General features: G+C 38.1%; 1 protein-coding gene across 1 annotated transcript; it reads left to right on the plus strand.

Moving 5' to 3' along the window:
- Positions 1-2,231: 2,231 nt before the first annotated feature.
- ASB4 (ankyrin repeat and SOCS box containing 4) lies at positions 2,232-58,841 on the plus strand. The gene is made up of 5 exons (XM_019729745.2): positions 2,232-2,493; positions 12,803-13,102; positions 46,132-46,622; positions 55,129-55,242; positions 56,722-58,841. Exons 1-5 carry the CDS (start codon positions 2,307-2,309, stop codon positions 56,908-56,910), a joined length of 1,281 nt encoding a protein of 426 aa, XP_019585304.1. The 5' UTR covers positions 2,232-2,306; the 3' UTR covers positions 56,911-58,841.
- The last annotated feature ends 13,248 nt before the right edge of the window (positions 58,842-72,089 follow it).

Here is a 72,089-nt window from a genome sequence, read left to right on the forward strand (position 1 = left end):
CCTAGTCATAATGACTGAAAAGTGTTCCATTATGTGCATATGTCATAATTTATTTATAAAATTTACTACTGTTGATCATTTAGATTGCTCCTAATTATTTTACTATTACTGATAATGTAATCATCCACACATACATTGTCATTCATTTATCCATTCTTTTTTTATTTTAGGACAAATTTTTTATGCTATGCTAAGCTTGAAATTTTATCTTGTCAAAGATTTAAAAATTAAGAATATTAACAACTATGTTAAACATTGAAAAAAACAAGTAAACCTAATCGACATGTTAGAAGTCAAGATAATGGTTGTCATTGAGGATCAGGTGTGTATTTTTATTGGAAGGAGACACAAAGGGGGTTTCAAGTATATTTGAACTACAATAGACCCCCTTATTCACAGTTTCTCTTTTTGGGGTTTCAGTTACCCGTGGTCAACTGCAGTCTAAAAATATTAAATGGAAAATTCCAGAAATAAACAATACATAAGTGTTAAATTGCATGCCATTCTAAGTAGCGTGATGAAATCTCCTGCCGTCCCACTCCATCCTGCTCAGTACAAGACTCATCCCTTTCTCCTGAGTGTGTGCACTGTGTATGATCCCTGCCCATTAATCACTTAGTAGCCCTCTCAGTTATCAGATATTTTGAGAGAGAGACCACATTCACATAACTTTCATTACAGTACATTGTTATCATTTTTCTATTTTAGTATTAGCTATTGTTAACCTCTTACTGCACCTACTTTATAAATTAAAGTTTATCTTGGGTATGCACATATAGGAAACAATACAGTTTGTATAGGGTTCACCCTATCCACAGTTTCAGGCAACCACTGAGGGTCTTGTGATGTATCACCCACAGATATGGGAGGAATACTGTATTTTATGTTTGACCTGGGGGTTGGTTATACAGGTGTGCTCTTTGTAAAACATTTTGACAAGCTGTGTATTTATGACTTCTCACTTTCTACTTTCTTATATTTATGTTACACATCAGTGAAGTAAGTTTAAAAATTATGTTATAATCTGCACCCATCTTTAGATCCTTAGGTAAATCCTAGGAATCACATACTATTATCGTTTTAAGTTTTTTAAAATTCATGTTACTAATTATTCTGCAGAAAGTTTGTACCAGTTTTGACTCCCACCAACCATATAAAAAGGTGATGTTTTTACATTCAAACTAATACTTACTGTCATCATTTTTCTAATTTTTAGTGATTTATAAATTTCAAAAATTGAGGATTTTTCTCTGTAACGTTTTATTTGGAAAATTTTCAAACTTATAGAAAAGCTGAAAGAATAATATAATGGACATCCATAGATCTTTCATTAGCTTTGTCAATTTTTAGCACATGCACATACACTTATAAATGTGTACATATATGTGTATATATATATATATACATATTTATTTTTATATTTATGAATTACTTGAAAAGAAGTTTTAGACATCTTGAAAATTTACCCTTAATGCGTCACTTATGAACAAGAATATTCTTCTATATAACCATTATACATTTACCACACTTTTACAAATTAACAATAATTCCATAGTATTAATATCTAGTCCATATTCATATTTTCACAATTGTCCCAATATAGACTTTTCTACCTGATTAAAAAACTACATGATTAAATAAAATTCATTCACTCATTGAATTTAGCTGTTTTGTTTCTGTAGTCTCTTTTTACCTAAACTAGTCCCCTGCCACCATCATCCCACCCAGCTTTCTTTCACGACATGGACATTTTTCATGTCTAGGTCAATTGTAAACCTTCTGTTTGTTTTCAAATTGTGTGTGACCATGCTTGATTTTGCAGGCTAATATTGCAAAATTACTATAGATTTTCAGAAGCACGTGTATCAGCAACTGTGACAAATTTTTATTTTTGGCTATTGGTTAAGAAGAGCAAGACACTGGAGCTCCAGTTGGGCACCAGATGTTTTTACTGAGGGGGGGAAAAAAGCATTAAGAGTTTTTAAATTTTACATTATTACTTTGATCATATGAGAAATAATAGTGATAGTTCAGTCTGAAATGTATTGTGAGGGTTTTCCTTCATATTGACATGGTATATTATTCAATGAGTCAGTTAGTATAGAACCAGTTTAAAAGACTTGAAAATGCAGTGACAGCCAAGAAGGATATTTTGAAGTTTGAAATGATCCTTATATAAATAGAACGGATCAGCATAACTTTGGGATAAAATTAGCCGACAGTTTGTGGGCTCTCCAGTATGTGCCTGTTTGCTTGGTGCCGCTCTCCTGATAAATCACAACAAAGCCTCCAGAAGAAGAGGAAGGATGGACGGCACTGCCACCCCTATCACTAAATCTGCAGCTGCCAAGTTAGTTAAGAGAAATTTCCTTGAGGCTCTAAAGTCAAATGACTTCGGAAAATTGAAGGCCATTTTAATCCAAAGGCAAATAGATGTGGACACAGTTTTTGAAGTTGAAGATGAGAATATGGTTTTGGCGTCTTATAAACAAGGTAAAAATTATAGGTCTAACTGGTAAAAATCGATGGAGAATGGATTTTTTTTTTAATGCACAGTGTCAGTCACCCACTTGAAACCAGTAATGCTTATTGCTTTCTTAAGTATGTATTTTAAAAATATGTCTAAGTTCATCTTTTCTTTCTTTTTAAACTAGACCACATCATGGGTTGATATATATGTGTGTATATATATTTTTTCTTTTCTTCTCTCTCTCTGTCTTTTTTCCTTTTTCTATCCTTGTGCCTGGAATTTGAAATCCTGGACAACAATATTTAGCAATGTACTTTCCTTCTATTTCTAACTTTTCTTCTGTCTATAGTGACATAGAATAGAGAAAACATCTCTAGATTATGGCTTATCAGACGGCTCAGATCTAATCCAGATGGTGTGGCTGGCTTGGGGACAGGCTGCTAACTCACTGTTAGCACAGCCATTTAAAGATATATCATCTTGATGTCCATCTGTATGAACAAGAGGATTTTTGCCCCCATTTGGAGGGTTAATGAATGGGTAAGGCTGTGTCTTGATGCACCTTGATGGTCCTCGTCATTTTAATGAGTTTCCAGTTAAGGCAGAAAAGCTGAAACCAGAAAAACCAAAAAGTTAACTTTTTCCCCTTCAATAATAGATCAAAGTGATAGATATACGTAACACACATTATCTGCCTTATTAAAAAATACTAAGGATAACAAAAATGAGAACCGATCTTTTTTTTTTTTTTTTATCAAGGGATTTTCTGGAACACAGGCTTAATAAATCAGAAATACATTAGAAGAGTGCAGATTCTGATTTCCCAAATCAGCTAGTTAACGGGGGAACTTGAGTAGCGAGGCCATCTGGTGAGCAGACTGCAAACAAACACCATGTTCAACATCACTTCTGTTTAAACAAAATAGATGATAAGGTCTTGTGTATGGCATTTAGAGAGAAACAGCAATTTTTCTTTCATGTTTAAAATACTTTCCATTCATATGTAAATCATCGGTAACATCAATTTTCAGAAACTAATGCTAAGGGTATATGTTTCTACATTAATTTACTATACTCTGATTTTGAGTTCTGAAGGAAGGCTAGATAGACTAGTTGAGACCAGTTACTGTATTTATAATTTTTACTTGAGGGCTTTACAATAAATTAACATTGTTATTTTGACTAGAAAATAAAGAAGTCTGTTTTTTAAAAAGTAGTTGATGGGAGACTGTTAAAAAGAGTGTATATACCATACAATTAGGTTACTTTCATTGTATGAATTTGTTCAGTGGAAGACTCTGAATGCTAAATGCATTTTCAAGGTTTTTGGTTTTTGGTTTTTAAATTTCTATTTGTGCTCAATGTAAAATAACTTAGGTCCAAGTCAGTGGGTAATTTATTTGACCCTGATTTGTGAAGACTGCCTTTTCTCATCTCCTGAGCATGCGAAGTTTGTGAGAAAGTTTTAGGGGCAGGCTCCAGGGAAGAAGGGTGTTGTTTCTCTTGCTTCCAATGGTGTCATCACCCCTGATGGAAAGAAAATGCATTTTAAATTCTTCCTGTCAGTATGAGCTGACTCCTCTGGTCCTTCTAGAGCTAAATTTTCATCCATGCTAATGGCTGTTAGGACTGTGGGACGTGGCTTTCAATTAAAGAGAGAGCAAATTACACCCTCTGGGAAAGGAAAGGAACAGTTCCATTCTTATGCATGCCAGGTGGATGTATGCACAGAAATAATAGGACTTGTGGTCATATCTTCAGGGCTTATGCAGAAAATAGTATGTGTCTGTGTGTAAGTGCACGCGTACAGATGTGTGTATAGAGAATAATACACCTACTCTCTGTTTAATGTGAATATGGCTACAAGAACCTGTCTCTTTAATCTTAAACCTGGATTAAATCCTCATCTTTCTTCAAAGTTTCCTCAAACTTTTTCATGTCATCCGGCCTAATCATCAACTCCTTCAATATTTCAGTCAGAAATGGAAATGATAAATAGAATCCTAATTGTTGGCCAAGCAAAATAGATCTAAGTGGTTGTATCAATGTCTTAAGTCACAAAGGAATCCCCAGGGAAGAGCTGAGCAGGCCCCAAAGAGCGAGTGAGTGAGTGAGTGAGTGAGTGAGTGAGTGAGTTAGTGAGAGTTAGTTCCTTTCTGAATAATTCTAAGAAATGAGACCCTTCTTGTGTGACCTTGAAGGGTCTATAGCTGGATTAAACTTTGTGGTACTTTATTAAATCACAGCAGACTGCTGGACTTTGAATTCTTACACACTAGTTTTTTATTTTTTCAAGCACTTTTGAACAGCCCTCTATACAGTATACAAAAAGTATACAAATCATTTAAGTGTGCAGCTTGATTAATTTTCACAAAATAAACAAACCTCTGTAACCATCATCCGGATGAGGAAACAGAACATTGCCTATTTACTTTTAAGATGGGGAATCCTCAGGTTTCAGTTATTTTTGACTTAATGAGCAGAGCAATGTGTTATTACTATAACATTAATATAACAGATGCCATACTACCTTTAAATTTGCTATATTCAACATTTGATTGCCACGTGGAAAATCAACAGCGGTACAATTAATCTCAAACAATTTTTATTTCTTTTAGGACATACCTTAGCACGTTTCACAGGATTTCTAAGAGCAACCACATTTTGCCCCTAAGGATAGTATGCCTAAACCAGAACGAAGGTTTATAATTTTTGGAAACTCTATTGATGAAGAAATCAACTTGGGATCTAAACATTCCCCTCTGAAATCCAAGATCTAACTGGTACACCAATAATCAAAAGGTGACTTCCTAAGCAAACATAAAATGTGGATTTTGTGAGGAAGGTAGAACAAAGCGTCTGGAAATTCACTCCTGCTTTCCCATCTCATTGAGCAGCTTCTCTCACCCATGTGATCAAGCACAGGTTTAGAAGCCAGTTTCCAGAGCTCAAGTTCAAACTGTTGGTCCTGCCTAGTCCCAGCACCTAATAATGATTCTTATAGTTCAAGAGATCCCACTTTATTTTTTCAAGTTAGTTTAAACTTCATAATCGAACCTTCAGATAAAATTATATTTTGTTAATTTAAAAAACCCTCACACTTTGTAATGCAAACATTAAAAATGTTCCAGTTGGCTTTTGAGATATTTCCTAGAGAATGGCAGAGATGTGGGTCTTAAAGGCAAAAATAAGTAAGCAAAATTGCATCTACTAGATGATCACTTTAAAATGGGAATGACGTGAAGAAAAGTTAAATATATGAACAACTTTTTAACTGCTGGATACAATAAATGGTTAATTATGTTTACTAGGAGCCAGACATGCAGTAGTTAGAGTGAAAGCAAGGTCTCTAAGAAAACTCAAAGCTATTCCGATTGGTTCTCAGAATACTGGAAACTGAACATCCATAAAACTGTTTGCAAAGGTTTTTCCAACAACACATCTCGATTCTCCTTCAGATATATGCGTCCTGCCTTATTAATGATAAAGGCAGGATATCATATTTACCTTTTGGGATGAAATTCCCTAGTCAGCAAGGTTAGTCGGAGTCCTTTTATTAATCAGTGTAATGTACTTTAAGTACTTCATTTATGGCTCAGAGCCACAGGTTCTTTGGTTGGTAGTCATATTTTTAATTAAAATAACCAGTGAATGATTTCACTGGAAAACTTTCTGGCAGGTACTCTATCTACTTTACTAAGTAGCAACTGCCATCCAAATAGCTTGAAAGCTCTTATTTCTACCCTCTTAACAAATAATCTCTTTTTCACCTAATTTTCCTCTTTGCCAGAAATTCGCTCTCCAGCTTTCCTATTACCATCCTAGGGTTCGTTTCCCTTCCTTGATGTTCAGTTTTTTTTCTTTTATATTTTACATGGCAGGCTTACTTATTTTTCCTCTCCTGGGAAAACTCTGAGATTTATCCTGAAAATACTAGTTATTAATAAATAGCCAAGAATTGTGCTGCAGTCTATAATCCTTCAGGACTGTGTAAATACATGGACACAGGCAGAGCAAATGTCTGCTAATCCAGCCATGAGCAATGTGTGTAACCTTTGGCTGTAATAACAGAGGCTTCTCGAGTGTAGGTTCTTTGGACTCAGATAACATTACAGCTGATAACTGTTGTAGAGCCCAGGCTTAGCTGGAGGTTTACCAGAGATGTGTACATCCCCCAAACACTGGAGCAGGATCAATCCAAAAGATGGCTCAAACACTTCGCTCATTACCAGATTCATGAGCCAGGGTGTTTTCCATTCAGGACTCAGACTTCACGTCTCTTTGATTTCCAGTTTAAATTAAACACACAGACAGCATTCATCTGTGTATTTTCATTGAAGTAAAACTTCTAAAATCCCTTTAGAACTTTTGCCTGCAAGTGATATTAGTTTGTAAGTGAACTGCATGTAGCCCTCAGCTCACCAACGGCTACTTAAAGATTTGGGGGAGACCAGAGTTTGAGTTGACATCTGTGTACTAGTTACAGAAACATGGGCACTTTATGCTTTTATGCTTCTTAATCCCTGCAAGATATTTATCCTCATTTGTAAAGTGAAGGCTTTGTCAACATCCTCTCTAAATCCTGTGCATGCTGACAATCTCGGGTGTTATGAAGAGGTGATTATACACAGATTATGTGTTATGATCTGGAGAAGGTAAAAAGTAACTGTAGATATGACAAATCCACATGGGCAGGGCCTGGATTTGAGAGTTCTCTGTGGGACTTCTGCATAGAAGAAAGAATCTTTGTTCTCTTCTCCTCTCCTCAGTTAACCTCCTTGCTCAAGCAGAGATCTTCTGCAAGGAGCCATCACTACACCCAGAAAGCAAACCTGGGGGAGAGGGTGAGTGGTTTGCATTAGGGGGAGGCAGTGGCTTCTTCACTCCCCCCTCACAGGCTTCATGCCCAGCTTCCACTCCACCCCTGTCTTTTGTGCAGTCTGAGCACATAGTCAGAAAGCAGCCTGTCCTCTGCAGAAGTGAGCAGAGGGGATTCCCTTGAAAGACAAATGCTAAAAATAAATCACATTCATTCTGAAGCTCTGGGAAAATTCTGCTGTGGAAAGAATGGAGAGTGTGAAACATGAATCTTCCTGATTAGTTCATCATATTTCTGTCATGCTGTGACCATTGGTGGATATACTTTGGAGAACAGATTTAGATCTCTTGACATAACAGCCTGGACACAAGTATGCTAACAGGAACTGCATAACTGTGGTTTTTGAAGGTGGCTTTGCCTCAGGTTTGGTCCTTGGTGAGGGCAGGCATGGTGGAAAGGACATTCTTGCTCATTTTCAAACTTGGTACACAGCAACCTGTGGCTGCAGCCTCATTTTAAGGTGTTCGTTGTATGTGGGTGGCCTCCTGGCTATGAGCTGCTTCTGTCTGAAGCAGGCTCTGTCCCTCCCCCCATACCACCATCTAAGTTCTGCAACCCAGCTCAAAGATAAATTTCAGCAGACCCTATCTGTATCTGTCAATCTGCCCCCTTCCTAGTTCTCCATTCAGCTCCCTAGGGGCACCAGCTAACGTGTCTTGCTGTCACCCACCTCCACACATTCCCGTTTAGGTGAGGTGAGATGTAGGTACAATTCTATTCAGGGACTGGCTGAATTCCAGGACCTCATGCTCTCTCAGCCCAATCTACCAGTTAATTATTATGATTATAGGAGACACAGATGAAATTGACTGAGAGGCCAAGGATGGCTGATTCATGTAATAAACAGGCAGGATAAATTCTCTAGGTGCTATTTGGAATTTAGGAGGAATTTTAAAAACCAACAAGCAAATGCATTTGCATATCAGAGATGTGGGATCTTATTTCCATCCTCGTGATTTGTGAAGCAGGCTTGGCGCTAAACCTATTCTGTTTCCACAAAGACAAAGACAGATGGGAACACTGCATTGCAGATATCCATTAACTTATGGCTCTAGCAGGCTGAAAAAGTGGCAGTTTTCTCATCTGGAAAATGAAAGACTTGGACTGGATAATCTTCCCTCTAGCGCTAACACTCTGTGTGCCTTTGATTTTACATCAAAATGGTGTTTTCTTAATCAGCTCTCTGCTGCTTCCTTTCTGAAATCATTTTTCTTCCCGTTGCAGAAGCGGGCATGAGTTTCCAATCAGTGGCTGCATAGAGCTGCCTAATCTTTGCTGCTAAATCGGCAGGCAAAACACACTTTGGTTTTCAGATCTGGAACCTGCTTCTTTCCAAGACAGTTAGAAGAGCCTGTCTTTGCAAATTGTTTGTCGAGGAAGTCTGAGTATTAAAATGAGTGACTAAGTATTAATGTTAAATGTGATTCACTCATTATCAAAAGTAGGTTGCGTATCATATAGCTTAACAACTCTGCTTAGAACACAGATTCAATATACATAGGTAAATAGATATAAATGTATATATACACATATATTGTATGTGCATATCTATTTACACACGCACACACACACACACACACACACACACACACACAGACACTACAGGCACAGGGTTGATACCCTCAAGCCCAGGTTGTCTGTGATACTATTTGTCTCCGCAGGAAAAGTCTATATTGCCAAATACCTTCCATTCTCAGTGTCTAGAATCTTAAATTAGTACCTTAGAATTTAATTCTTTTCATTGAATACAGACGTCTACATAAATTCAGATAATCTCAAAAGAGTTACACTTTAAACCCTCTGTGGTCTGTTAGAACTTAGTGTGGATTAACTTTGGATTTCTTTTTAAAGAACAGATTTGGATAATGGGAAAGTTGGGAGGAAGAGAAAGCAAAATGGCTCTAGAATTCTGATGGGATGAAAAAGGGATTAAAGTGTGTGTGTGTGTGTAGATTAGAGGGTGGGCTACAGAAAAATAAACTTCGGTTGATTTCATTCATTTCCTAGTGATTAACAAACATTGTACATGACCCTATAAATAGCCTCTTTAAATTAAACCATTTTTCCCTCTCTGAACAGGGGGACAGTAGTTTATTTTAATTTTACTTATTTTTATAAATAATAATACACGCACAAGGTACTAAATGTCAAAGCTCAAAAAGGGCGTTCAGGGACAACTAAATCTATGTCCTTGTCCTTGTCCCCCAGTTCTTGGAGGCGATCACTTTAACCAGTTTCTGTTTTAGGTGTTTATAAGTATACAGAGGGTGCCAAAAAAAGTGTATGCACATTTTAAGAAAGGAAAAAACTATCAAAATTGTAATACTCTATATATACCAATAACAAAAGATGAATGCAAGTCACGTGTGACTTCTGCAATTACAAGAGGTGCTCAAAGTGGTTGCCATCAGTGTCCAGACACTTCTGATTATGGCAACTACTGCTTGAGCAACGTTGACCAAAGTGTCCACACGTATGCATTTTTGGGCACCCCTGGTATTTGCATATGATTGCATATTATGCACACTGTTCAGTTCCCTGCTTCTTTTCTTCAATAATATACCTTGAGATTTTTTTCCATATCAGTATACATAGAACTGCCCCCTTTTTTATAAGGGCTTATAGTATTCGGTTGTATGGATGTACCATAATGTATTTATACAGTCTCCTATTGATAAAGATTGAGGTTGTTTCTAATGGTTAGCCATTAAGAATAATGTTCGCTCTTGTGTAGTGCATGTTCTTGTCCACAGGTCAGGTTGCCAGGATTCATAACTCCTGGGAACTTCATACCCTTCACAAAGAGTTCAGTACAAGTGGTGTTCCTGGGAATCATGCAACACAGTGGCCCTTAAAGGGCATTTCACACGTGAGTGATTATACCTGTAGGATAAATACCCAGGTGGCACATATGTAGTGTTTTTCACTTAAATGAGATAATTTATATAGTGATCAGATAATACCTGATCACTAGGCCCACTTTTAATGTAGTCATCACCCCCTGAGTGCCCTCCTATGATCATCATTGGTACCCAGAAGTACTCACAATATTCTAGCTTTATTCTGACCTCATCTAATCAGTGAAGAATACAACTTTTACTTCTCTTGTTCTGGGCAGTGCACTTTTATTAATGTAGCTTAAGATTCTATTAACTTTTTGGCAGTTCCATCCCACTGTTAGCTCATTTTGAGATTACTGTCAACTCAAATCCCCAGGTCTTTTCTCAAACAAATTGCCATTAAACCATACCCTGCTTACCTTGTACTTGTATAGTGGAATTTTTATAACCTCACAGCAAACCTCTGATTTATCCATGTTAAAATTTATTTTGTTGTTTCAGCCCTAGAGTCTTTTCTAAGCTGTTGAGCTATCTCTGCACCTTCATCTTTCATCAATATTTCTTCTTCCTGTACCTATTTTCCATTCCCCCCTCATAGTTAGCTTAATGCCATGGCTCTAGGTATTGACATTGAAAGAAGGTTTATAAAGTTATTTTTGTTATAGCTTGTCAAATATAGCAATTATTGGAGACTTGGATGAAAAGAACTAGCTCAGTGTTTAGAAGTCATAGGTCAGAGGGGAAAAGGAGAGGCAAAAGAGAGAGAGAGAGAGAGATTTCCAACAACTCATGGGAAATTTTTATGTAAGATCTGAGTTCTAGGAACAACTACGCTTCTGACCAATTAATTTGTGTATAGCTGATAGCTGGTAGGCACAGTTAATTGTGTAATATATCAAATTTTCTTGTTTATTTCCTGCTATAAAATTTAAAGGCAAATTTGCAATGAGGTTCTAGTGTACTAGACGCGGTGTGGACAAGGTCTGACAATTGAGTTCTCATCCTAGAAAAAGAGCTACATACCTCATTGCTGAATATCACCATGGTCCCCTTTGAATTATTCCCCTTAGGAAGCTATGCACTGATGCCAGTGCCTAGGGCCACCCTTCAAAGCAATTTTGGAACTCTTTTTCTGGAATGGCCATCAGAGCTGTCGATCTATTACACTTGATGTCCTGAATGTCATCAAAATGTCTTCCTTTCAGTATTCCTTTGAGTACAGAAAGAAGTCATTGGGGCCAGATCAGGTGAGTAGGGAGGGTGTTCCAATACACTTATTTGTTTACTGTCTAAAAACTCCCTCACAGACGTGCCGTGTGACCTGGTACATTGTTGTGATGCAAGAGCTTCTTTGGGACCATTTTTGCACACACCTTTCTCATGCCAAGATTTTCAGTTAAGATTTTCCTAACTGTTTCTCTATTGGTATTTACTTGGCCTGCTATGCTTCTCAGTCAGCTGACCATTTTGACGCTCAATTCGATAAATGTGTTTGATGAATTTGATGAATGCTTTCATCAGTTCTGCTCATTACTGGCCACCCTGACCTCTCTTCGTCAGTGATGCATTCTCTGCCCTCAGAAAAACATTTAATCCATTTGTACACTGCCATTTTCTTCATGGCATTATCCCCATAAACTTGGCCTAACATGTCCCTGATTTCACTTCCACTCTTGCCAAGTTTAACAAGAAATTTAATGTTTGTTTGTTGCTCTTATTCAAGCTCAGACATTCTCATGACGGCACACAAAAACACGCAACAATAATGAACGCCACTGAGCAAGACACCACCACACGTTGACACAAACACAGCTGTGAGACACAGATATACCAAGGTTATGAAACCTTACCGAGCTGTTTGTACAGTGTTGCCAATGTAAGTGCATGGTGGCAAGTTCGTAAACTTAATTGTCAGACCTTTGTATTTTGGGTACCTATCTTACCCTTGTCCTCTTTTTATTTTCCTACCTTATTTTTAACTTGTTCTTATTTTCTGGAATATTAAAAAGTCTAGTGTAAAATTTGTGAGTCGCTTTAAATTCTTCTTTGAAAAAAATGTATTGTATAAACTGACAGGCAAATAAAGTCTTGGCGTGCCAATTTTTTTTTAAAGACATCAAATACATTCACACCTAGACTGACAACAATAGCAGCAAATATAGGGAAAAATAACTGTGATGGAATAAAAGTTGTAAGCTTGTAATTAACAGCTTTGGCATCATTGAAGACAATGATAGGGGGTTAAAAAAATTCTTTACTGTGAGATTCATGTAGCTCACTGCATGAAATAAAATGCAGCCACACAAATGAAGGTCTCAAACTCATATGCCTGGGAACGCCAGGGAGGTAAAGGAAGTAAAGGAACAAGATCACAGAGACTAGTAGAGACAGTGAGACCTTGAGAGCACCTGTCCCATTTACGTACGTACATCCAAATATGATACTTAACTAAACATTTGTAGACCCATCAGCTACTAGTTTACAACTACTGAATCATCACTACCCCCCCCCCAATTTTATAAATGTGATCAAAGTAAAATACTTTGTAAAATCCTCACAAAACATGGAGAAATCCTAGGCCAAGTAGTTAAACTTTCTTCCTTTCTTTTTCAGGTTATTGGTTGCCTAGTTATAAATTAAAGTCTTCTTGGGCAACAGGCCTGCATCTCTCTGTCTTGTTTGGTCATGTGGAATGTCTTCTGGTGCTACTAGACCACAATGCTACAATCAACTGTAGACCCAATGGGAAAACCCCTCTTCATGTGGCTTGTGAAATGGCCAACTTGGATTGTGTGAAGATCCTTTGTGACCATGGAGCAAAGCTCAATAGTTACTCCTTAAGTGGACACACAGCTTTACATTTTTGTACAACTCCAAGCTCCATTCTCTGTGCCAAGCAATTGGTTTGGAGAGGTAAGTCTTTCTGGGTGGCTGACATTTTCATACACTTGCACACTCGTGGTTTTGAAACTTGGTGATTCTTACTTGTCTCAGACAGTGTTGTAGATATTCCCATTCATTAAGCCTATTTCAGGAGACCCTAAAAATACATATGCCAATAGATAGATTGGTAAATAGATACGTTATGTTGGCCCAGGTCATTCAATGATGATCTCATTGGAATCATATTATTATTTCTTTAATTGTAGGAGGCTTGTGAATTTACACATTTGACAGATATTTATTTAGCTCCTATATGTGTCAGCTAATGTGCTAAATAAGTGCGAAAAAGAAAGTTTCTGCATTCAAGGAGCATATTCAAGTATTCTAGCAGGTGAGATAAATATTAACAAAATAAATTCATAAATATAAAATCATAAATTGGGAAAGGAGTAAAACAAGGTGTAATGAAAGAGAATGTCATGAGTGAACTATTATAAAATGCACAAGGCTTCACTAACGATATGATATGTAAGCTGAATCTTTATGAGAAGTAGCTAGCCATTAAAAAAAGAAGAGGAGTCTAGGTCTAGGGAATAGCATTTGCAAAGTTCCTAGGAGAACAGAAAAACTTGGAATATTCAACAAATGGAAGAAGGCCAGTGAGGCCAGAGCATCATGGTTGTGGGGTGGGGTGGGAGAAGGTAGAGGAGGGTGTCACCAGATGACACAGGATGTGTTAGACCACATATGGCATGTTGTAGGCCAAGGGATGGAGTTTAGAAATGGAGTCACTGAAAACTTTTAAGCAAGAAAATGACATGGTTTAATTTTCACTTAAAATCATCATTCTGGTGTTATGTCAAAATTGGGTTGGAGGAGGCCAAGAATGGAAGCTGGGAGACCATCAGGGAAGTGATTGCAATGGTGTAGTTGACAAGGGACAGTGATTAGCACTAAGGGACATTTTTGGATAGGAAGATTAGAAGATGGGTTTGCAACATGTTTTAGAAGCAGAATTTATGTGATTTGGAGATGGATTAGATATAGATTGGGGTGGGGTGAAGGGAAAGGAAGTTTCAAGAATAATAGTAGGTTTCTAGCTTTAGAAAATGGGTGGAGAGTGATGCCAGTTTTTAAAGATGGGGAAACTTGAGGAACAAGCTGTATGTGGAGAAGATCTTTATATCAGTCTTTTTTTAAGTCAAGTTTACAGAGTTATAACTTACACACAGTAAAATTCACTATTTTTGAGAAACATATAGTCGTGAGACCATCACCACAAGCATCTAAAAAAATTTCCTGATGCCCTTTTTAGTTAATGCCCTCACTTTTATCCTCACCCCTGGCAACCACTTATTTGTTTTCAGTCCCTATAGTTTTGCCTTTCTCAGAACATCATATAAATTAAATCATATAATAGATAGCCTTTTGAGTCTTGTTTCTCCCACTTAGTATAATGCATTTGAGATTCATTCATGTGGTTGCACTGACCAGTAAATTAGACCTTTTATTGCTGAGTAGAATTCCTTATATAGATGTAAAACAGTTTATCCACTCCGTAGTTTTGGCCATTTTGAAAAAAGCTTATATAAACATGTGCATACAGTTTCTTGTGTGGACATGTTTTCATTTCTCTTGGGTAAATACCTAGAGTGGGATGTGCTTTTTGTGTTCTAGCTAAGAAATCTTTGACTAATCCAGGTAACAAAGATTTTTTCCTGTTTTCTTCTTGAAGTTTTTACTTCAAGAAGTAAAAGGTTTTACCCTTAGGTCTTTGAGTCATTTATTTTGAGTTATGTTTTGCATATGATATCAGGTATGGATTGAGTTCATCTTGTTTTGCATATAGATGTCCAACTGTTCTGACATCATTTGTTGAAAAGATTATTCTTTCACTATTGAATTGTCTTTTATCTTTGTCAAAAATCAATTGGCCAAATACGTATGGGTCCATTTATATCTGTCTATCATCTATCTGTCTATCTATCTATCTATCTATCTATCTATCTATCTATCTATCTATCTGCTAATGCTCCACTGACTTGGTTGCTGTAGCTTTATATTAGCCTCCAAATCACTTCTAATCAAGCAGTGAATACTCCTAGATTAGTTTTAAACGTGAGAAGTTTCAGATCTCTCTGAGATGCCAAAGTGAATAAGTCCAGGATGCACTTGACATTAAAAAAAAATATGGATTTCAGAAAAGAGCTCTGGACTAAAGCTATAAGGTTAGGAATTGTTGGGCTATAGATTGTATTTGAAGCCAAGGAAATCAATGAAATCACTTGGATAAACAGTGTAGAGAGAGAAAAGATAACCTAGGACCAAGCTCTGATAAATCCTTACATTTAGATGTTAACAAAATGGAGAGGAGCCAAGACATGAGAGTACAATGGATTGATAAGTGAAGTTGGAGAAAACTCAAGAGCATTTTTTTTTTCTTCTTCTTTTTTTTTCATCACAAAGACTAAGAAAGGTGGTTAAAGGAGAGAATGGTCAGCTGTGTTGATTGCTACTGAGAGGTTTAAAAAAATGTCCATTAGATTAAGTGACAGAATTATCACTGACAAAAACAGCTTTGGTGAAATGGTGGGTGTTGAAGCCAGATTAGAATGATATAAGTTGTAAATGGGAGGTTAGAAACTAGAGATGGCATGTGTTGATAATTGTTAAAAAAAAGCTTGGCTTCAAAAGTGAGTATAAGAATAGCATGGTAGCTGAAGGGGTGGTGGGTCACAGGAGACTATTATCTACAATTGGAGATAAAAGGAAATGTTTGTATGCTGAAGGAGATGATTTGTAGAAAGAAAACAGTTGACGATGCATGAAACAGGATAACTGAAAGGTCCAAATCTTAGAGAATTTGAGACAGGATAAACTTCAGAGACCACGTGACACCTGTCATTTTTAACAGATGAGCCAAAGTAAAAGATGACTTTAAATGTCAGCACATTTATAGATTTGGTTGTGATAAGATGAGGGAGTTTATATCCAATGGCTTTTCCCCCTCAAGAATGTATGAAGAAAGTCATCAGCCAAAAATGTGAGCAGAAATGGTGGAAATTTTGGTAAGAGAGAGGAAGGTATGGAAAGGTCATGGGGAAGAATGAGAGAACAAGCTTACAGGTGCTGTGGTCTTCTCAACCTATGAGAATTAAGGGGAAAATGAAAAATCAGCCCAGCTTATTCTCCTTCTTGTCCACTGTGGGAGAAAGAGCCTGGTACAGAGACACCTGTAGAGTGGTAGGCGTCATCAGCTGGAGCTTATCTACTTTACCACATGTGGCCATCACCGTCTTTCACATTTCCTTCTATATTTACTTTTAGATTTAGTTTTTACATTTGTTTATATTTTAAGTAATGAATTTAAACTTTAAGATTTTTATTTTTTGATAGTTAAGAAATTATATCTTTGCTTCATTATTGACTTTCTATATTGATGCCTTCCCATGTGACTTCATCAACCACAGATTGAGAGCTGCCAACCCTTTCACTCCTCAGAGGTGTTACCACACATCTTTCCCAGAGGACACAGTTATTTCCCATCTCCTCCATCCCTGTCCACAGAGAGAGAGACTACCTAGAGATTGGAAGGAATGAAGAGGTAGGGGAACACTGAGCAACGTTCCTTGTGGGCTGACAACAAAGAATTAGGCTGATTACAATCAAGGAGGAAGAGTGGAAGTCCATTAACAATACACTTACTCTTTAGAATCATAGCATCAAAGGTCAAAGCCATAAAGAAAAGAAAGATAAATAAGATTAAGCAAAACTATTCAATGTCTGTGTGGCAAACAGATCATACAATTAAAACCCCATCATAAAATGGGAAAAAATAGTTCAGACTTTGTGACAAAGGGCTCACATCCCTAATATATAAAAAAATCTTAAAACTTAAGTAAGGAGCTGAACAAGTAAGAGAAATAAATAAAAGAATGGAAGGACCAAGAGCAGGAACAGGCATTTCAGAAAGAAAAGAAGCATATAAATGGCAAATAAAGATAACAATGATCACCTGCCTTGGAAATCAGCAAAACATCAATTAAAATAACAATTAGATGATTTTGTTGTTTTTTATTACATTAACAAAGAGACAAAAGATGATAATACATATGTTCACAAACACACAGGGAAATGGCTTCACACACTCTTAATGGAATGTAAATGGGTACGACTGGGAGGGCAATATTAAAAGCTTAAAAGCTTTAACTCACAAAGTCCATCTCTAGGATTAGAGATTAATCCTGGACCTTTTGGCTCAGGGGTCTCATTTATATAGGGCCGCAAATGCAGACTTTGGATGTTATCTCCAAACAAGGTTATACAGTGAGTCAAAGAGGTAACTGATGAGAAAGAAAAAAGACATTATCACGTAACAGAATTGTACTTGGTCACATGATTTATACCACACTAGAAATTAAGAGACTTTTTTCCTAATTCTGTAAGCCTTCTAAATAGGCTAGTTATAGTGTGTTTTATTTTACATGTTTTTCACTAAAAGGATTGATTAAGGAATACATTTAAAATATACCACAACTTAAAAATGGCATTTATTATTTTATTATTTTATAATATATTTAGAGTCTCAAAAAGATTGTCTGATTTCTTTTTGCCCTCAGAGAGTTATTCACATTACTGAAAAACTGGAAAATATTTGCACATCTAATAGAAAAATTTTAACCTGTATTACCTCAATACCATACAGACATTAAAAATGATGTGCAAGAATGTTCACTGACATGCAAAGATTTTTAAAAAGAAGTTTATAAGAGAGTATGAACTGCATCAGTTTATTTTTATAAAAATTATATGTGATTGGAAAATAATTATATTAGAAAATAATACCCAAATTGTCAGAGTCAAACTTGGTATCATAGCTAATATTTCGCTAGAGCAAAGCAACTTGAAAAAGGAAATGTGTTATTCTAGATCCTTACTCTAAAGATAAGAATTTTTTTTTAAGGCGGCACCTGGCAAATATTTCAAAACAACACAAAATTGTGAATTAGGTAATTGGGGATAAATTTTACTCACTTTATGGATAGATAAACAGAGAAAAGGAGAAGGTAAGTGTTTGGAGGTGTGTCGCCTAATCTGGAAACTCTAGAAGACTGTGAGCATCTTGGGTCCTTTCTTTTGCATTTTTATGTCTTCAGCCTCTTGGACAGTGCTTGGCACATTGGAGGTACTCAATAAATGGTCTCTGACTGATCTGGGAATGGCTCCAGGAGCCCTGAGTACATGGATGGGAACTACTGCCATCTAACAATTGGAAACTGTCTTGTTCATGGTTAATGAAATGCTGCTGTTGGTCAGTTTTACCCTCTCAGTCTCTGGGGAGATAGCTCAAGGATGAATTTTCTCTCTCTTGGATTATGTGTTTGGCACTTTGAGGAGAAGTCACATACATCAACTTTGTGGCTGGACAGAGGGAACTGAGACAGCCTACAGACAAGGAAAATAAGTCAGGCTAACATTAAACTCAGGACCAGAGAAGTCCATTAGCAGAAAAACCAATGCCATGGCAACTGAAAACCAATGTAATTTCATTTGCTCTTTAATGGGCTCTTTGTGGAAAAGTGCTCTTTGTGGAAAAGGCTAATTGAGGCCAAAAAATTGCATGCAATTTTCTCTTAAAGGATTTTCCTCTATTTTTTTTTCAATGTTGCAGAGCCTGCTTTGTCCTCATGCTGGATTTTGTCTGCTAATTTTCTGTTGCCCTTTCTACTTAATGCCCCCCATCTTCTGGCCTTTGTTTCCTTTGGTATTAGTATAATAGTGTTCATCAGTTGAGAAGGCTTATTTACCTCAATGAAAATGTCCTCTCTGTGAATCCTGCATTTCCCTACGAATAAAAAGAGTCAGGTCAGGTTTAGCTGGCTGAAAAGCAGCATATTATTTCTACCTATTTCCTCTCAACAGAGGAAAAGAAAAGCTGCCTGCTTTACTCTGCATGAAGCAAATCCTGACAGTTGGAGGAAAATCTGTTACTGCAGGAAAACCATAAAAATTCAAATGTTTCCTAGCGAATGTAGCATGAGGCAATGTAAAGGAGACCATCCCTTTTAACAGATTGTCCTCTGGTTCTTAGTGTGACAGTGACACAAGTGACCCACATGTTAGGAAAGTCTCTATTCAATGAGGAAGACCTGGTAAGGCAAGACGTCACTGGACTTTGTGTTAGTCAAGAAAAAGCTATGTTTGCTTCACAGATCCTTATTTCGCCAGCCATCACCTTCCATCTTCTAGCTCTTACTTTATACATTTTAATAGAACAAATCTGACCATCCTAGTCATTTGCAAACAATTTGGGGATATTTGCCCCATCTGATGTACTGTTAGTACCACCTGTACTATATGAATTTAATATTTTCTTCCTATTGATATTACTTAATAAATTTAATTCTAAAGGAAACTTTATATCACTATAAAAATTGATTCATCACTATAAAAGATATGGCAAAATCCCTTGCCATACACAGAAGGTAATAGTAACAGTAAATAATAATAGGCAAATTAAAAAAAATAAATTTTATTGGGGGATATTGGGGAACACTGTGTTTCTCCAAGACCCATCAGCTCCAAGTAGTTGTCTTTCAATCTAGTTGTGGAGGGTGCAGCTCAGCTCCAAGTCCAGTTGCCATTTTCAACCTTTAGTTGCAGGGGGCGCAGCCCACCATCCCATGCAGGGATTGAACCGGCAACCTTGTTGAGAGCTCGCGCTCTAACCAACTAAGCCATCTGGCCACCCCAGTAATGGGCAAATTCTTGACTTCCATCTTCCTAGAGACCCGCTTCTCTCAGATGGCAAAAATTACTCTAAAAAGCCTTGTCTTCTGGTCGCTGCTTCTTCTAGTAGAAGTGTTGCCTCCAATCCTTCTGCTGTGAATGAGTGAAGTTAAAGTTCGTTTACAGGCCATCTCTTACACCCAATCAGGCACCAGGTACTCCAGGACGGTAAAAAAAATGTCCCACACAAAATCATAGCACACGTTGGGAGGCACTCCCCTAAGCAGTGGTTTGTAAAGTCAATGCTCTCCTTAGTGCTGAAATTTTAGAAACAACTCCTTTAGAATCAGAAGTGAAACAAGTTTGCAGCCTTCACCACATCTTTTCAGCTCTGTCCTGAAGGTACTAGCCAGCACAAAGAGAGAGAGAAAAAAAGAAGTGTGAAGATTGGAAAGCAGGAAGTAGCACTGACATTTTTATCCCCACATAATATGTTTATCTACATTTTAAAAAAAAACAAACAAAAAAAAACACTGAAAATCTAAGGTCATATGGTTAGCATTTGTAATTGAGTTCAGCAGAAGTACTGCATTTGAGATCAATATACAAAAATCAATTGCATTTCTATATACCAGAAACAAGCAGAGAAATTATAATGTGAGAAAAGATATATTTATAATATCTTAAGAAATTTAAGGGGTCTAGAAAACATATTCAACAAAAGGGTGGAAGAAATATAAAAATTGATTAAAAGACATTAAAAAGATACCTTATTCAAGGTTTATTATGAAAAATGCAGTTCTTGATTCCTCCCTCCTCAGAGGCAATCACTTTCATTTATTTTAGTTGATTAGTTTGATATTTATCTCCATATTGCTAAATAAATACCATTTCTTTATGCATAAAATTGAAAAGAATAAGTAGCAACATAAGCAATTTTCTGATCATCTATTGATTCATCATAATGGAAGGTAAGGATCTGGCTCATCTTCCTTCCTTCCCCCACCCTCGTACAGGTACCTTTCCTGTCCTCCATTCTCACAATGTGGTTACATTATAACCATGAGGCTTGTACGAAAGTCAGAGAACTTTTCCTTTTTTGTACAACCTTTTGTTTTCCCTAGAGATAATTGTCTTATTTTTTTGCTTTAGTTTTCTATATATCATCACTATTAACTCCCAACTTTTTGCCAATAGTTTTCATCTTTTCTGAAAATATTTCAATTCAATGGGTATTTTATCAGTTTTATTTTCTTGAAAAAGTCCTTCGGGAGCCACAAGACTTGCTCCAATCCATCATCCTTGGATGTTTGCTGATATTTAAGATTGAGTGACTAAAAGCTAATTTGGAAGCTAGATGGGTAGGTGGGGTTAGCTGACTATTAGCTTCACTGTGTGAGATCTAGCTGGACCTTTTATTTGAGGTATCCCTGACATAGTAGCTTTAGATCTTTTTTCTTACACTGGTGAGATTCTCCAAAGAAAACCCCACTGGACTTTTTCTGGAGAGTTAAGGTGTGATTACCAGTATTCTAGGTGTTGAGTTGCGGGAAAGGGCTGGGAACACAAAGGCAGTGTAAGTGCCCTCTAGAATGCTGTGCCCTCTCCTCTCGGCTGAGCTAACTCCTACTCCTACTTAAGGCCTTAGTTCAGACATCAGTTCCAAAGATCATTCTTCCTGAATTCCCTTAAACTAAGATAAGTCCCTAAGTGATTCCGTATTCTCATAGCAAGTTGTACTTTTTCTCTGTGGCACTTAATATTTTATTTTATTTTTCATTACTGTGGCCTCTTTCATTAAACTATAAATTTCATGAGGGCAGAGTTTGCTAAGCGTAACCCACTACATAGCACATATTGGTTGTCGATTGTTGAATATTTGTTTATTTATGTTGAATGTGTTTTTTAAAGGAAGTAACATTAATTATTGGACAGATTCTGTAAGAAATTAACATGGCCCTTCCCCCACCAGCCTTTGTCACTATTGTTGAATATTTGTTGAATGTTTAATTAAGAACAAGTGCTAGAGCTAGGGAGGAGATGTGGTTGAATCAGAGCAATTCCATCACCATTACTGGCAAAATCACTTTCAGTTTATGGTCTATTGCACTCATTGCTTCTTTTCTCATATAAAGAGAGATTATGTCAGAAAGGAGGGAGATGTCAGAAATGTCAAATACTACTGAGAAATCCAATAAGTTGAGAGTTAAAAGTTGCTATTGGATTTAGTGACATGAAAGGACTTGGAGATTGTAGCAATCAATTGAGTGATGGATACAGAAATCAGAGTAGAGGGGATGAATAACTAAAAAGAAGTTTGTTTATGAATATGAGCAATCCTTTTTTTTTCATTCTTGGGTGTGTCTTTTAATTGTGGAATATTGGGGAACAGTGTGCTTCTCCAGGGCCCATCAGCTCCAAGTTGTTGTCCTTCAATCTAGTTGTGGAGGGCTCAGCTCACTGGCCCATGTGGGAATCGAACAGGCAACCCTGTTGTTCAGAGCTCATGATCTAACCAACTGAGCCATCTGACTGCCCCATGAACAAGCCTTTTAAAGAGTATTTGTGAAGAGGGGGAACGAGGATTGATGTGGTAGGAATGAGAAATTTTTTGTTATAGATGACAGAAACCTGAGCATTTAAAAAACTGGTGGCAAAATCTACTAGTGGAGCAGACACTGACGACAGAAGAGAGAGGAAGGAAACTTACGGTGTAAGGATTGTGAGAAGTTTGGGAAATGAGATCTAGAACCAGGTAGAAGGATTGACTCTAGAGAGGAGAACACCTGTTCCAATGGAACTGGAGGCAGAAAAGGAGCAGATGGGAGTTGATATGTGCAGCAGTAATGCTTTAAGGAATTTTCCATCTGAAAGGTATCAACTATGTAAAATAAGAGGTGAGGAGATCTGAACTTGAAGAGAGAGGGAAAGGGGTTAAAGGACTGAGGAAAGAAAAAGGTCTGAGATAATTGTTATGGAGAGTGGGGGAATAAATTAAGCAGAGAGGCAAGGGATCACTGAGCAGTGTTAAGGAACAGTTGAGTTTTTGTGTTTGACTTTATGCTTGTACAGATGGCACCTCACCTGTAGTGTGATTGTTGCCGTACAGCTCTCAGCTGCTTGGATGCAGGCACTGAGACGGTAGAGAATTGGGTTCATTTATAGCACCAGGTAAGTGTTATGAAAAGTTGGAGTAATTTAAGGTTTTGGCAAAAGAGTAATTGAAGTGATGGAATATGGAACTGAGCTGGACAGGAAGGGAAGGAAAGGAAGGCACATCTAATGGACAAAGAGAACACAGGATGGGGTTCTAATGAAACCAGCATGCAAAGATGGGCTGTATAGTCAAAGGATTGAATGTGGGAATTCATAATTTCTGGAGACAGATCAATTAATGGTAATGACTCAGTCCAGACATGACTGTGGGTGGGAGTCACCAGGTCAGAGAGGAGGAGAAAGTAACTGGAGAAAATGGGATCCAGACATTGAGAGACCAGGGCATTGGGTGGTCATCTGTGTGTTTAAGTCACCCAGAATTTGTGCAGAGAGGGATAATGTGAGTCAGGTGCCAAAATCTTTAGAAACTGATGGGGGAAATAAATGGATTCAGGAAGGAGGGTAAGTGGTACAGATGAAAAAGCAGAGCCCCAAAGACGCAAGGATGTTCTTTTAATTTTTGTTTTTTTCAAGAGAATTAGGGAGTAATTGGAAGCAGCAAGGGGGAGTCAGATATATGAAAAAGAACACCCAGCTATATACTGCAGGCCAGAGTTAAGCATCCCGCATCCGTTCTTTGAGCTTGGAACAGGGCAAAGCTAGTTTGGTTGCCATGGTGATGAACACCCTGTCTCCGGACTCATTAATCCTGTGTTCCAAACTAAGCACTTAGAGATAGCTTCTGAATAAATGCAACAAAGCTCTGCATACTGAAAAGGGCACATTCATGTTAAGCAGGGAAAAAAGGTTTTCAATTTCATTCATTAAACTTGAGTAAATAATTTAATATCTTTGTGCGTCAATCCTCCTATCTAATGAATAAGGATAAATGCTTAATGGAAAATCTAGCCTAATAAAGTTAACAGCATTGGCTTTCCATATAAAGGAAATCGATGTTGCTGGAATATATGCATATGAAGGGGAAAATGGAAAGGAAAATAATGTATATTAAGCATCTATGATGTGACATGTCAGGTACTTTAAAATAAAATGTCTCATTTAATCCTTGCAACAATCATGTGAGGTGCATATTATTCTCTTCATTTTGTAGATGAGGAATCAGAAGCTCAGAGAAGTTAAATAAGGCCCCAGTTCACATGATTGGTGGGATTCAAGCAGACCCAATTCTATCTGGTTTGGTTTACAATGGTCCTACAGTGCTTTGCTGAATTCTATATACCGTGCTTCCCCGAAAATAAGACCTAGCTGGACAATCAGCTCTAATGCGTCTTTTGGAGCAAAAATTAATATAAGACCGGGTATTATATTATATTATATTATATTATATTATATTATATTATACCCGGTCTTATAGTAAAGTAAGACCGGGTCTTATATCAATTTTTGCTCCAAAAGATGCATTAGAGCTGATTGTCTGACTAGATCTTATTTTCGGGGAAACAGGGTACTGCCTATTCTTCTGGGACTTTTGGCTAATTAAAAATTTAGGAGAAAAATTTGTGCTAAGGTGACAGTGGCTATAGAAAAGAGCAGTTTAAATGCTGTATTAGAAGTCCATTAGTTTTTAAAAAATCACTATCATAAGATGTTTTAAAAGGTTTTTCTTGAAAAAAAAAATTATGAGAAGACTTCTGGGTATATTAGAAGTGTGTTTAATTAAAAGATGCGAAGAACTGTCAATGCTTCTCCCAAAATGGGTCCTCTCCCCCCCCCCCCCCCCCCCAGCAATCATTTATCCCTCCCTTGCCATTTCCTAGTACATAGAAGGTTTGGAGTTGCATAAGCAGACCCTCAACATAGAAGCTGATTTTTTCCTTCTTGGTATATCAATTTTATTTGGATTTTCTGGACTTGTTCCGACAAAGGTGTAGCTAAGTGACTAATAAAGATATATTAAAAATCCACTCATTCGTTTTCCTTAAAATTAAACTCTTTAATTTAAAGCAACACTTTGATCAATTTCTAATTTCTACCTCTAACAATGTGATATAGCAAGGTTTAAATTAAATAGAAGCCACTAGGTACAAGTTAACTATCCCTGCCACTAAACTTAGCTGTTAGCAGTTTTTGTTGTGTGTTGTTTTTTTTTAAATCCAAATACTAGTTCTTTTGGTCTTACCTATATGAATATCCCAAGTCTATTTTCTTTAATTTGTGTTGCTTAATGCTGGCCAGGCAATACCCAAGTGCTCTTTCAGAGGGAAAGTGTTCATTACAACCTCCTCTCCCTCTGTTAGTGTTCCTTCTTCAACTTGTTCCCTCTACTTTAAATTCTCTGATCAAAGGCCACATGTGACTGGCACTGGAGTCGTCAGTCTGGGTGTGTTATCTTTGTTTTATAACTAGAAGCCTCTGAAACTACAAATTGAAGGATGAAATTTCCTTGGGCCTGCACTACTTCATTTTTAATTTCTATCAGCACCTCTTTAATTTGTTTCTTACTTAGAGGAGCCTGGGTCTTATTATCCTCTGAACATTTTAAGCACCATTTAGCAAACAGTATCAGATTTATAAACAGAAATGCAAGTGTTTTCTTTGTAATCTCCACAAGTCATAACTATGGACAATAATCTAAACAATTTTAGGGCCCAGATTTGGAGGTAAAATGGGTAAATCAAACAAGAGCCTGAGGTCTCCATCTCATTTTTCCATTAAGCTAACCAAGAAAACACACAAATCTGTGAACTGCTAAAAGCACCAGAACTGGAGGCTAAGAATCAAGCACAACCCAGCTTCCTGAAGTTTCTACTAATTAGAAAACTAATGGGAACAGAAGCAGAATGTCCCCCTCTCTTTTCTGAGATAAAACATCTCCCAAGCAGCCAGAAGCGGTATTAGCCCACCCCACTGAGAGCCACAGAGGGCTACGTACTTCTGGGCAGGGCCCAGAGCATCCTTTGCTTTTGTTTCCAGCAGCCTTAGAAGTCTCTGCACCCCTCACACACCCTCTAACTAAGAAGGCAGCGCCAACCAAAGAACGGAGTGGTAAAGGTAGGAAGGAAATTCACTTCTTAAAGCAAAATTGAATTAACCGTGGTGGGGGCAGAAGGCAAAAATTGAATAAGAGCCCCTGAAAAGGTCGGCTTGGACTTAATAATTAAAAATAGGAACAACCGGATATGGCATTTCTATTGCATGCCTGGCACTTTACCCATATTCTCTTTTAATCCTTTCAACTATCCTATGAGGTTAATACTAATACCCCCATTTGCAGATTAAAACCCTGAGTGTAGACAAATTGCTTAATGGTAAGACCAAGTTTTGAACGCAGATTGACCTCCATGCAGAGCCCGGCTTTTCCCACTAGGTGGTGTGCTGTCTCTCCTTTGCTGCTTAGAATTCTGCCAGTAAGTGTAACTTGGTCTTGGGACTGCCCTGTTGGCCCTGTTCTGCGAGTCTCATCTCCATTGTAGCCTGGATGTATCGGTCAATCAACCTGCCACTTGCTCAGTTCCTTCTACAACTGCCTGTTCACAGCCTCTGATGAAGGGAGAGCTTAGGTTGTTATGTTCTGTAACACTGGATCCTTCCCCCCAACAGCTGATTAGATCAGGGGTGGTATTCGACCCAAGGGGCTCAAATATGGCTTGATATGAAAGAAAAATTCAAGTATAGTGCTTAAGAGCATAGGTGCTGGAGTAAGACTGCCTGGGTTCAGATCCTGACCGCCTCCTCCTCATTCACTCTCTACTTGAGTGAGGGCAAGATTTAACCTGGTATCTGGAACAATGGATAAAGAGGAGGTGATATATATATGGTATAGATATATAGATATAGGTATATGCCAGGGGTGCCAAAAATGTACATATTTTAAGAGATGTTATCTATGTATTACTTTTCAAAATTGAATTGAATTATGGTAGCAATGTGTAGTATGACATTTGCTCAAAAGATGGCGTTAATCAAATGAATGCTAGTTTCACTGTTTGTATTATAATTTTAATACAGTTTTTTTCCTTTTTAAAAATGTGTATACATGTTTTTGGCTCTCTCTCTCTCTCTCTCTCTCTCTATATATATATATATATGGAATGGAATAATTTTGTCCATGGAATGGAATGGGTTCTCACCATCTGCGGTGGCGTGGATGGACCTGTAGGGTGTTGTGCTGAGTAGAGTATATCAGACAGAGAAAGACAGATGCAATGTGATTTCGCTTATATGTAGAATCTGAGAACAAGATTAACAAACCGATGGAAACAAACTTACAGATCCAGAAAACATTTTGATGGTTGCCAGATGGGAGGGGGTTGGGGGTGTGTGTGAAAGAAGCGGAAGGGATTAAGAAGTACAAATTGGTTGTTACAAAGTAGTTATGGGGATGTGTGTTATAGCATAAAGAATATGGTCAATAATATTGTAATCACTATGTATGGGTCAGATAGGTACTAGATTTGTTGGGGTGATAGATGGAATGGTGTTGAAGACAGGGTGAAAAGATGAAGGCATTAAGAAGCACAAACTGGTAGTTACAAAATAGTCATGGGGATGTAAAGTAAAGCATAGGGAATATAGTCAATAATATGGTAATAACTATGTATAGTACCAGGTGGGTACTAGACTAGTTAGAGAGATCACTTCTTAAATTATATAAATGTCTAACCATTACTCTGTACACCTGAAATTAATATATAATAATATTGAATGTCAACTGTAATTGATACATTTAAAAAGCGGGGGAAAAAGGAAGGGGAATATGAGATCCAAATTTCCACGTATAAAATAAATAAATCATGGGGAGGTAATATACAGCATAGGGAATATAATCAATGATATAGTGATAGTGTGGTACGGTGTCTGATGGTTGCTGGACTTACCATGGTAATCACTTCTTTAGGTATTTAAATGTTCAACACCTATGGTGTATACCTGAAACTAATGTAATATTGTATATTAGCTATATTTTAAATAAAAAGCTTTAAACAAAGAAAATAAACAAACAAATGAAGAACGGCATTCAGCTCTGTGTACATCAATCATTTCTCCAGCTCCACATCTGAGGGCAAATTCTATCTCACTGTAGTAGGCATGATGACGACCCTCTGAAGATGTCCATATCCTCATTGAAATCTGTGACTATGTTACCTTATATGGCAAAAGGAATTTTGCAGACGTAATTAAATTAAGGACCTTGAGATGGGGCAATGATCTTAGATTATGTGAGTTGGCCCATCTCCTTACAATTGGAGGATCTTTTTGGTTGTGGTCAGAGGAAACAAGTCTATGGAAAGAAGGTCAAAAAATTTTTATATGAAAAAGACTGTACCCACTACTGCTGACTTTGAAGATGGAGGACGGAAGCCTTTAACCAAGGAATGTGGGTGGCCTCGGGAGGCTGGAAAATGAAAAGAAACAGATTTTTAAAGAGACTCAGAAGAAATACACAGTCTTCCTGACTCTTGAACTTAGCCCACTGTATTAGTCAGTGTTTTCCAAAATCACTGAACCAACATGGAGAGAGAGCACTGTTTTAAGGAATTAACTCAGGAGATTGTGAAGGTACAAGTCCAAAATCTGCAAGGTAGGCCTGCAGTCTACCCAGGAAAGAGCTGCAGTTCAAGTCAAAAACAGTGTGCTGGCAGAATTCTTTCCTGTTCAGAGGGCAGTATTAGTTTCATTGAGACCTTCAACTGATTGAATAAGACCCACACACGTTATGGAAAGTAACTTGCTTTATTCAAGTCCACTGATTTAAATGCTAATTTCACCTAAAAAACACCTTTGAAGAAACATCCAGAATAATGTTTGACCAAATATTTGAGCACCGTGGCCCAATCAAGTTGTTGCATAAAATTGACCATCATACCCACTGAAATCTGTGTTGGACTTGTCACCTACAGAACTGTAACATAATAAATGTGTGGTAATTTGTTACAGCAGCAATAAAAAACTAATGTGCTCACTTCTTCCCATCATAAGCACTGTCATCTTCTGTAATGCTAGTCATTTCCTACTGAAGACTTGGCCATCTGTCTCTGTTTTGGTCTATTCCCTTGATTCCATCATCCAAGATGGAGTTCAGTTTTGACATAGATTAGTATTCCAAACTCTCCCTCACAGCTCCTGGACCTTAACTCTAACAAACTTCATCTCACTCATCCAGGTCAGCCATCCACTCACGTGATCATGTCTCGGCCCTTTATATTGCTCCAGTATTTTCACTTCCTATCTTTTCGACCATCATTCCATCAGTTATACTTTACCAGTTCTTCAATGTCATAGTGACTCCAATTCCTGGTACCTCTTTTTATCCAGGTCTCCCAGTCCCTCCTCGTTTCATTTCTTTCCCTCCTCTCTCTGAGCTTCCTGGCTGATGACTTAAACTTCTGTCTCCCCAACATTATCACTTCTTTGCCACAACAGGGTTCTTCTGGACTAACGCAGACCTGGGCTAATACACATCTCCTACTTATTGTTCTATATCTATAAAAATACATTAAAACCACAAAAAAAAAAATAAATAAAAGAAAGAAAAAAAGAGAAACAAAAATACATTTAAAAAGAAACAAAACCAAAACAAAATTGACCCCCACAAAAAAAGCCCTTTTGCAACAGCTATGTAAACTAAACATATGAACAGACTATACACCAAAGAATGGGTGAAATTTCTATTTATGATATCATCAAAAGGAGAGAATTGAGATGTATATTTTTGATGAGATGCTGCATGCTATACCCTGTTAAGCAAAACAGGACAGATGGCCCCCCAAGAGTTAGTCCAAGAGGTTGACTCCAATGTTCAATGTCTGGCTTCGAGGTGCACAAATTCTTCCTCCTCTTAACTTCTTTATCAGTCTATGTCCACTGAGAGTACAACTCCCAGCATGCAACATGTCAGGAACTAGAGAAGATTCTGGATTCTCAGATGATTAGTCACTACCTGTTTTACAGAGCTCTCAAGTATGAAGACGACAAAAGGAAGTCCAACTGGGAATAGATGAAAACTGCACTGGCCCACATGGAAGGAATGCTACCCTGACAGCTCAGGAGAGGATAACTCTGAAACTGCCTTTCTGCCGGGAAGCAGATGCAAATTTTGAAGCCTCATGCTTAATTCCATCCTAAGCAGGTCATGGGCTGAAATAAAGGCAGAAATGCAAAGGGAGAAAGAATTTCCTTCCTCCATCCACCTCAGGAGCTGTCCTCAACCTTTATGTAGTCATACTTCTAGTTTCACCAGTTTGGACATAGACAATATCACACGTGTAGCCCTGAGTAAAACAATGCAAATCCTCTCCAGACTGTATTAGCGGGAAGTCTTTCCCACAAATCTCCTTTCATGATATGAATCCCCAGCAGGGACTTACTTCAGTTCAGGCAATAGCTCTTTCTGTAAGCTACTGGGTATAGAAAGAACCCAGGTGTTCCCTCTGGACTAAAGGCGTCCTCCCTCATGCCCCAGAACACTGACTGCTCCAGAGATGGGCTTCGTCACCATCGCTTTGCTGTGCTGCTGCCCCTGAAAAGGGCAGGACCACTCTTGCTTGACTAATTCCTTCTCATGTAATTGGTTTCTGCTAACCTAGTGCCCCCCTTGCTGCACTTCTCCCTCCCCCTCTCATTTTGCCTCAGGAAGAGGGGGTATCACTCTCATCATACCTCATCATCTCCCTGTCTTATTCCAGTCCTGTCTCCATGCGTCCAGGGCCATTCACCTCCACCTCTAGGCCATCTAGGTCAGCCCTTGTTCTGAGTCCAGAACAGGTGGAATTTTGCCCCAGGGGTAGAAGAAATCATTCACTTTCTCCAAATTTGTGGTGTTAAAAACAAAAACAAAACAAAGAAACTTCCCAGGATTAAACTTTTTTTTTTCAGTTGAATGACAATAGCAGCTTTCATTTCCTTTAGTGCAAACACCTTCCCAATCATAAGCTATGGTTTGACTTGATGAGCCCAACAAGATTAGCACAAAGTAGAATAATAATACATTTTCCAAAGTCTGAGTTATTCAGTCTTATCTATGGTTACTTTACTAAATTTTAATCAATGTTTTTTTGGGGGGTTTTAATGAAAAAGATAAAAATTAAAGTAAGTAAAAGGTGACTGAGCTCATTGCTTGCATCTGGATTGTTCACGTCTAGAAAGATAGCTTTTCCTTAAGGTTGAGTAAATTAAAAATAAACATAAGAATAAATAAACATGGGCTCTATGAGAAAAAGGCTGTATCCCAAGGGATGAAAAGCAATATTCTGTGAAGTTGACAGATAAGCTTTGATATGAAAAAGATTTGCTTCAGGAGACAGAAGGAAATAGTTTGTGATATTTGCTTCATGTTTTCAATATGTTTTAAAAAATGCAGGTAGCTGTTAAAGAAGAAACTTTTTATGAGAACAGACTGTGAAAAACGGCTTGGTTTAATAAGCATTTATAGAGCCAAGCTGTTTTTCTATTCCTTTATTGGCCTTCAGTACTATTTCCTGGATTGTTTTTCTTTCCCATGTTTAAACATTGGTGGGCCCCAGGGATCAGTTGAAAACACACTTTTTCCCATCTAAACTCACCTTCGTGATTTTATCTGATCCCAAATATTACCAAATGGTATTCACTCCTAGATTTGTACCTCCCAGCCTGACCCTCTCCTCTGAATTCTAGCTCATCTATCCAACTGCATATAACCCATCTCCACTCAAACTTACCATGTTCAGACTGAAACTGTGTTTCCTGTACATGCCTCTGTGTTCTTCATCTTAATAAATGACAATTTTGTTTTTCCAGTTGTTCAAGCCAAAAGCCTAGAAGACATCTGTGTTTCCTCACTTTCCCTCACACCTGACACCCCACAAGCCCTGTTGGCGCCACCAAACTATATCTCCAGTCAGACCACTTCAATCCACCTACACTGAGACCACCAAACCCAAGCCACGTTATTTCTTCCTGGACTATAATAGTAAACTTCCAATAACTTCCGCTTTCACGCTTGCCTTTTTTTTTTTTTTTTGCAGTCTACCCTTCCTACAGCCAGCCCGAGTGATCTTTACAAAAGGTAAACCAGATCATCCCCCACCCCCATGCTTCCCCTCACATTTAGAATATGGTCAAAAGTTTTTCCCATGACCTTCTGAGCTTGACATTGTCTGACCCCTGCTTGCTTCAACAGTGCTGTTTTCTACTGCTCCCGATGTTCCTCACCTCTTCTGGGCTTGCCTTCTTTGTGTTCTCTGAGCACAGCCAGCTTGTTCCTACCTGCCTCAGAGTCTCTTACCCTGCTGTTTCCTTTGCCAGGAAAGACTTTCCCCGAGCTCTTCAGATGGTTTACTTCCTTGCTGCACAAATGTCACATCCTCAGAAAACCTTTACAAAGTGTCATCTTCCCTCATTATTCTCCATCACTGTACCCAACTTTGCTTTTCTTCATTACACATCACAACCTGTAACTTTCATATACGTATATGTATGTGTATATACATGTATATATTAACTGTTTTGTCAATTTTCTTCCTTAGCATGTAAATTTCATGAAGTTAGGGACATTGTCTGGGAATACTATGGTATTCCTAGAGCCTAGAACAGTAGTGGTAAATCGTAGAGGCTCAACAAATATTTGTTGAATGGATAAACATACCAAGTATTAGGGACATAAATGTACCAAGCACTAGAAATAGCATCTGTTCTCAAGGATCTTAAAAATGAGAAAGTAGACACCCAAATATGTTACTCATTAGCGTGAGATAATAAAATTTTTATAGTGCAGAGACAAGTAGCAGAGCCTAGGGGTAAAGGAAGGTTTTCTGGAAGACATGGCACTGGACCTTGAAGGATGAGTCATGTTAATCAGAAAGAATAAATTCAGGTCATTGCAGGTCAAAGAAACAACATAAGCAAAGGTATGTTGGTGTTTGCACAGAACTACAGGCTGCTCAGTAATTAAAGCAAAGTGTGAGACAAAGAACGACAGGATAGAAGCCTGGGGAAGTAGGACCTGGATTGTGGTGTCTTTGTTTCTTATGATAAAAAGCTTAGACTGTATCATATAGAAAATGGAAGGATTCTACAGGATTTTAAGAGAGATAGCAATATGGTCAGGTATGCATTTTAAATATATTACTCTTAGAAATATGTAGGATGAATTTGAGAATATAAGTGCTTATGGGGGAAATGTAAACGTACAAACTAGGTAGTGGTAATAGGATAGGAAGTAATGGCGTCAAGACTTGGCGATTGATGGGAAGGGGCCAGGAAATGAGAAAGAAGTAGGAATGGCAGCTGAATTTTTGACTTTCAGTTTGATTTGCTTGAGGCCACAGTGGTGCCATTTATTGAAATACAGCTTATATGAGTGAGAAGATTAAGAAGGAAAGGCGTTTAGTTTGGGACATGTTATGTTTTAGCTCCCAGCGGGCCTCCAGATGGATTTGTTCAGAACAGTAGTTGTACAGGTAGGTCTGAAGCTCAGGGATCAGCTCAAGACTGGTCATGTATATCTCAGCTGCTGTAGTGTAATATAATTCACTTACATAAATTCACCAATTTAAATGTGTAATTCAATGACTTTTAGTATTTTCACAGAGTTATGCAATCACCACTACAATTTTAAAACATATGATCATCCAACAAGAAATTTGTATACTTTAGCAATCACCCTCCATTTTCCTTCAACTGCTGCTCCCCATCCTCTTTGCCCTAGGCCACTAATCTACTTTCTGTCTTTATATACTTGCCTATTCTGGACTTTTCCATAAATAGAATTTATATAATATGTAGTCTTCTGTATTTGACTTCTTTCACTTCCCATAATGTTTTCAATGTTTTTTGAAATGATAAAATGAAACAATATATTAGCACTTTGTTCATTTTCATTGTTGAATAATATTTCATTGTATTGATATACCACATTGTTCACCCATTTATCAGTTGATGTACATTTGGATTGTTTCTATGTTTGAGCTATTACGAACAATGCTGCTGCGAACACTCATGTACAAATATTTGTGTGGACATGTTTTCATTTCTGTTGAGTGTAATTCCTGGGTCACATGGTAACTCTGTGTTTAACTTGTTAAGGAACTGCCATACTATTTTCCAAAGAGGCTGCACCATTTTATATTCCCACCATCAGTGTATGAGCATTCTTATTTCTCCACGTCTTCACTAACAATTGTTACTATCTGTTTTTATATCATAGCTGTCCTGGTGGGCATAAGGTGATATCAAACTGTGGTTTTGATTTGCATTTCCCTGATGGCTAATGACATTGAGCATCTTTTCATGTGACCATTTATATGTCTTTTTTGTAGACATGTCTATCATATACTTTGCTTATTTAAAAATTGAGTTATTTGTTTTTAATTATTGAGTTGTAACAGTTACATATTTTAGATACAAGTCCCTTATTTGAAAACTGTGGATAAGAATGATCAATTGGAGGCCACTGGTGACCCTTGTCAGAGCAGCTTCAGTGAAATAATGGGGACAGAATGCAGGTTGTGATGGACTGAGGGGATTGTGAGTGGTAAGGAGGTGGGTACAGAAATCAGAGACCACACCTTTAAGAAGTTTGGCTAAAAGGAGATCAAAAGAAATTGGAGAGTAGCTAAAAAGGAGAAAATGGTTGGGAGAAACCTAAATATGCTCATAAAATGAGGGCAAAAAGTTGATGGAAAGAGAGATGTTGGATTATAGTAAAGAGATATTTGTTGAGCAACATTCAACTGCTGGGCACATGATCAATTGTAAAGATGGAGGTATTGGTCTTGAATTGAGGGAGAGACCCCTCTTCTCTAAAATGAAGGGAGAAGGTAAAGTAGGTATTGAATTAGTCAACATTTCTGTTTGTTTTACTGCAACCCACAGAAGCTCAATTTAGCTGTGGTAGAAATAACTAGTGCTCATCAATATCTAGTAGTTTTGCTCTCCAGTCTCATGAAAAATTGACCACACTTTCTAATCTAACCCTTGAATTTTAGCAGAATCATATGATTCTTCCACCTGACGACATTTGAAGGAAAGAAAGAAGAGTCACTTTGAAGCTTAAGCAGTGAAAAGTCCATGTAGGACTTTTACTGTCTAGTTTTTTCCTATGGTGTTGTGATAGTGGAGGAAACCTCATGTAGAGATGGTGACGCCACAAGACTGAGGTAGCTTGGATTTCTGAGAGATCAAATAGAGGACATTGGTTCTGAAACTATAGTGGATGCTGTGAGGGTGAAAAATAAACTTTTATTCCATTCATCTGCTGGGATTTGAGTGTTGTTACAACAACATGATTTAGTCTATACTGATTAAATCCTAACCTAAGGAAAATTTAGAATATATTTGCAATTAAGGAAGAGTTGAGTAACCTAGCTAGGGAAGGCTAGTGATGCAACTGGGCAACTAGAACCAGTAATTCAAACTGAATTCAACAGGGTGGAGATGTGTAAACCTGCAACTGGAAAGCCACTGTAAGAAGGAGCAAGATATTTGGTAGTGGTAATACAATCTGCCCCAGAAGATTTGGCATTGTGAGCGTGAATGTGTTGGGTGGGTCATCTGCAGAGGTATTGAAGACATCAGGACAGAGATAAAAGAAAGACTGATACTTCCTATGTCTTCAGTGAAAATGGGAGAGTGAGTGGGAGTTGGTGAGATAGTAAATAAGAAAGGGTACAGAATAACCTCAATGGGCGACACGAACTGGATGTGGATGAGGGGTTGTACACAAGGGTGAAAAAGTAATGATTCAGAAACACCATTGCTGATCTAGATGAAAGAAGTTGTCAACTCCAGACCCAGGAGAATGTGAGAATTAGAGACATGGGGCCTTAGAGAAAATGGTATTTTGTTTAAGATTTCATTTAAGACAAGGCTACGAAAGATACAAGAAAATATATTTGCCGTAGATTGTAGATTGAAAGGGTAAAATTGAAACTAGAACAAAGCAGCCAACTGAAAATATACCTTGGTGACAGTTAATAACAAACTTGACACTGCACAAAATTGCATCCTTGACAAAGAAGCAGACTTGAGAAACAATCCCAGAACACTCAGAAAATGAAAAGCTCTGAATACGAAAGAAAATTTAATCTTTGAATAATAGATGTTTCTGAAGAATGCGTACTGTTAATAACAACCGAGACAATATATGTAAAACTCCTAGTGAGCACTTCAAAAATATCAGACATTATTAATATTTTCACAAAGAACACTGAACAAATGTGCTGTCTTTTACCTGCACAAAAGCCTATAGAAGCATGGTTTTGAACTAAGGCAGGTGAAGTTCAAGCTGATGAGGATGAAGACATCTCTGACAAAACAAGTAGCTAATGAGGATGCTAAATTTCTACCTGAAGTTAATAAACTGAACCAATTTCCTTCTCAAATTCTACTATTATAACCTAGGATAATAATCCATGTTTTCTTCCTCACACATATTAGGGGCCACTATAACCAAGGAGTAAATACTCTTCACCCTGTCTTAGTGCTTTTTCTAAGAAATGTGGAATTTTAAAAGGTGGTGTTAGAAAGCCAGGAGTAATTGACCATATTTTCACACACGCATTTGAGAAATGAGGTTTAACAACTGTGGGAGATTTCTCGTCAATGACCATAACTCGACAATTTGTGGACGATGTACATTTTAAGCAAAAAGAGCTTTTGTAGTTTGCAATACACAAAGAAATGTTTCTTTTTTGAATAGGACCAATATTTTAAAACAGAATAAAAGAAAAAAATTTTTTTTGTCTAAAAAACACATTCATGTGGATATGAAATGGGTAGGTTTGGCTTCTGGCAAAATAAATGAAAAAATATATAAGCCTAGATATAGCTTTAATAAAATATCAAATTTCAACAATAAAAATAGTAAAAGTATACAAACAAGTGAATAAATAAAAAGTAGATTACGTGTAATGGAACAAAAAACGTGGTAGGTTTCTTTTCTTCATAACGTTTAGTATTAGAAAAGAGTAGAACAAACTTATGAAATACTGTGGAGCAAATTATCCAAGAATTCTACACTTTTTAAATATTATTTTCAATGCCGGATGACAATACAAAAATAGTCTCAAGTATTTGTGGTCTTAGAAAATTTTCCAAAAGTTGCCCTGACTGAAAAAATTTATTGGACACGTGACTATTAACTAGATAATGCAAAATATACAAAAAAATTTTATTCTTGTTGTCCAGTGTCTCTTTAAATTATTCAGAGGATCTAGTTTCTCCCCTACTGTTGGAGGAAAACTCAGGTGGGTCCATGTCTTCTCTGGTAACTCTTAGATAAGAAAAGATATATAGTCACTTCGAGTCTCACAGGTCAGTCTCAATCCAAAACATGGATATCCAGGGTGAATAATTCAAGCTTGACTTAAAATTGAGGACCCTGTCCTCTCTCCTGGCTCAAGTCCACTGCAGACCGGAAGTGTACAGCTGTGGAATGGTGCATAATTTCTTCCTGCATTCAGCACTCCTGCTCTTTCTTGCCCACCATACTAATGATGGTTTCCAACCCTGTAGAGCTGGTGCATGGAAAAGAGGGGAGAGACAAGAAGAGCAGGAAAGTTCCTTTTTCTGGGATCTAGCTTAGCCACCTTCTGGAGTTGGCAGAGGTTTAAAACATGGAAACCCAATCAGCACATAGAAACAAAGGAAAAAAACACACTGTAGTTTAGTAAATACAAAATCCAATGCAGTAGACAAAATTGTTTTAGAAGGATCCCTTTTGTTATATTTGGAAATAAACACAACAAGATTAAGAACCCTAGATTACCTTAACAAATTTAGGGAAGTGGGGGGCAAATGGTAAGTAGGAGAAACAGTGGGGTGAGTTTCTGATTTTCTGTTAAGAGCTGTCCTACAGGGACACACACTGCCCACCTTTTCTACCATGCTGCCTACCTTGAGCGTGTGGGTCAGCTCACACTGCAGGACCCAGCTTGCTCTACCTGAGGTAGAACTCTTCAGGCAGCAGGTGAAGTTTGAAACGTACCTACACATCTGATCTTTCTCCTTTCATAGAACTTGGCATTTATTTAAATTTAAGTTCTTTGCCTTCAATAAAGTTTTTTTAATCATTTTTTTCATAATGATCTTATTTATATCCTGAAAAATAAATAAGAAAAACACAAACAACCCAATGAAACATGGACAGAGGCTATGAATAGACAATTCATACAAGTGGAAATCCTATTGCCTGTAAACAGAAGATACTCTACTGGTAACCAGGGGGACGTAAACTAAATCAAAATATTCTTTCATACCATCTAATTGGTGAACATTTACTGTTTGACAGTATCACACACTGGAAATGATGTTGAATCTTCAAACTATACTGATGGAAATACAGAGGATGCCAAAAAAAATGTATACACATTTTAAGAAAGGAAAAAACTATTAAAATTATGTTGATAGTAACCACTTTGAGCACCTCTTGTCATTGCAGAAGTCAAACGTGACCTGTATTCATCTTTTGTTATCGGTATATAGTGAGTATTACAATTTTGTATTAAAATTGCATTTTAATACAATTTTGTATTAAAAAACTATATTAGTTTTTTCCTTTCTTAAAATGTGTATACATTTTTTTGGCACCCTCTGTATAAGTTGATATAACCACTGATGAATATAATTTATATAATTGAAAACTGTCACCCCAAAAAATATTAATTTAAAAAAAAAGAAAGAAAGCCATTTGTGTATTGCAGCACTTGACAGGAGATGGGGAACGGCATTGTGCTCAGCCAGTTATCCGACACCACAAAATTCACACCGTTTTTTACTTCTTTTCAATTCTACTTGTTTATTGCCTGGGTACGTTTATTTCTACTGTGGCTTTGGGTTCAGCAAGCTACAGTAATATCCTATAGTTGATTTAGGCTGCTTTGAATTTTTAGGAAGAAAATCATGATATAAATATATAATAAATCACCTAGTTACTTCATTTTTTGATAAAAGAAAATGTTCATGCTATTCTATTTCTCTCTTGCAAGAAACTCCTGCACAATTTGAAAGCTATTTGTTTTTATGAAAAAGCTAAAACAACTTAACTGTCTTTAGTAGAGGAATGGCTAAACTATAGCTTAATTACTCAATACAATTCTATTCAACAGTTAAAATGAAAAAGAAAATCAGCTCTCCATTCAATATCATAATGGTCACTGATTAGAACAGGTTGCAAAAGTGAGATACCACTTCCCGTGTTTTTAAGAACACAAAATAATAACATATATGTTGTTTATGGATAAACATATGAGTAATGAAAGAACAAAATTTTACAAGGGAATGATAAAAATCAACTTTAGATTAGTAATTGTCTCTGTGGAGAAAGAAATGGAGGGAAGAAAAGAAAAATGGGCTGGGCTTTGACTGTAAAATTTTATGTTGGAAAAAAACTAAAGTAAATATGGCAAAAACTAACATCTGTCAAATATGAGTATATACATGTCTGTTACAATATTTCCTGGAGTTTTCTGTGTTTTTAAATTATTTCTTAATTTTCAAAAAATCTTAGATTTGGTGCTAATGTAATAACAGATATTTACAGGTAGTAGCAACAGATTTCTAACCTGTCTCCATTTTACATATAAACACAAAATACTTTTGAATTGTAAATAAATATAGGCATTTCCAGGAATGCAACTATCATATAAATCAAGGCAAGATTGGACTTGGATTTACTCAGAACTTTACTAAGATTTTTCCTCATGCAGAGTAACATTCATTATGGCAATGATGTTTGTGGTATTTGAACTATAATGCAAAACACCTCTGTCAGTTCAAACATGTAGCTGTTAGGATTCTATAATACATACGGGATTCTACAAAGCAAATCATGATTTCATTATGTTATCTAGGATAGTCATTAACATGTTGAATTTTACAGGACCTCAATGTAATTTATTTATATTATATTAGCAATCATAACTATGCAGTGATAATTATTAGAAATTACTTTCATTTTGCCTATACATGTTAGGTAGACATCATATTTAGTTTTAAAAGATTATGTGTGAAGGTAGATGATATTATCTATGAATTTTACTGCAGAATAGGAAAGGCATGTCTGAAAGTGTTGAGTAGCCAGGGTCTGGCCGCATCCTCCATCTCCCCACTGATCTCACTGCTGACACTCAGGATCTTCAAGAAATCAAGTGCATTTGGACAAGGAGGATGGTCGGGGCTGGTTCAGGGATATGCAGTGTGGACTCCATGAATCTTGGAAGACAGGAAGGTGACAGTTTCTGCAGTGACAGAGACCTCTCCCTGCTCTCACTGTCATGTAGCTTTTGAGGTGACAGAACTTGAGGGAAATGTGGATGCCTCTGAGGACCAACTCGTAGCCTGTAGGGAGTAGAAAAGCCCAGGAGATGGAGCCACAGTGATGACTGAGTACCCAGGAGTAGCCAACTTAACAATGGGCATTTGGAGGCAGTTTCATTTTATTTGGAAAAAAATAAGGAAATGTGAGGTTTTATAATTAGGAGTCATGAAATTGATTCTATCTGTTTTGGGGAAAATGAAAGGATATTATCACACAGTATGGGAGAACAGAAAAAATTAATATTGACTGGCATTGTGTCCCTCGGTAATACTGGCTTCAGGATTATCTTTGCCGTTGGGCCAGGCCTGGCTGGCCAGGCAACATTTCTTATGGCAAGCTCCCATTTTTTTCTGTTCAAAATCGTATCCTCTCTCTCATCTTCGTCTCATTCTCAGTGCACGCAAATCTCTGTCTGCTTTGCCCATAGATGAAATCTGGAAAGTCCTTGGTCTTTATCAAGCAGTGCAAATTAAAATTTTTTTCTGTTTCATTTGCCACCATTCTAGACTACTGTTGGAGACCATCTTGCATAAATTAAAAGGTTCATAAAAGGCTTTCTCTCATTAAAAAGTACTTTACCTCAGAATTAATTTACCCTATTCCTGTAGAATTAAAATAGTTGCAATATTTTTGGAAGTATAGTTTATAGAATATGAAGAAAACCTTTTAGAGAAAGAGACCATGTTTCTGCCTGGAAAGACTCGATACTGCAAGAACATCAATTCTTCCTAAATTGATGTCTGCAGCAAGATAAGTTCCAGATGAAACAAATGTTAAACATTTTTCAAATCTATAATAAAATTAAATTATAATTTATCTGGATAGTTATGCAACTTCTGAGAGGAGTAGGCCATTCAAATATTTTTAAAAAACTCATTTGTTTTGAATTTGATTATCTAAAATTAATATCATTGTATTTAAGAAAAGTCAAAATAAACTGGTTTAAAAATTTATAGCAATTATGATAGCACAGGCTTACATCTTAATTTAATGAAAGGCTCATATAAACGTAAACAAAGCAGAAAGTCTTCAATGTATAAAAGGACAAAAATTTGGACAACTAACCAAAGAAGAAATACCACTAGTTAATAGTTAAGAGAAAGTGTTCAAACTCTAATAATCAAATGAACTCAGATTTTTTTTCAAAGACCAGTTTTTCATTCCAAACTAGCAAAAAAAAAATCTTTTTTAAATATATAACAACACATTTAGTGAGTGAAATAGCACTCTTCCATATTAATGAGAGATATATAAATATACTTTTTGGTAATTATTCATAAAGATCCTTATAATCGCTTAGATGTTTCAGTGTAATTACTCTGTTTTGGGGGAATTTATGCCAAGGAAATAATCCTAAAATTTACATACAAACTTACTAATTGTAGCATTAGTTATAAGATCAATTTTTGTAACAAAATCTTCACGACCAACAGTAAGGTAAACTCACTCTATGGAATAATATGTAGTAATTATTTTTAAATGATATTTAAAATGATTATATAATCTGCAACAACATGGATGGATCTTGAGACTACTATGCTAAACAGAATAAGTCCGACAGAAAAAGTCAAGAACCATATGACTTCACTCATATGTGGGATATAAAACTGGAAGCAACACAGGAACAAGACAAACAAAGAAACAAAAACACAGACACGGACAATAGTTTAGTGGTTATCAGAGGGTAAGGGGGGCCTGGGGATGGTAGAAGAGGGAAAAGGAGATCAAATACATGGCGACGAAGGGAGAACTGACTCTGGGTGGTGAACACACAATGTGACATATAGATGATGTATTATAGAAACGTACACTTGAAACCTATATAATTCTACTAACCATTGTCACCCCAGTAAATTTAATTAAAAAAAAAAAGATTCTATAACAACATGGAAATGCTTATAATAGTAAATAAAAGGCAATGTTGGTTAATAAAAATATTAAAATATGGCTCACCCAAATGTTAATTGGGAAAGCAAACATTCAAACACAACGAGATGTCACTACACACCCAGCAGATTGGCTAAACTTAAATAGACTGAAAATACCAAATGTTGATGAGAATGAACCCTCACGCATGGCTTATGGGCGGGGAAACTGGTACACTTGTTTGACACCATCTAAGGAAGCTGAAGATATGTAAACCCAATTCCTTAGCCATTCCACCCGTAGATATAGAACCCAGAGAAACTCCTTCACATGAACACCAGAGTACAAGCATGTACAAGAATGTTCATGGCAGCAGTGTATGGAATGGTCGGAAACTGGAAATGCCCATTACCAGTAGGATGGAGAATTGTGGATTACTTGTGTGGTGAGGTACAACACAACAAAATGAACAAACGAGACTGAAATAATCCCACATAAGTTATTTTCACAAACATAATGTTGAGTGAAAGAAGCAAGTCATGAAAGAATGTGTTTATTATTCCATTTATATAAAGTTCAAAAATAGATGAAACTAAACTATCTTGTTTGAAGATATATACAAAGGTGGTAAATCTATGAAGAAATGCAAGGACATGATTATCACAATAGTCAGGATAATAGGCATGACAGAGGGGATGTGAGGGAGAAGGATGCATAGGAAAATGAATGTCTTCTCTGGGTCTGGGAGTGTTTGATTTCTTGACTTAGAATATGATTACATGGGTGAGGGCTTTGCAATATTTTTCAAACTGCACGTACGTATTTTTATATATCATGTAATGCATGCTATGTTATGGGTTGAATTGTATCCTCTCCCCGCCCCTGAAAAAGAAAATATGTTGAAGTTCTAATCCCCAATACCTCAGTATATGACCTTGTTTGGAAACAGGGTTGTTGCAGATGTAATTAGTTAAGATTACTGGGAACAGGATGGGCCCCTATTGCAATATGACTCATGTCTTATATAAAGACATATAATAAATAAGACAACCATGTGAAGACATAGAGACACAGAGAGAAAGAATGCCATGTGAAGATGGAGGCAGATCTTGGAGTGACACATCCACAAGCTAAGGAACACCAAGGATTGCCTGTCATCATCAGAAGATAAGTGAGAGGCATGACACAGTCTCCCTTAAAGTCCTCAGAAGGAGCCAACCCAGCTGACACTTCCAGTCTGCATGACTGCAACTAAATATTTGTTGTTTTAAGCCACCTAGTTTGTGGTATTTTGTTACAACTGCTCTAGGAAACTAATACATTGTACTTCTGCATTAAAAATATTTTTTAAAAATTTGCCAAGTATTTATGTTATAGTCTTTAATTTCTTGAATACATCACAAAATCTAAAATAAAAAAGTAGTCAAATCATACTACTTTGTATATTCCCTGGAAATAGAAAGGCACTGATAGACACATTTAAAGTACTATAAAAATAGGGCTCTCCTATTCAGAAAGGGAAACTTTGCGGCATATCGATTGTACCAAGAGGTCAAGGGTCAATTGTCAATGTCCAAGTACATTAAAAAATAAAGAATGTGATTTGTTCCAAGTTGCCCTGTAAAGTTTTCATCCTGACCCTTTGATTCCCCTCTTTACTGGAAATTCTCCAGTGTTTGAAGTGACCCTGCATAGGGCTTCTGGGAAGACATTCTTATTCATTGCATTTCACTCCAGAGAAAAGAAAGGCTGACCTGAAAGGAGACCTGACCCAGAACTTCTCCAGGGCAGAATACTGATGAACACAGATGGCTCTATGAATGATGATCTTTGGTTATAATTCTGCGTTCTGCAAGTTAGGGAGGGTACTGACAGATTCAGTTTACGGAGCAGTATGCTCTCGAAAACTTTACTGGGGGACGATTTTGTATAGGATACTGAGCATGTCTGTAACAATATTGCCTTTCTCAAATATGTTCCGTATGACCAGAGGATGCCATAAAAAAGGGGCATAGAGGAGCAATACATGGTGAACGATTTTTTAAATTAACAAAATGCAGCATGATTTCTATGTTAATTACTTTCAAGTTTTCAAATACCAAATGAAAGCAAAGTACAGAAAAGTTTTCTTCTAGAAAACTAATGAGGTAGAATAACATAGTGGTAAGAGATTTTGAAGGCAGGCTGTCTGTTTTCCAACCTTCCATCTATTGTTTCTTAGCTTGGTGTAGTTATTAGCCTCTCTAAGTATAAATTTCTTCATCTGTAAAATTAGGGTAAAAATTGTACTTCCTGCAAAGGATGGCAAGATTCAATGAGGCAATATATGAAAAGCATTTAGCTCAGAATTTTGCACATGGTAAGTACTTAATAGATATTTGTTGCTGGCATAATAATAATAATCTTTCCAGATTTATACTTGAAGTAGCTATATACTACATTTCTAGTAGAATTACGAAAGGGTAAGGGGGGGAGGAGGGTAGCAAATGAAGGTAAAAGAAAAAAATTCTAGTAGAATTAATAATAGAGTAGATTCCCCAGGGGTCACTTGGTTCATCCCATTAAATTACGCAGAGAAGGAAAATTTCAGCTTCTCTAGTTGACCATTCTAGTACTTAACATTCTCTACCAGAAAAATAAAATTCACTTCAGTTTCCTGGTCCATTAGATAAATTGGTCGGATTAAATAATTTTTGAGGAGCTTTCCAAGCACTAAAATTTTCTATTTCTTTTCTTTTTTTTTCAGTTGGTTCCATTTTATTTCCTACAATTTCAGAAAGCATTCAGCACATAGCCAGAAAATTATTTCGGGAAAGTCTTGTATATTTTAATTTTTTTTATTAAAATGTATTAGGGTGACAATGCATAGTAAAATTACATAGGTTTCAAGTGTACAATTCTATAATACATCATCTATATATCACATTGTGTGTTCACTACTCAGAGTCAATTCTCCCTCTATCACCATGTATTTGATCCCTTTTACCCTCTTCTACCACCCCCACTCCCCCTTACCCTCTGGTAACCACTAAACTATTGTCTGTATCTATGAGTTCTTGTTTCTTTATTTGTTTGTCTTCTTCCTGTGTTTCTTTCAGTTTTATATTCCACATATCAGTGAAGTCATATGGTTCTCGACTTTCTGTTTGATTTATTTCGCTTAGCATAATAATCTCAAGACATGGAAACAACCAAAGTGTCTTTTGATAGATGATTGGATGAAGAAGATGTGGTATATATACACAGTGGAGTACTACTCTGCCATAAGAAAAGATGAAATAGTGCCATTTGCTACAACATAAAATTTTCTATTTCTAATACCCATTGTCAACTGTAAATCAAGTATGTTACAATCTCTAAATCATTGTCTTTCAACGGGTATTTCTAGTAAACTAACTTCCACCCCTTTCAATGAAAAATATGACCTTTAGGCTAGTTTGATGGTCAAAGTGTTTGTGGTTTTTGTTTTTTCCCCAGTTGTATTCCAGGGTTGCCTTACGACTTGGATGGCTCTAATATCGTCAGTTTTCAGTCAGAGGGCTGGGCAACTTTCATACCACTAAAGTTTTCTTGGACCAAACTTTCAGGTTTTCCTGCTTTGAAAGAGAAGAAAAACATGATTTTGTGAAATATTCAAAGAAATTGATGATTTTTGAAGTCACTTGTATGAGCTTCCAAGGTTGTGATATAACCTTTCTTTTCAATGATATTTACTATTTTATTGATAAAAGTTATTAGTTATAGGAACCACTTTGTATTTCCCAGTTCACATGGGAGTAAGAATTAAAACTCAAGAAACAATTCTCCAGCCTTCCAGTACCCACCAAGCCCCGACCCCCTGTCCGGGTTGTATTTCCTAATTGTCCAGGAGATGGCACTGTTGTTTCAAAGGACTGGCTTTAGTGAGGCCCAGAAATGAAACTTGGAAAAAAAGGGGTAATGTATGGTAGTCAGAGGTTAAAAGAGAAGCAGCAAGAAAAGTCCCGTTTAATTAAACTTAGGTATAACGGCAACACAAGTTTAAACAATTAACTTCCTCAATCTCCCTTTCTAGGGGCGAATGTGAATATGAAGACCAACAACCAGGATGAGGAGACGCCCTTGCACACAGCTGCGCACTTCGGCCTGTCGGAGCTGGTGGCCTTCTACGTGGAGCACGGCGCCGTGGTGGACAGTGTGAACGCCCATATGGAGACCCCCCTGGCGATTGCAACCTACTGGGCCCTCCGCTTTAAAGAGCAAGAATACAGCCGGGAGCACCACCTCATCTGCCGCATGCTGCTCGACTACCACGCCGAGGTCAACGCCAGGGATGACGACTTTAAATCTCCGCTCCACAAGGCAGCCTGGAACTGCGACCACGTGCTCATGCACATGATGCTGGAAGCCGGCGCTGAAGCCAATCTCATGGATATCAACGGCTGTGCTGCCATCCAGTACGTGCTGAAGGTCACTTCCGTGCGACCTGCGGCGCAGCCTGAGATCTGCTACCAGCTGCTGTTGAACCATGGGGCTGCTCGAATATACCCTCCACAATTCCATAAGGTGAGGCTGTGTCCCGGGGCGCCACGTGGAGAACTGGGTAGTCAGCAGGGGTGATGGGGACTTAAAGGGCGGCTTGGTCTGAAATCTCCAAGTAACTTAAGCTTCTTTGAGGAATGATCCTTTGGGCTAAGAGCCTCTGATCATCTACGTGACCTTCCATTTACACGTATAACCCTCGCTATCTCCTTCTAGTCCACGTTTGTTTGGAATCTGGGCTGAGAGAGGGAATGAGAACAAGAGTGGCAGGTAATTGTCCATGTCTTGTGTGAACACCAATGAACTGGTAGTGGCTTCCTGAGGGACTCAGAAAGATCAGAAGGCCACTTTTAGTCTGTAGGAGAGGTGACTGGTGTCAGACAGGCACACACTCGCCATCTCTTGAGCAGAATGTCTGATAATAAAGATGACTGAGCTTGCTTTGGAATTAGATGACATGAAAGGGCCACCCAATTTTCCAGTTTAGTGACAGCTAACATTTATTAAGTACTAAAAATTATATTTATTATATATAATGATTCTACTAATTAAGCACGCTGGTATAAGCATTTTACACTTCTTAATTTAATTCTCTTAATCCTTGTAACAATCCTATGAGGTAAATGATATTATTATACCTATTTTACAGAAGAGGAAACTGAGGCAGAGTAGTTAAGTAACTTGCCTGATCTCACACAGTGGCAGCGCCAGTATTCAACCTTAGATCATTTGGTACTAGTTTCTATTCATATAATATCACACTGCACAGCCTTTATTTCTAACATTTATTGATAATTTTTAAGGGGCTAGCAGAGACCACATGCTAACAATACTCATATGACTAAGACACAGTCCCTACCCTCACGTATGTTTGAATCTAGTAAGAGAGATAAACACATAAACGGATAATTTTAATATGCCGTGGTAACTGATAGTTAGAAGGATAAAGGGTGCTGTAAGCACATGGAAGAGAGAAAGTTTTGCATTAGGTTGATGATGGTAATTAATTTGAAAATCGAAATGCATGTCACCTTAAAATATATCAAATGACACCATACCTAGGGTCCCACTCACTCCAAAAAGAATTAATTAACATGAAGCAGAAGAGTCTCAGGTATTAACTAGCCAACTATTATAGGGCCACAGAAAGCAAATTGACAGAAGTTTCACTAAATTTACAGCTAAATTCTACCTCCTACTTTGGTAAAAGATCAGGAACTAGTCTAAAGTCCTGCAGTGTGAGGCTTAGTTGGAAGAAAAGTGTCACTAAAGAATTTAAGGGGAGTGAACTCAATCAGGGCAAATTCCAGATGGACAACCCAGAGAACGTTTAGATAGAAATATGGCGAGGTCAGTGAATCCTGTGAACCCAGTAAGGGATCTTCTCTTGGTTGTCAGTGTTTTAGTGGAAGATTAAGTTGTTTTCCCCTTTAGAATTATATGTAGTAGTCATAATGTCCTGGAAATATATAAAATTTTAATAGAGAATCCTACATGATTATGATGAGGACTAGAATAATAAATTATAATGTTACAATAATGTCCTTTGTTGAGCTCTAAACAGGCTTTATACAGAGTCTTTCCTTTTATTTTTATAATGAAATATAAAGACAGGCATTCATTGACATTATGTTCATTTAAAGGATAACAGCATTAAGCTATATATTCCTAAAGTCACAGAGAGTAAGTGGGCAAGTTCATTCATTTGTTTATTTAACAAATATTTACTAAGTACCTACTATGTGCCAGGCACTGTTCTAGATGTGAGAGATAGAGCAATGAACACCAACAATAACAAAAACAGCCTTCATGGGAAACACTCTGTAGGGGAGACAGGACAAAAATGAAATAACAAACAAATAATATACTCTGATCTGTTAGGTGCTCTGGAGAAAAGTAAAGTGAGGTAAAGAAAATGAGAGAATACCTTTTTTTTTTGTTTTTTGGTGTTTGTGTACTATTTTACAAAGGTTGATTAAAAAAAATAAGAATGTGAAGGAACAAGTCATGTGAATACTTGAATGGGAGGGAGAGTATTCTCGTCTTAAGAAAAAGCGAGTGCAACTCCCTCCTGAGTTAGGAGGGAGCTAAGCATGTCTGAAGAAGAGCAGGAAGTCAGAGTGGCTGGAGTGGAGGAAGGAGGAAGAGAATTCAGAGAGGTGTATGTCAAGATGGTTTGCGGACCATATCTAACCTTGTAGGCCATGGTTATGTCCTTGGTGTTTTTCACTCTGAATGAGAAAAGACATCACTGAAGGATTTTGAGTTTGGAAATATAAGTCTGAGTTGTATTCTAAAAGGATCCTTTTGATAGCCTTTTGGAGACCAATGCTAGGGGTGGCAAAGGTATTGCAATAACCTAGACACAAAATGAGGGTGGCTTAGAACCACAGTGGAAATGGTGAGGTGGTAAGAAGTGGTCAGATCTGGGCCATGTTCTGAAGAGGAAGTCCATGAGTTTCGCTGACTGACTGTGGGCTGTAAGAAGAGAAGAGTCAAGGATAACTGCAAAGATTTTACCCAAGGAACAGAAAGAATCAAGAGGCTGTTTCTTGAGATAAGAACAAGGCAGGTGGAACTGATTTTGAAGAGAAGATCGGGGATTTTGCTATGCTTAAGATGCCTCCACCTGAATGGGTGGAGATGTCAAGTAGGCATTTTGATACATGAATCTGGTGTTCAGGGAAAGGTCCTGGCTAGAGATACACATTTGGGAGTCTTCATCGTGGTATATAAAGCCAGATGCATTAAACCAATGATGACTATACTATTGTTATTATTACGTATCTGCTAAATCGGTGCTCCTGGGTTTGATTTACCCGCAGGGACCTTTCCGACCAGGAGAGATAATTTGTGAGACTGTCTAGAGACTAATTGTTGAGTTTTATTCTGAAACTCACTGTTGGTTGACTGTGGATGGAACAGATCTCTACAAAATAAAAGACTCTCTCCTCATTCCTCTTTCGGAGTCAGATTAGAGAGAATGAGGCTTCAAACAGAGTTTCTGTTCTCCAGTAAGAAGTCTTGCAAATATGAGGAAAGTGCCCAGGTCCTTCACACAAAAGCAGTTGTCTGAGAGGTAACAGCGAGGAGGGTTAGGAGCTGCGGCTTAGTAACCAGGGGTGTGAGTTCTGGCTCAGCCATTGACTTCCTGTTTGATTTTTGAACAAGTTCCTCCATCTCTCAGATCCCAATTTCCTCATCTGAGAAATGAAGGTAAACATATCAGCTTTTCCGGATTGTCTAAGGAGTATGTGAGTAAAGCACGTCAATCACTGAGACCAATTGTGCTGCTCAACAAAAGTGCTTCCTTTCTTCCTCCTACGCAAATGTACCCTTTGTCCATTATAAGAGTGTTTCCTACTAGTTTTATTTTGGTGGCTCTCCTAGCCTGTAACATAGGCATACAATTATGTGTTCCAAGGAACACTTTTATCTACTGTTAGAATGTCCTTGTTCAGTTCTGTTTTGCCTTTCTGAGTTCCTCCAATTTGGCCGTATGCTAAAGAGATTTAGGCTAGAGTTGACCACTGGTGGATGGCTGGTATTATAAACATTTTGTTGCTACCCAACAAACAGCATAAGAGAACTGGCCCTCTTCCAAAGGAAAACTAAAGAAAAACTATTCAATTTACTATGCAGATGCTTCGCAGTGATTTATAACAATTACTCTACAGCCGGACTTTCCGAAGAGAAAGTCATTTTTACGACTGACTCATTTATCCAGAAGATAAAGTGATTTGTTCTCTTGTGGATGGGGAATTTGGTTTCCTTATTTATGAGAAACAAGGTCAGAGCTGAAGATGTTGTCTTCCAAATACAAAGCACATTTGTAGAAGGTGTATTTCACTGAAGGCCAATGTATAAATTGCATAAGGGGAAAAAAAGGATTATGGGGTCTGCGATTGCTTTCCATGGTACAAAAGGACATTTGATTTTTTTTTCCTCTCAGCATAATTCAGAAGGAAGTGACACCCGAGGGAGCCAAGATTGGGTTTTGTTGTAGGGCAAGAGAGACAGTTTTCTAGGCAAGAGAAGGGTGTGTGAGGGTTTGGGGGAGGTGAGGATGATTTTTGCCATTGAACAAGGCTGTATATGAAGCCCAGGGTACAAGAAGTCTCTTTGATTATTAAGTACCTATTATTAAGTATCTATATAAAAGGGCAAAGGTAGCTTTAGAATTTCTCTGCTGAAGTGGCTTACAGGTGCCACTTGTATCGGAAGGGTGGCAAGGAGATTTATCTTGAATCTGTTTTTTAATCTATGCTTTTAGGGGTCAGATGATGAGGGAAAGTATCTAATGGTCTCTTATGCTGCCACCCCTATAGAAACAGCTTTTTTGTCCAATTCCTCTTCCATGAAGGGAGTATAGAGACCCCAAAGACATGCAGAAAGTGAAGTTCACTGGGCATCTTTTCTTTCTCAGGCCAGCAAAAAGAAAGGAGTCTCTCCCTTCTGGGTCCATACAAATCCTTTCTCATGTGATGGTCAAGGTTCCTGGTACTCAGCACTAGTGATGATTTAGAGTTCGCTATCTCTTAAGGGTCTTTGTTGTTGTTACTGCCTTGTGAAATAATTCCCAAGGTTTAAAGAGATGTTTCCAGCTGCCTTAGGTCTAGAAGAAGCCTGACATGGCAGTGAAAATAGCTGGGTGGGTGTCAGGGTAAGAAGCCTTTCATGCTGTGAGACCTGTCTGTTGTCAGCAGAAAACTTAGTGATCAGTGTCAGCAAAACCTAATGACAGCGGTGGGTGCTTTGGACTTGGTGCATCTAAAGACTGCGGGTTAAGAACGACTTGATTTTTGTTTGTTTGTTTGCTTTTACCCTAATGAAAGGTAAGAAGTTATCTTCCTGTGCTATATGGGAGTGTGCCAGGTGCAAATCAAAGCACCAGATGTGTGAAGTTAGGCTCCTAAACTGGGAATGAATTACGTTCCTGTATCCATAACTTACTTTGAACTGTTTCCGAATACGGACTGGGGATAGAGTTGCCAGATAAAATTCAGGATGCTCAGTTACACCTGAATTTCAGGTAAATTATAAGTAATTTTTAGTATAAGTATGTTCCACACAATATTTGGGACATACTTATACTAAAAATTGTTTGTTGTCTATCTGAAATTCATATTTCACTTGTCAACCTCTTTTATTATTATGTGCTAAATCTGGAAACCCTAGTTGGGAAGTAGGTAATATGTTGTAAGAGGAGAGTAACTTTTAGCCACATCTCTTCTGCACTCCAGTGTTGGAAAGAAGGGGGAGGTAAGGAATACCTACAGACAAATGACCTATGTTGTCAGTTTCCTAGTAGACACTTAAACCATGTGCAGAACCTCATTACAAACTTTCTGACGTCTTTATGCTGTTTTGTTTTTATAATTCCAGTATAAGTATATTCTTGATTCAGGCCTTGGACTAATTTCAGCTACATCTCCACACTGGTAACTCTTAAATTTAAATCTTTATTTTGGCCTGTTCAACGAAGTACCAACATACTTCTTACCATGGCTCATCCTTCCAGAAAGGATGTATGTGGAGGTCTTTAGAGAAGGATGTGTGTGGAGGTCTGGATAGAAGCTGTTTTCATATTATTAACAACATCTTTGCATTCTAAAGGGAGTTCTTTCGAGTTTTCAATAAGACCCAACCTAAAATAATTATGGTAAAGAGTGTTTTTTGTTTTAAAATACGTGTGCAATGGGATTTGTGTCCTTAAACCTTTTATTTCACCAGTGATTATCTAAGCTTTAAAAGAAGACCATGAGAATATATTTGAAAGAGCACTAAATTCAGATGAAGAAAACCCAAGATCATGCTTCCTCTTACTGTGTGCCTCTCTGGGTTTCAATTTCCTCATCTCCAACTATGATACTATGATGGTAGTTTATAACTGGTGTTCAAAGCAATTAGTCAGCCTGAGGTTTTGTCTGTCTCTTTTGCATAGAGCTACATATCTGCTATCCTCATCCCAGCTAAAGAGAAAAGAACAGCCCCATTTACCTCAATTTTCCAAGACCAAAACTCTGGAAAATTACCTGCCCACCCTGAGAGCCATGTACCCAGGATAGAAATCATTTGAATTACACTTTCTTCAGACTCAGAGATGCTGACTCTTCAGAGGTCCTATAGCCATGGATCCCTGGCTCCAGCCCACCTTCTTACCCACTTATGGGTTGATGACATAGGATTTCTCTTTATTTGTTTAGCTACTGAGAAAGCCATGGTTAGCAGTTCAATTTTGTGCACTGTGCCTAGAATACGTATGTGAATGGATCCTCTTATTAAACAAGTATTTATGCTGTGCTCATTTGGACCCAGTCACTGGGCAGGATAATTCTGATGCCTTCACTGGTTTGCAACTTCAATATATACATTTAGTCTGCAGTGGCTTATGACTGTACTTCTTAAATATGGGGACAACTGAAAGTAGCTGTATGCTGGCATTGACTCACAATAGCTCAGAAGAGCCTATTGTTAACTTTTTTGAGCTTACTGATAAACACAACCATTATGAAATATTAAATCATATAAATCTACAATAAACTATACTAAAAACAAAGGCAATAAATATTCCAAACACATTGCCTCCTAATGATTTTACTCGACATGTCTATGCTCGTGATGTTATTTGCATCTATTATGTCTGTATGGTGGAGACACTGTATGATGATGTTACTGTCCATCTCTTCCCAACCATGCACTCAGCGACTGCAAACTGGTAGCTTCAAATTCTTTGGACTGTAATCCTCTACCTTTTCTATTTATACCCACTTAGAGAACCATTAAACCTCATAGCTTTAGCCAGCACATTCTTTGATAGTGCACAAATCTCCATCTCTATCTTGGCCTTCTGTTGGAGCATATATCATGCACATGTTTAGCTGACATTGGGACATTGCATGTGAACTATTCTCCTGCTCACTAGCTGCCCACCCCTAAATTAGTATGCCCTTTCAGTTTCCTCATTTACATTAATGGCTCCCCTATTTGTCCTTGACCTCAGGCTTTAAAGTTGCATTCTTTACTCCCCATATCTGATTAGTCAGTAAGCCCCACTTATTCTTTCTCGCAACTTCAGTTGCTCTTCATTCTCATGACCAACAGGGAAGCCGGCTTGAGAAGCCATTGGGTTGCACCCATTCAACTTCCTCACTGCTCTCTACCCTGATATCCTGCTTTTCACCTTTGTACTTTTGCTCATGGTGATCAGGGGACACCTGATGATCTTTAAATTTGTCCCTGATTCTTTACTGGCTCGCATTGCTCTCTGAAATATTTATATCTGTTCTCTTCAAGTACCTAGGCTGTAAACACAAAAAGTAGGTCATAAGCTTTTCAGAATTACTGTCATAGTGCTATACACAGTGCTCAAGAAACGCATCCTAATGGAACTAATTGATTGATTCTAATGCTTTTTTGTTCAGAATATGTAACAGCCTCCTATTGCCTGTTAAGTCAATCCCAAGCCCTTCCGACTGGCACGTCAGGTGTACTGTCAATTGGCTCCATCTGACTGGCTCTTGTCTTTATCTCCCTGACATGGGCCCTCTATTCAGCTTGATCTCCAAACAGGTGACTTCAGGGCCCATTGAGCACACACTTAAATGTGTGTCTCAGTTTTGCCATGAGACATTAGGTACTTACTAGGACATTGAAAAATGCGATGCTAGACCACCTAGGAAGGATTGGTAAAGGAGGTGGGGGAAAAACAATTTTGTGACCTTTTGCCCAATGACACTGGTTGAGGTTGAGAAGGACCTGGAAATTAGGAAGAACATTTCCTTGGAGAAAGTTAAACGCAGAGGCATGCCTTCCTTTTAATGGTAGGGTTGAGGGTGGGAGAGAAGGACTTTCTCTTCATTTCACGTCAAGTGAGAGAGGGTTTTAGAGAACGCTGAGGACAGCTTGATATATTCTCGGAAGTTTCAAGAGAAAATGGAACCGGTGTGTAACTCCTGACAAGCAAATTTAAAGAAGAAAGTGTATGGCTGGAGCTGCTTCACTGGTGGCAAAGGAAAGAAAGGTAACTAAATAGGGAGTCAACAGTGCTCTTGCTGATGATGGGACAGAGGTGAGGGGTGCAGGCTCCCCGTGGACCACTTGTGCATCACATGGGAGAGCCCCTTAGGTCGCTTTGAAATGAAAACAGGCCACACCCAAAGGACTTCTGGAGATAGGGCCACGTTGGCAGAAAGAAGCTGGAGGTGTCCTGGTGGACACAGAAGCTACTGGAGAGGTGTGAGGGCTGTAAGGGCAGGGCATGCATTTCATCAGGTTCCCACCGTCTTCATTAGCACGTCTTTTTCACTGCTCCTGAGTGGTGACGGAAATTACTCTGATTTTATTCATCCTCCCAGTCCCCATGGGGGCCAGCAGTGTGTTTGAATACTCAAAAGAGGTGAGACTTCTCAAAAGCATTTCAGGGCTCCAAGGAGCATAATAGGTCCATAAATCCTTGATGTCTCTGTGAGTGGAATGAATGAATCGTACATGTGCATTGAACAAATGAAACCCTGTGCTTCCTCTGCAGGTAATACAGGCTTGCCATTCTTGTCCCAAAGCAATTGAAGTTGTAGTTAATGCCTATGAACACATCAGGTGGAACGTAAAGTGGAAAAGGGCTATTCCGGATGATGACTTAGAGGTAAGAATCAGGTCTCTTCCTCTGGTTTTCACCAGATCGTATTTCCAGACTGCAGTGGAAGTACAGAAAATTTTAATTAAAAAAAATGATTTTGAGAATGCTTTTAAGACCTCCTCAAATGCAATGAGACAAAGTTATAAAATGCATGTGTGAGAGTGTGTAGATGCATCAAGTACATAGCACTTGGGAGTGTGTCTTGGGGGATTTCTCCATTTAAAGGTAAGTTGAACAATTGTATAAAGGTGGCAGCTATATTTTCTTCCCATCAACTTAGATGAATTAAGCAACAGTAATATTTGAGATTGCTCATATTGCAATTTTACCAGAAGATTAAGGTGTTTTGTGTAGATAGATTATTTCATTCACTTTAAAATATCTTGAAGCCATTAGTAAGCAGGAAACTGGCTATAGTTGACCCTTGAACAACATGGGTTTGAACTGCATGCGTCTACTTATACGCAAATATTTTTCATCTTGCAAACAGATGACATAAACTTTTGGATCAATAAATATAGTACCGTACTGTACTTTATTTATTGCATTTTGTCTTCCTTATGATTTTCTTAATAACATTTTCTTTTCTCTATTCTGACTTTATAATGAGTACAGTATATACTATATATAACATACAAAATATGTGTTAATCAGCTGTTTATGTTATCAGTAAGACTTTTGGTCAACAGTAGCCTGTAAGTATTCATAGTTAAGTTTTGGGGGAGTCAGAAGGTATACATGGATTTTTGACTCCACAGGCGGTGGACACTTCTGACCCCCATGTTGTTCAAGAGTCAATTGCATTAAAAACCCTGTGATGGGTCAGACAGAAAGCCATTGGCAAAGCTGAGTCCTCACTCTCTGCACATGGACTTGGCTGCCTTTGTAAACCAGTTCTTCCACCAAGCCTCCTGTTCTTGGTTTGAGCAGTCACAGGCTGTCTCCAATACGTGGGGAGGTGTCAGGTACAGAGTGCAAAGCTCATTGGGTTTGGAGGCCAATGTCTTAGATGCAATCTTATTCTGCTACTTATTAGCTACCTTACCTTTTAAAGGTTACTTAAGCTGCCTTAGTTTCATTAACTGAATAATGCAATTATCGTTATCAGTTAATGATAATTAACGGATCTAAATGTACTTGTATGTGTCACACCAGGCACATAAAGGGCTTAACATAATATTTAGATTAATTCAAAATTGCTGTTTTGGTTTACACGGGTCCAGGCAGTTCACATGAGTGTATCATCTCAGTTCCTGGATTCTGATTATAGGTATAAAGTATTATATCCCCTCCTGTCTCTTCTCTCCTGTCACACCACCCTCTCAGTTCCCCATCTCAACTTCAAGTTCAATTTTGTCTTACTATCAGAGATCCTAGAAAGCCGTCATTAAGTATAAAGTCGGGCCTAAATTCATCATTGTTGATTTCTATGGATGGAAACTGTGGGGCTGTTCTGACTCTAACCCGTCTTCCCTTCCTTTGCAGAGATACTGGGATTTTTACCACTCTCTCTTCACTGTATGCAGTAACTCTCCAAGGACTCTCATGCATTTATCAAGATGCGCCATTCGAAGAACGTTACACAACAGATGTCACAGAGTAATTCCTTTGCTTTCCCTTCCATTGTCATTGAAAAAGTACTTGCTTTTAGAGCCAGAGGGAATCATTTATTAAGCCTGGTGAGACAGAAGTTCCCAATCCCAGATATTTCAGTGGACTCATTGGGTAGACACAGTTTGCATAAACAAAATGGTACTTGGCTTGATTATAACACTTCAGGGATTTCAAAACACTTTACAAACACTGTGCCATTAATCCTAGGGTTTCGTGGTGAGGGGAAATAAACAAGAAGTAAAGTTAAGGTATTCTCAAAGACAAGAATGTATCCAGAAGGTACTGATATAGCAATAGCAACAAATATGTATAGTGCTCTTACTAGGTGCCCGATATATTTTTGTAAAAATTTTCATATATTATCTCATTTGAAATGGGACCCAGAGTTTTTTTTACAACCAACCTCCCTTATCAGTGATAAGTTTACATTACCTTTCAGTTGGCAAAATAGCAGGCTTTGTGATCAGCCTCCTAATCCTGGTGTCTTCACCCCATTCCCACTTAGTAAAAATGACTTTTGCTAGTTTTGCAAACTCCTAGTCCCACGCTGAGCTCCTCGACTTACTCTTTTTCGTGAAGAAAGCTCATGAGCATAGTCAAAACAAGGAGATCGTTCAGTCAGTTTAGAAATGAAAAGCAAAGACCTGTTGACTTAATAGTCAAAAATGGACATTTCAACACAGTCTCATTGAGCCAGAGACTGGAGATGCAATGGTGAGTCCACAGCAAGGACCCCTGCCTTCCCGGGTCTCACCATTTAGCAGAGGATCTGGACATACAAGCAGGGAACTGCCTTGTCAAATGTCAGGGGCAAGAGTACAGGTGCAGACTCAGTCTTAGTGCTTGCCTTTCAAAGTCAGGTTTCTGACATGAAGTGTGGTTTTCCTTTAAGCGTGAAGATAAAGAGTGAAGGCATTGTGTGAAGTAGAGGGGTCTCCTGCTTCTGTGGGTGGAAATGTAGTAGCTTTAAGTTTCTCTGTGTATCTAGGTATTGTTTTCATTTAGTATGATTTCCTGTTTAGTGTGAAGGGAAAGACTTAAGTTAATTCCATTGGTCTTTTTATGCAACAGACTGACTTACATTTCAGAACATTTTAGCAAGAAAGTAAGGAGCGTGTTGCTAGCAATAGCTGGCTCCAGAAAGCAAATAAAAAAGCCTTTTTGAAAATGGTAAAAGTTTGGAAAAGTTGGAAAGATACATGTGTTAGTCAGGCTTGTTCGTGGTTTCCAGAAAGAGAGAGGAATAGAATGATTAACCTCTGGACCTCCTGATTTATGAGGCCAACTTGCTTCACTTGTTTGTTCTTGCTGATCACATAGTATTGCTTTTTAGATGTCAGAGCAGAAGTAATTAAGCACAAACAGATCTATTTGCCAGCTGGGAAGCAGGTTTCTTTTATGTGTGTGGTTCTTTATCTTATTTGACTTTAGATGCTTGAATTTTGAGTAGAGAAGATGTCAAATATTCCACTTTGAAAGTGTTTCTACACTGGGATGCTCATGTTCCTGGTGCCACGTAGGAAAACTCATAGGTGGATACAATAATCTTTCCAAAGGATCAATTTTACTCAAGCATTTTGTATTAAAATGAGATCTGTATTATAGAATAGAGTGCTGAATTTGTATGAACTGTGTATATAAAATACAGTCCTTCAAAAAATAGTCCGCTTGCATCAAGTTGTTAGAACGTCCTGGAATGCTGAGTGGAAGTGCATACTGCCCTCCACCTTTGGGAATATTCTGGCAGAAAATTTTGTGATGCACTAATTTAGGCAGTAATATTGATGCTGAGAACAAAGAGACAAGCTGTTCCTTGCATCGGGAAGTATTGTTTCTCAGTCTGCTTGCTTCTGCTTTACCATTTTGTGTTAATCTAGGGTATAATACATGACTCCGTGTTTTGAATGGCTTATTCATGGACTTAAAGTTATTTTTCCTCATCTTTGAACTTTATTTAGAGGACTCAAATAAAGCTCTTCTGTTTCCTTTCACCTTCATGCGTTGTTTATGTATTGAGAAGACTTTTTCCTAACTGACTTTTCAGCAGTTAGATCGAAGAACACTAGATGTTTCATGGCTTTCTTCAACATTTAGAAAGAAAAAAGAATGAGGAGATGTGCCTGGAAATAAATAGTATTTCCAAAAGAAAGTAAAGGGTCAACACAAAATGCAGGCCACTGCGATAGGAACAAAGGTGTTTTAATAACAGTAAAGAGATTGTACTGAGTCATTCTCTTCTGCCTATCACCATCTCATTCCTCCTGGGTTTTTCATTTCCCGTCACTCTCACCATTCACACAATCCTGGGCAGTAGCAACAGAGGGTTACTTTTTGTAAATAGTCATTTAATGGCCTGGAAAAAAAAAAAATCTCCTCTTTTCCGGAAGTTACATGTGAGGAAGTATCTTTGATATGAAACCACCTATCTGGTTTTCTCCCCTTCTCAGGTTCTAGACACACTTGTGTCCCATTTTTTAATCACCTAGTGTTACACTGCCACTTTGTCCTGCCTTCCTAAACCCAGTGGCTTCTAATAAAAACTACAGCAGTCAAAAGCTGACTGTAGGGATAAGGAAAGTAACAAACCATTTGCAGTGGGCTATCAATGTGGGGAAAAAGAACAGGTGAGCCTTATATTTTTGTTACTCATCTGATTGAGGAGACTTCATGAAGTTTTAAACTGGCACATGTTCAAAAATTTTTAAAAAAAGAATCCAATTATTTATTCATATTCTTTGAAACACAGACACTGTAGTAGCTGTAAGGAATTCATTGTCACTGTTTTTCAGGAGTCTAAACAGATGCCTTACAGTTAGATGTTAAGAGTTTTGGCTCTGGTGCTATCTATCCAGATTCATATATCCTGACTCCCAACCTTATTTGACCTATTACCCAGGGAAAATGATACCCTTCCTCCAAGCCTTAGTTTCTTTATTTGTAAAATGGGGATAATAATGATACCTACCTCAGGACTTTTATATGATTGTTTTAAGGTGTGTGACAGAAAAAGTTGTCCTCCACCCTCTTAGGGTCCCTGACTGGGTCTGAAAATTAAACTGACAAAGACAGATTAACATGAAAAAAACTTTGAAATTTATTTAATATAAATTTTATGTGACATGGGCACCTTCATAAGGAAACAAAGACCCCAAAGAAACAGACTTGAATATTTTAATGCTAGGTTTGATGATGAGTGAGCGGTCATGTAGAAATATGATAGGTTAATAAGTACGAGGCCGTTATAGTAAACTGGGGGAAACTGAGACTGTTTGTTAGAATTCTTCCTGGTTTCCCTTTGCCTTAGATGATAAGGACGCTCCTTTTCTCCAGGTATAGGGAGGGCACCTCCCACAGGAGGGTTCTATGACTCATATCAGAGGAGATGGTGTCAGAGTGACCTTCCTGCTTCTGCTGCTTTCTCACACTCCTTCAGCTTAAAATAGTATGTGAAGGTGCCATCCTATGGCATTGTGTGTCCTGAACCCCAGCAGAGAGTAAAACTGTTAATACGTTAAAGCACATAGAGCAGAGCATGACATTCAGTAACATCTTATTATTAACACTGTCCTTGTTATTGTCATAAACATTATTTAGGGAGAGGTTTTCACCAGTGGGGTTATATATTTGTCGCATGAAGCCATAGCTGAAGGTAATACATGGTTGATTTCTGTTCACTTTGCGAAGTACTTGTTGAATTCCGATCATGTGCCAGGCATTTCACTGGCAGCTGGAAATCAATAGGGGAACAAGACAAACCAGTTCCCTGATCTTCTTGGGCTTTTTGAACTGGGAGATACAGGTGGAAATAACACAGATCTTGAGGAAAAGGCAAACAGGCAAATTGATTAATTTTTGCAACTTTGCCCTTTTGTAAGTGGGTTTATCAAGGATATAATGACTCCTTTTACTGTTTCTTCAAGGCTGTGGGAATTACTAGAAAATTTATCATGTTCCAGAGAGGGTTGATCAGCTGTTTCCATCCTCAGTGAGGGAAACAGTAGGAAGAGATTAACTTTGTAACAGGGGGAGTATAGATTTAGCATGCGATTCCTAGCAGTGAGGGTTGTTGCACATTAGAATGAATGAACAGGGAGGGTTGGTGCATTTCATTCAATTATTCTTTCACTTTGAACAATTTATTCAGTACTAATACATGTGTGGAAGGAAGAGGGAAGTGTTGATATCAAGTTACTGCAAGATTCATTTTCAGTAGATGAAAAGTTTTGTTTACTTCTTACTTCTTAGTAAAAAGTATAGTGTTTGTTTTTTAAATGAGATACTATCAACTAAGCTATTTTTCTGTCAGCCTGTTATAAATGCTTGATTAGAAATGAATTTCAAAACCTATATTTCAATGATAATTCCCCTTCATATTTTTGGTCACACACGTCACCAGTGAGAAGCAATGTATGAAATATGCAAAAACTTCTTCTAAGAAGCAATTAAATCCCTCTCTTCTTTTCCTTCCTTCCTTCCTTCCTTCCTTCCTTCCTTCCTTCCTTCCTTCCTTCCTTCCTTCCTTCTTTCTTTTTCTTAGCAACACTAAGTGGGTCAGGTGTGCTTAAATTTCTTTTTAGTCATTGATTTTCTCAGCTACAGGTATGCCTCAGTGGTAATGGATAATGACTATGCAAATATATGCTAATCCAGCCAAGGAAATAAAATAATGATGCTACCCTTGTACTTCCTAAATTAAAGACACCAGTGGACTAGTTCTTAGTGCTTATGAAGCACAGAAGAATTGACAAAACAGAATTGTCATCATTGGACTTTCAAGGCAATCTTAGAAGTAAGTAGAAGATCAGTACAGGGAAACTTCTCCAAGTCCAGGAGCCTAAACACTGCCCAGAGTCACAAGGGAAAACCGTTACTCTTGACAAGAGGTGGGAACCAATGGAGATTACCATCAATTTGATTTGGGAAGCAAACCATACACATTGAGCTGCCCTTCTAAACCCAAACTCTCCCCAGCTTTGGGTCCTGGCAATATGACGTCCATAGGCTGCATCTACTGAACTCCTGCCCACTGGCTTCCTGGTTCAGTCTTTGGGAAGATCAGCTGGAACTGAAAGACAAGAAGAGATGGAGACTGGAACAGTTCCTGGCTACTTCCCTGCTGGGCCACCTCTTGATAGTGGCCGAATTCCTCTCCCAAGGCCAGAGCTCCTGTTAGGAGCCCTTCTCCTAAGCTAGTATTCTCCCTGGGTTATAGTAACTGCTTCCTCCACCTCTTCCTTCCTACCTAGGCGTAGTCAAGGTTTCCCCCTGTTGCCTTTGTCTCAGGTGCTTCACCATTCCTTGCTGTCTACCTTTCTATAAATACACCTTGATGAATTTCTCTTTAATCACCTCTATCGAGTGTGCAATTCATTTTCTCTAGAGATCTTGACAGATGCACAAACACACATAAGAGATTTTTTCCTTGAGAATTTTTTCTTCTCCTGTATTTTCTTTAACCTATAGAACTCTTTCTTTAACCTATAGAACACACACAAGTCAGTGAGAGCCTGGGTGATGGTAATTGCTGTTGGCGTTGAGGGAAGATAGAGGTCACTGTGGACTTGTGATCAGGCAGGTGGGATTGAGCTGTGGCCTGAGGAAGCATAGAGCTTGCATAATAATTTGAGTTAGAGTAGGGCAGTGGGAGGTAAATGTGGAGCCTCAGTGAAGGGTTATGGCTGGAATATGCAAGTATTCACCATCACCAATTAGAAGGGCTTGATTGAAGTAGAAAAGTAGAAGATGAATATTTGTTGTACAGAGTAGAAGATGAGGTTGGCAGGGCTGCGTGGGATCAAATTATGAAATGAGAAGCACCATGGGGAACCAATGGGGTATTATTATTATTATTATCATAATTACTCTTTTCCTAACCTTATCACTTTTATGGTAATAATAATTATGATACAACTACATAACATTCATGTGGTATTTTATAATGTTCAGAGCATCTTCATAATGCTTAATACAGATAATGGCCTTTACCACCTTCCCCAACTCTTCTTCCTTGCCCCCAAAAATACAATTCTGAAGATTTAGATATGAAAAAGATACCTAAACATGGCATTAAGGAACCCTTTTCTTCTCATGTAAAACACTCATCTGGAATGATTTACTCAAGCAAAAGAAGAATTATAATCTTGCATTTTTTTAATATCAAAAACTAAAGCATGTTTCTAATGGCCAAAGAAAAAGAAGTCTTTCCTCCAGGTATTAGAGGATGATGTAACAAAGACAAAATCTGGAGTTCTAGTACTGCTTATAAGTCTTGCCAGGACAGTGTTTAAGTGACAAACTGTTTACATAAGCACTGACGTAATTGCCGTCCCGCAGGGGCCCAGGGGCTCCCAATCCTGGGGAAGTCAGAGGCACAATGACTGGCCTGTTCTTGGGATGCTCCATTAGGGAAAGCACAGGCAGCACTAACTTGTTTCTAAGTAACTTTTGGCTAGTCTTCCAATAAAGATATGTATAAAGAAACTGCAAAGCCATGGAGTGTGGCACAGGCAGGAAAATATGGATTTTGTAATTCAATAGCTCGCCTTTTAATCCTGAGTGTGCCACTTAGTATCTATGTGAACTTGGGCCAGTTTCTTAACACAAGTGTCAATTTCTTTATGTGGATAATAGTGATTCCTTATCTGGTTTACAGGGTCTTTGCAGCGCTAATGAATGACACATGTAATGCATCTAAAGCAGTGTCTTGTATGTCGTTGAACCTCAATACACTCTCACGAGGTACATGTGTCTGCTACGTGGGGGGATTCTGTAAACACACAGAGTTTCTAAGACATTCATGTGCATGGGACAGAGACGTGACTTGTTTTTTATTGCATTTTAACGACAACGATTTTCCTGTGGCCCAAACTCTCTGAGGCAAACTGTTCCAAGCTGACTTCATTAATGGATCTCTGCTGTTGGCAGTTTGGCCTACAGGAGGCAGTGTAGGAGAACTTTCTGCCTGCCCTGAATTAGAGCTGTGGAACTGGCAGCTCTCAATTCTAAAACTCAGCCTTGAAGATTACACCGGAAAGATCAAGGAAGGCAAAAGGGCTACTTTCACTAATCTCCTGGTTTCAGTTACAAACAAATCTGCTCTGCCCTTCGTTGGAAAGAGATCTGGGAATCAGGAGGAGATCTTAGAACCACAGGTTTCTATCCTGTGGTTACATAATCTGGAAGAAAAATACGCAGTTAGTTTCTTTCTGTGTAGCATTTTGAAATAGACAACTTCATTGGAAATTTTATTTCATTTCCCTTCTTTACATCCTACTTTCCTTTCTCCCCAGCTCCTTTCCCCTCTTTCCCCTTCCTTTCTTTTCTCTTGTCCTCATCTTGGGTGTTTCTTTTTGTCTATTTGCTTGGCCAGTACCTCAGTGTGAATAATGCAGAGGCCGTCTTGGTGTATTCCTGGGGCCTGTCAACAACTGGCAGGACCAGTGTGACATCTCATTTTTCACACCTATGGCAGGCAATACTAACCAATCAAGGTGTTGTCTCCTGTTAAACCCAGACTAAGCCTCAGAATCCTCAACACAGTGTTTAGCTTGGCACTGCCAAGTGCTTGGAGTTGATAGGCAAGATTAAATGCACTCATCATCTGAGTTCTAGGCCCAAGGCTCTCGCAGACTCATGGTCAGGCATGATGTAAGTAAAAAGCTGGAGCAATTAGAAGGCAGGTGATGACACAGGCTTCTTTTCTTTCTTTCTTTTCTTCTTTTCTCTCTCTCTCTCTCTCTTTCTCTCTCTCTCTCTCTCTCCCTCCCTCTCTCTCTTTCCCTCTCCCTCTCTCTCTCTCTCTCTTCTTCCCTCCTCCCCTCCTCCCTCCCTCCCTCTCTCCCTCCCTTCCTTCCTTCCTTTTTCTGGTGGGAGAAAGCAAAGAATTTATTCAACACATATTTGTTGAACTGGACCATGTACCAGGAGCTAGGGTTTCAAAGGTGAATAGTAGCTGACAAAGTCCCAGCCCTCATGGGGTACTGATAAGGCACTGATTCTCACTCTGGGCTACACATTAGGACATCTGGTATACTTTAAGAAATACTAGTACCCACTCCCCTTTTAATACTTTTCTGAGTATTAGTAAGCTAATTAGGTTAAGTGCCTCACTCATCATATCAAGTAGTAAATGTCTTTTTGCCTATCTCTCTCCCCAACTGGCCTGTAACCTCCTTAAAGGAAGGAACTGTAATCTCTTCAGTTTTTTTTTTTATTGAGATAAAATTTACAGACAGCAAAATACACACCCTTTACATACATAATTGGATAAATTTTTACAAATGTATATGCCTGCATAATCAACACTCTAATAAAAAGAACATATTTATTACCCCAGAATGTTTCTTTCTGCTGCTTTCCAGAAAATCCTCCCATAGGCAACACTGTACTACTTCTATCACCAGAGGTTAGATTTACTTGTCTTGAACTTCATAGAAATGAAATTATAGAGTCTATACCCTTGTGTCTGGCTTCCTTTCCTTAACATAATATTTTGCAGATTCATCCATGCTTTTGCATGTATCAGTAGTTTGTACCTCTTTATTGCTTAGTAGTGTTCCATTGTATGAATGTACCACAATATGTTTATTCATTCTCCTGTTGATAGACATTTGTGCTATTTCTAATTTGGGGTAATGATGGATGTGATGGTTAATTTTATGTATCAACTTGGCTAAACTCTGGTACCAAGATATTTAGTCAAACACCAATATAGATGGTACTGTGAAGATATTTTTTAGAAGCGATTAACATTTAAATCAGTAGATTTTGAGTTGACTCCAACTCATAATATTCCAGATTATGGAGGCAGATTACCCTCCATAATATGGGTGGACCTCATCCAGTCAGTTGAAGGACTTACGAGAAAAAAACAGATTCCCAAAGGAAAAAGGAGTCATGCCTCCAGACTGTCTTCAGACTCATGACTGAAAATCTTCCCTGGGTCTCCAGCATGTCTGTCTGCAAGATTTCAGAATTGCTAGCCCCTACAGTCTCATGAGCCATTTCCTAAAAATAAATCTCTCCCTCTCTGTCTCTGTCTCTGTCTGTCTCTCTCTGTCTCTCTCCATATATATAATAGTGTATACACACAGAGATACACACACACACACACACACACACACACACATACACACACACACAGCCCACTGGTTCTGTGTCTTGGGAGAACTCTGAACCCTGACTAATACAATGGGCAAACTTGCTATAAACATTCTTGCTTAAGTCTTCTTGTGGACATGTTTCCATTTCGCTTGGATGAATATCTAGGAACGGAATCTAGAGGTCAGGAGGCGTACATTTAACTTTATAAGGAAGTGCCGAACAGGTTGTCAAAGTGCTGCACATTTTTTCGCTTCCATCAGCAATGTAGGAAAATTCTAGTTGCTGCACATTCTGGTCAACATTTAGTGATGTCAGTCTTTTTAATTTTAGCTGTTTTGATGGGTATGTAGTGATAGGTCATTTTACCTTTTTTTTTTTTTTTTAATTTATTGGGGTGACAATTGTTAGTAAAATCACATAGATTTCAGGTGTACAATTCTGTATTACATCATCTATAAATCCCATTGCGTGTTCACCACCCATAGTCAGTTCTTCCATCACCATATATTTGATCCCCCTTACCCTCTGGTAACCACTAAACTATTGTCTGTGTCTGTGAGGTCTTTTTAGCTTTAATTTGCGTTTCCCTGAGGACTAAGGATGTTAAACAGCTTGTCAGCTGTTAAATAATGTATTTGATATTTGTGTATCTTCTTTGGTAGAATGTCTGTTCAAATATTTGCCAATTTGTTCCATTTTAAATCTCCACTCTTAGCATTTAGTAGCATTTGGCACTCAATACATAACTACTGAATGAATAAATATTATATCATCTATCATTAGTGATTAATCTGATTAGCAAATATTTTTCTAGTTATTTATAATGCTTATAAAGTACTGAGCATAATGCCTGACACATAGCAGCCAACGATTAGTAGCTACTAGTAACATCCTTATTCTGTATGTGAAGAAAGGAGGATCAGAAAAGTTATGTGACTTTTCCAAGGTCACCTAGTTACTGTCAAAATTGCCATCAATTCTGGGCTTCTCCAATTCTGTATTTCATGTTTTGACTTTAATAGTAGTAGGTTGACCAATTAAATATGGGACTCACCATTAAATGTGATACTTCATTTATTCTTTAAATTATTATTTATGGCAAACATAATATGGTAAATATAGTGGTGTTAATTATGTTGCTTGTTTAACCTCATTTAATTCTCACCATAACCATATAAGGAATGTAGTGTTATTTTTATTATTGATAATTAAACTGCAATACAGAGGGTGATACAACTGTCAAAGATCACACAGTTAATTAAGAGGTACAGACAGAATTCAAGCTCAGTCACTCCTGTACCAAAGCCCGTGTGTTTTATTTTGTTTGGTTTTGAAACCACTATACCCTACTGTCTTTTATGACAGGGTTAATATTGGCATGTTGAATCTGAGGGGCTTATGGGCGAGCTGGATGGAGAAGTCCAGGAAAGCTACAACACTTAGGAGAGAGTAATTGGGGTTTAGGGGAGTGTATAAGAGTGTGTCTTCAGTAAACTACAATGCAAGATCATACTAAGAAAGGTGTGCTAGGAGTGGTTAGAGAGAGTGTTGGGTATATTTGAAGATGGAGAAATTGGACTAGTTTGATTTCAGAATGTTCTATAGTAGACCCCATTTTTTTCTTTTCTTTCTTTCTTTTCCTTTTTTTTTTTTTTCTGGATCTACCTTGTCCACAAAAATAGATCTGTAATGATGAAATCCTAGGATCTCTAAGTCTGTTCCTAAGAAACTCCACAATATTTTGACTGCTATTAGAGTCCCAGACAAGTGGACCATGTTGCCTGCCCACAGAGCCCAGGAACTCATAGTTGTTCTGATAACCCCTTTTCTGTTTACTGGAAACCTCAGCAGCCCCTTCAAGGGCCCCTCAATCCACGCTGACTAGTACTTCCTTCTGCTCTGATTTCACTCTCCTGAAAAGGTAGTGTGAAGAGCAAAGAGTGAGTCAGTCCCTTCAAGTTGGCAGGACCCAGAGCTGGTGTTAATCTGCGTTATCTTAGCTCCCACACGGTGAGTAATCAAACCGAGCCAGAAGATCTAACCCTGGAAAACAGGTGCACATTTCCAAAGGAGGCCTTTGTGACCAGAACAAGAGGTCAACTGAAACTCAATCTGTATTGACTCTTTGCAACAGAATATTCTTTTGGACTACGGTCTGCAGAAACATTCAAGTTCTCTAAAAATTGGTTTCTGCACTGATTATAGGGGCATCACAGAAACACCAGCAATAGCCCAGCCCAGACCCTGGGGCCAGCCTAGCTTGTGAGGACTTGCGCAACAGGGCTGAGCCTAAGACTTCCTCCTGACACTCCAGAGAGGCAGGAGGTGACAGGGAGTTACTAAGCCAGGCCCTGCCTACTGGGCAGCACACACAAACATGTTTTTGAAGCTCTTTATAAACTCAGCAGGGAACATGCTGTTCTCTCTGGGAAGTTGCCAGAAACTTATGAGAGAGTCAGATTAATGCCAAGAATAGACACCAAGACCTCTCTCACCCCTTAGAAGGGGAAACTGTGTGGTGCTAGATTACCACAGCCCCTCCTTTCTCCTCTAGCCTTCCAAACCAAACCTACAGACCGTTTCCCTGAACTTTTCAACCCCTTGGTTAGTTTTTAAATGGTTACTAGAGACCATTGTACATTTTTGAACAACTGTAATTACACAGTCTACACACTTCTACTTAATAAATTTCAAAAATGAGCAAAACTAATTGATGATAGATGTCATTAAACTGTACACTTAAGATCAGTGCACTTTATTTATATAAATGTATATAAATACACCCACTGTATTTATATATGTCAATAAAAAGTAAATAAAAAAAATAAAGCCCAATGCAAATGCATTTGTGGGGTCAGAGCCCCAGAGAGCAGTTTCTAGGCTCTCGGCCTCACGTGGAAAGGTGCTGATTTGGGTAGTAGATGGCCGTCAGCTGTGGTTAATTGACCATTAGCTGTAACCAGTTAGCCAATTAGCCACTGATATAACTGCCAGGGCTGCACTGGTTGGGGAGTTGGTTGGTTGGCAGACAGAGAAGTGGATGGCAGGTTGCTGGTCATGTGGATCCAGCCTCCAGTGAGACTACAGTGGTATGACTCCCCTACCTATGGCCCCGTGGGTGTTCCTTTTTGGCCTAGCCATATCCTGTGTTCTTATGTGGGGAGCGGAACCAGACACCCTGCAGGCTGCCCCGCATGACAAATGGTGAAGTGAATAGGATCCAATCATGACAGCATTCCTTCTATGTTTATTTGTTTTGCATCTCAGAGCCTTAGGCCATGGACCTTGGAGGCAGCACTAAAGGAAAGCAACCACCAATCTTTCCCATTTCAAAAAGGCACAGGCAAAGTCTGAGTTGCTACTCTTCCAGTAGCCCTCAGCACTAGTCGGCAAGGTATGGAAAGGTTGATTGATATTCAGCCAGTGCAGGCAAAGCGGAGAGAAAAACTGAATCTTCTCTCAGAGGTACTAGTTTTCTCTCCACTCTCTTCTCTAGACACTCTAAATTCTCGGTGTCTCCAGGTCGACCCAGATCTAAACTGTTTCTTCCTCTATAGTAATACCTGTAAGAATCAAGTGTCAATTTTTAAATAAATATTTTAAGTGAGTTTTCCATATATTCCTTATATTTGTATAAAGTATAGCTTCTTATTTGAAAACTGTTTGCATAGTTCTTTTAGTTTCTAAGATTCAACTGCTTTATTGTTTATGAAATTGACATTCACCAAGATCCATTCACATGGTGTCAACTACCTGAAATGTAGTCATTCACTCCATCCATCCATCCATCCATCCATCGATCCAATACTTTTTGAATTTAAAGTCCCTACAAGTCACTAATCACCCTTTATAGCACTGACAGAAGTTGAGAACCTATGGTAATTAAGAGATGATAAATGTCACATAGATCCTTCTTGCTTACTAAGCAACTGAAAATAGAAAAGCTCAGGGGAAAATGATCTGTGTAAATGTTAAGGATTCTGCCATGGAGAGATTTCACTAACCATATGCAACTGCAAAATATAGAAAGCCAAGCCCAGGCAGGATAAGCTCATTTTGGGCTTGGGACCTGCTAATTGGTTTCACACATATGTGGTTGTAACCCTCATGGGGCTGGATTCTAATATAGGAAGAGAAATGAGATATTTCACTGAAAGATATGTCTGAGTCAGACTGAAGGAGCTGTTATGACACTGATCTGTGGCTATCATCAGCGTTAGTGTGAGGATGACACTTCATTTAAGGAGATATTGTTGGTTGAAAAGAACTGAGTTTGAATGCCATTTCACATTACCAAAGCATAACCTTGGGCTAGTTATTCATATTAATTATGTATTCAGTAAATATTTATTGAGTCCTGTTACGGGACGAACATGAAATGAGGTAATGGAAATTCCTCTGCCCTCATGGAATAACAGTAATTATTCTTTCTGCTTCAGTTTCTTAAGGTATAACAATACCTATCGTCTAGAGGGTGTGGCATTCATATATACTGTATATGTGATAGGATTTTAAGTGAGACTATTCTTTTATTTTAATTAAATTTATTGGGGTGACAATGGTTAGTAAAATTACATAGGTTTCAAGTGTACAATTCTGTCAAACATCATCTATATAACACATTGTGTGTTCACCACCCAGAGTCAGTTCTTATCATCTCAGAATTGGCAACATGGTCCTAAAGTTGGGGATAAATAGATGGTTGGGATTTATTAAGAGGCAAATTCATTCTACTTCCCCAGTTATTACTCTCTACTCACTAATTTAACCTTGAGGGAATGATTGGATTGTAAATCTTCAGGTTCAGGAAGAGTTTGTGTCTTTTCCTTCCACCTTTGGTTGGTGTTCCTTCTAAATTAAGCCAGTGGGAAGTTCCAAAAAAAAAAAAAAAATTATTTGTAGAGATGGGGGTGGGTGGTACCAACAAGAAGTTGAGCCTGGAATTTCATTTTTCAGTTGGCTACCTACTTATGAAATGGACTTGCTCAACTGCCCTTTGTGCTGATTTAAGCAAATCAGCACAAATAAGCAGAGAAAATAAGCAGCAGGGGAATAAGGCATACTCTATTATCTGGTAGAAAAAAAATATACCAGTCTTCTGCAGGTCAAGTGGACACCACAGAAGGCTTGAATTATTGGAATAAAACCCCTCCTTAAACTGACTCACTAAGAGAAGAGACCCCAGCAGCAAGTCTGTAGGGTGGATTATATCGAGATGGGAGCTGAGGGAGATTGGAAAAGGACCACTGAGGCTAATTTCCTATGAGAGATGGCCATGCAGTAAAGTGGCCTCCTAAAGGACCTTTCAGAGAATCATCAGGTGTGTCCCAAGAGGGGAGGTATTTGGGTGTCTGTTATTGGGAAGGTCAGAGATCACAACAGTAACTGGTAAGTAAAAGCATTTCTGCTTCTTTTGTGAATTCTGTCTCTCTGTCCTCAACATAGAAAGGGACCCAGAAGATGCAGGGGGCAGGGAGAAGCCTCAATAGAATCTCCATCTCTTTGCCCACATCCATACCTCAGAAAATATCTACATATATTTCAATATTGAAGAACAAATAAGATGTTCAGTTTGTATTTTTGGTTTAAGAGAAAGCATAATATGTTCATTATGTCTTCAAGTTTCTGTTTTCCTCATGAAAGGCTTCTCAGAATTTTTTCTGGGCCATTTCACTACATTCCTTTTGCTGTTCTAAGCATTTAGCTTCTTTGTCATTTCGTAGACACTGCACCACCACCACCACCAGTGACTGAGGAGATCATGAAGGTCATCTATTCTCACCTCCAATTTAGTTGAAGATTAAATACTGTTTAATTAATGGAAGAATACTTTAATACTTTAAGTTCTTGAAAACAAAGAATCTTGTGCAGGTGTGTAAATAAAGCAACTTCCGCAGGCTTAGTACTCAGAGGAGACCAAGAGTCCCAATGTCCTGAAGACTGGGCTTGACTCAGAGGAGTCAGGTGACCCCAGCAATGCTGTGTTTCATGTATTATTCAACCTGCTTAGTGTCCATTACCTTAACTATAAAATGGGGGTTTCGTTAAGGACCACATTGAATAATTGTGAGGAATAAATGAGATGATTATGTAAAGCAGGTAGCACAGTACTAGGCACCCACTTGATGCTCAAGAAA

The sequence above is a fragment of the Rhinolophus sinicus genome, linkage group LG09 (assembly GCF_036562045.2).
Source record: "Rhinolophus sinicus isolate RSC01 linkage group LG09, ASM3656204v1, whole genome shotgun sequence".
NCBI lineage: Eukaryota > Metazoa > Chordata > Mammalia > Chiroptera > Rhinolophidae > Rhinolophus > Rhinolophus sinicus.

Coding starts and splice junctions, on each gene's coding strand:
- ASB4 (XM_019729745.2), top strand. CDS start 2,307: ATGGACGGCACTGCCACCCCTATCACTAAATCTGCAGCTGCCAAGTTA. Junction 2,494..12,802: donor TTTGGCGTCTTATAAACAAG/GTAAAAATTATA, acceptor TTTCTTTTTCAG/GTTATTGGTTGCCTAGTTAT. Junction 13,103..46,131: donor CAAGCAATTGGTTTGGAGAG/GTAAGTCTTTCT, acceptor CTCCCTTTCTAG/GGGCGAATGTGAATATGAAG.